The sequence below is a fragment of the Mus caroli genome, unplaced genomic scaffold (assembly GCF_978045245.1).
Source record: "Mus caroli unplaced genomic scaffold, Mus_caroli_1 scaffold_8, whole genome shotgun sequence".
Taxonomy (NCBI): Eukaryota; Metazoa; Chordata; class Mammalia; order Rodentia; family Muridae; genus Mus; species Mus caroli.
In genome coordinates, this window is record NW_028227263.1 from 112,504,018 (window position 1) to 112,563,041 (window position 59,024).

The 59,024-nt window shown below is 43.5% G+C and overlaps 1 protein-coding gene and 1 pseudogene across 1 annotated transcript; one reads left to right on the top strand and one right to left on the bottom strand.

The window, feature by feature from the left end:
- Positions 1 to 5,192: 5,192 nt before the first annotated feature.
- Positions 5,193 to 54,588, top strand: Garre1 (granule associated Rac and RHOG effector 1). Its single transcript, XM_021167466.3, has 13 exons — positions 5,193 to 6,202; positions 26,747 to 26,944; positions 34,176 to 34,316; positions 34,617 to 34,712; positions 34,836 to 34,997; positions 35,969 to 36,127; positions 38,461 to 38,558; positions 43,840 to 43,965; positions 46,229 to 47,241; positions 49,826 to 49,991; positions 51,559 to 51,696; positions 52,371 to 52,449; positions 52,933 to 54,588. Exons 1-13 carry the CDS (start codon positions 5,708 to 5,710, stop codon positions 53,239 to 53,241), a joined length of 3,180 nt encoding a protein of 1,059 aa, XP_021023125.1. The 5' UTR covers positions 5,193 to 5,707; the 3' UTR covers positions 53,242 to 54,588.
- On the bottom strand, positions 41,078 to 41,484 carry LOC147003331 (large ribosomal subunit protein uL23 pseudogene; annotated as a pseudogene).
- Positions 54,589 to 59,024: the final 4,436 nt, after the last annotated feature.

The following is a 59,024-nucleotide window of genomic DNA, read 5'->3' on the forward strand; positions in this document are numbered from 1 at the left end:
CAGTAGTTCACATTTAAATAGACCATGGCTCAAACCTTCCTGTTAGGCTGTGATTCTCTCGTGAAGAGCTTTACCATTAGGCTACCTGGGTTGGAGAGAATGCCAAGTAAGCTCTTGTGGTCCTAGAGTGAATCTCCTTGTGCCTGTTCATTGCTGACAGCAGAACTGCTTGCTGCTCTGTGTTCTCTGTTGCCTGAACGAATGAAATGAACTGATAATTGTTTTCTGGCTGAGGCTAAGGATGTAATGGTTAGATCAAGAGGAGCACTTCCCTACCATGGTGAGGTCCTAGATTTGATCCCTAGCAGCATGCACACATGCACACACAAACATACTATATTTACAAGTCATAGCAATCACATTTTAGTCAAACAGGAACGTCTAATGAGTTCATTCAGGAGTTCATTTCTCTTTGCTTAGTGCATTGAAGTAAACATTAGGGTTCGTGAAGTATGTGTTTCCTCCCTTCCTAGGGAGGTAGGTAGGTTTCTGTTTGGTTTAGGCATTAGGTAACTCAACAAAACCTTTGTTGTTTATCAGTAGTGTTTTTCCAGACAAGCAAAGATAATGAGGCCTGCATTCTCTTGTCTTATGTGACATTATTCTGATTTTTATATGTATGGGCTCCTTTAACTCAGTAACAGTAGTTACTCTTATTATCTCTGCTTATAGATGATGACACCTCTGCAAAGAGGATAAAGAACTTACTCAAGGTCACATTACTGGTCAGTGCAGAACCAGGACCTCATCCAGCCGGTCAGACCTGCACGGCCACTCTCTTAGTGACTTCCCTAGAGGGAAGTGTGCTTCCCACCACTTTCCTAGCACTTTGCATTTTCTTCCTGGGGGCCCAAGGTTGCTCTTACACTGGTTCTCCATCTAGTTTCAAGAATGTTTTCTGTTGTTTGAAATAGAACTTGTTGGGTAGTTTGAAGGAATGGATGCCATTGATCTGTATATAAATCTATTAAGAACTTTTGCAAGTTATGTCATGTTGAAAAGGTGCCATTTAACCTATTGAAGTGTAATTTTTCTGATATGCTTAAGAATTGTAAGTAGCATTAGAATTTATGAAGACATTGCTGGATGACTGCACTAACTTGTACAGCCTTTCACAATGAGTATTTATGTCCATACTGTGCAGCTTCCTATATTTTGAATGTTTTACTGGTGACGTTTTTTTTTTTTTTTTTTAAGATTTATTTATTTATTATATGTAAGTACACTGTAGCTGACTTCAGACACTCCAGAAGAGGGCATCAGATCTCATTACGGATGGTTGTGAGCCACCATGTGGTTGCTGGGATTTGAACTCAGGACCTTTGGAAGAGCAGTCCATGCTCTTAACCACTGAGCTATCTCTCCAGCCCCTGGTGACGGTTTTATAAAGAGGATATGAAAGAGAAATATTTTGTTCTGTTTTTGTTTTTGTTTTTGTGTTTTTCGAGACAGGGTTTCTCTGTATAGCCCTGGCTGTCCTGGGACTCACTTTGTAGACCAGGCTGGCCTCGAACTCAGAAATCCGCCTGCCTCTGCCTCCCGAGTGCTGGGATTAAAGGCGTGCGCCACCACGCCCGGCTGGGTACATTTATTTTTTAAAATGAACATCTTTTACTTTATTTTCTATGTATGGCTGTATCTATGCACCACTGTGTTAGTCATGAAACCTGACTACATTTAGCATAATATTCACACATCTTATCACCCACAGACTCAGAATTCATTATGGTTTTTAAATATGTCTGCTAATTTAGAAACATAGTATTTATAAAGTGAAGTTTATGGAGTTTTTTTTTTTTTTTCAGTTCTGGGGATTAAACCTAAGGCCTTGGACCTGTTAGGCAAGAGTTGAGGTAGGGGCTCTTGCTCAATAGTCCAGGTTGGCATTGTCTTCAGGCTATAAGCAGGAGATCGGAACTGTCCAAAAGCAAGAGTACAAAAGTCATGAACTGAATATTAGTCTTCACACAAAATTTATATGTTGAAACTAATTTCCAATATAATGCCATTTAAAGGCAAACACTGGCAGGTAACTAATTAGTCATAAAGATAAAGTCTTCTTGAGTAGGATTACTGCATATCACGTAAATCAGCTGTATATTAGTAAGAGTTTGAGGGAGTTGTTTTTAGTGCTAGTGATTGACTCCAAGGCCTTGGGTGTGATAAACTCATAGTCTACCACTGAATTATACCCCAGCCCAAGTAAGGTGTCATTAGACTGAATTATAAAACAAGATCACATATTGGTTTTTTTTCCTGAAAGTATTTTGACTTAATGCTCTAAGAAGCCCTACTTCTTAGTGTAGGAACAGGGGCTCAGGGCTCAGTGACTGGTGATATTATCTAATGACCATGAGGAGTGAGAGCCACCTCTGTGCTGACTCGCTTCTTCACAGCTTGGAGTTGCCTTAAGATCCTTTGATCCTAATGTATCCTAATGTGGCTCTCTTAGTCTATCTCTAGGATGTGTTTACCCTCTTGGATATATAGTTTCATTTTCATCATTTGTGGACTTCTTAGTCATAAGTCCTTCAAATATTCCTTGTTATAGTCACACTTGTGTGCTTGATAGTGTCCCATAGAGCTCTCAGAGAACCATATAATAGCTTTCTTGTGTTAAGTGTACCTGTTTTTCAACTCCAGAGTCCTGCCCTGTCTAAGGTTCAAGCTGGATTGACACTCACAATGTACCTATACATAGGCTAACCTCAAACCTCTGCATTCTTTCTGCCCCAGCTTCCCAAGTGCTGGGATTACAGGCATAAACCACTTCATGTGTCTCAGGACCAGAATTTGTATCTATTTATTTTTGATTGTTGAGACAGGACTGTCTTTTAGTCCAAGCTGCTCTGACACTTAACCTGGGCTGGTCTCTGACTCATGGAATTCCTCCTGCCTTGGCCTCCAGAGTGCTGTATTTCTTTTCTTTTTTTCTTTTTTTCTTACTTTTGTTGTTGTTGCTTTAAAAATAAATTAAAATTTTTCCATATTTTTTGTCATCATATCCTTTCCTCTCCACCTGTATTTAGTTTTCTTAAAAGTAGTTTCTGAGCCGGGCGTGGTGGCACACGCCTTTAATCCCAGCACTTGGGAGGCAGAGGCAGGTGGATTTCTGAGTTCGAGGCCAGTCTGGTCTACAAAGTGAGTTCCAGGACAGCCAGGGCTATACAGAGAAACCCTGTCTCGAAAAACCAAAAAAAAAAAAAAAAAAAAAAGTAGTTTCTGACTGGAGAGATGACTCAACAGTTAAGAACACTAGCTGCTCTTCCAGAGGATCTGAGTTTGATTCTTAGCACTTCTGTGGCAGCTCATAGCCATTGGTAATTCCAGTTCCAGGGGATCTGATACCCTCTTCTGGCCTTTGCAGACATCAGGCATACTCATAATACCCAGACATATGTGCAGACAAAACACCCATACACATAAATAAAATATATAAATCTTCTTTTTAGAAGAATAAATTCTGCCTGTTATGGTGTCCTATGTACCGTGGGTAAGAGTGCTTGCCTGATTAGGAATCAACATGATAGAAGGAGAGAACAGACTTCTACAGGCTGTCTTTCAAATTCCATATAAATAAGGAAATGTGGAATTTTAGAATTGTATTTGTACATGATACATAGTTTTTTTTGTTATTACCATTAAACAGTTTAACAGCTGATCACATCGTGCTTACATTGCCCTAGATACTCCAAGTCATGTAGAGGTGATTCTCCATTTTGATCATATAGCTCTGATCTGATCTGATACTTGGCTCTTTAATCTAGACTGGCCTCAAAACTGAAGGCAGTCCTCTGAAACAGCCTCCTAAGACCTGGGATTACAGGTGTGCAGCACTTTGCTTGTGTTTTATAGAGCTCATTTAGTTGTACAGGGAGGGGGTGTACACAGGTGGAGTGCAAAATACTATCCCATTTTATGTATGCATCTTCAGAACCCTCAGATTTGGGGACCTCCAGACCCTGAACCCAGTCTCCTGTGGATGCCAGGGAGCACTGAACTCATCCAATCCTCTTGTAGGTTTGTGAGCCTTTGAAGAGGAAACAAAGGAATGCCAGATGTTGAACAGGCCCTGTTCAAAGTGTTGCCACTTAACTAGTTTTAAGTTAGTTAGTTGGTCTGAAGTCAGAGGGGGGGGGGGCTAGGAGGGGGGGGGGGAGAGAGAGAGAGAGAGAGAGAGAGAGAGAGAGAGAGAGAGAGAGAGGGAGGAGAGAGAGAAAGACAGAGAAGATAGGTAGATCTCCCCTATAGTTCAGATTGGCCTGGAACACAATAGGTTAACAGTATGACCTAAAACTTTTTATTTTCCTGCTTCCACCTCCTAAATGTTGTGATTAGAGGTGTGCAGTTGCTGTTGAACCCAGGGATTTATGCATGTTGAGTCACATCTTTAGCCTCCAACCCAAGAAGTGAGCAAGTTAGCTTGCTTGCCTTTGTTTGTTTGCTTGTCTTTCCCCTCCCCTCCCCTCCCCTCCCCTCCCCTCCCCTCCCCTCCCCTCCCCTCCCCTCCCCTCCCCTCCCCTCCCCTCCCCTCCCCTCCCCTCCCCTCCCCTCCCCTCCCCTCCCCTCCCCTCCCCTCCTTCTTTTGTCTTCCTCCTTCTGCTCCTTTTTCTCCTCGCCCTTCTTTTCCCCTAAGACACAATTTCTCTGTGTAACCCTGGCTGTCCTGGAACTCACTTTGTAGCTCAGGCTGGACTTGAACTGAGAGATCTGTCTGCCTCTGCCTCCCAAGTGCTGGGATTAAAGATGTGTGCCACCACTGCCTGGCCCCAAGGAGTTTTCTAACATTCCTCCTCTCGTAGCTGGGTTTCACGGCGTTCTGCTTTCATGAAGCTTATTATGGAGTCTTGATGTGAAGATCACCAAAGTGGAGGATACAACATTTTAGAAGTGTTCAGAATTGCTCTTTGTCCTACAGCCTCCCTGACTTCATCTTTTCTTTCTTTCTTACAGGAAATGACTTAGAGGCCTTATGAATACATCTGTGCTTTCTTGCTTCAGACTTTACAACTGCAGGCCAACCCAGTCTGGAAGCACTTTTTATTAATGTTACAAGGAACCCGCTACCTCAGCAAACAAACGAAAAGAGAAGACACACAATAACAAATGCCATGTTTAAAGAAAACTTGTTCCCAGAAACCTTTACAGGAGATTTGGAAGTTTTTAGCACTGAGAAGCAGCTTTCCAGGTAAATGGATTTGACAGGCAGGCTCTGTCAGAATTCTGCAGAGGTGTGTTCTTCCTTCAGGACTTCTTGTGAAGTAACCCCTTCCGCCTAAATGCTGTTGACCAGCTGGGGTCCTTTTTGGTATATAGAAGATACATTATATTACATTTTAAAAGTTAAGTTATTTTTCTGCCATTGTAAATGTAAGTATCAAAATATTCTTGCAAAGCAATTATAAGCAAACATTTTCCTCAGCAAACATATCTTCATTGAGGGTAGGATGCTGAACAGTTACAGAGCATTTTGGACACTGTTATTTTTTGGTTAGAGTTCCTGCCTACACTGAAAATATTAATTATATAAATCTGTTATTTTTCTCACCTTTATGTTGGATCACATGGTCACCTGCCTCATGGAAATGCCTTTTTTAAAACTTAGATTTGCAGAACTCCACTATTTTTATACCTAGCTACAGTTTTGGAAAAAAAAGGACTCAGAACCCTGACCTGCCAGTGGTCCCCGGGACAGTTCCCCACCCGTATGTATTGCTGCAGTGCCCAGGACAATAAGATGGACTATAAGCGACGCTTCCTGCTTGGCGGGTCCAAGCAGAAGGTGCAGCAGCACCAGCAGTACCCGATGCCTGAGCTGGGCCGAGCACTGAGCGCTCCCCTGGCATCCACCGCCCCCTCTGCCCCGCTGGGCAGTCTGACCGCTGCAGGCAGCTGCCACCATGCCATGCCCCACTCTACTCCCATTGCTGACATCCAGCAGGGCATCTCTAAGTACCTGGATGCCCTCAATGTCTTTTGCCGTGCTAGTACGTTCCTCACAGATCTCTTCAGCACCGTGTTCAGGAACTCACACTACTCAAAGGCCGCCATGCAGCTCAAAGATGTGCAGGAACATGTAATGGAAGCAGCCAGCAGATTGACCTCAGCCATAAAGCCCGAGATTGCCAAGATGCTCATGGAACTCAGTGCTGGGGCTGCAAACTTCACAGATCAGAAGGAATTCAGTCTCCAGGACATTGAGGTAAAGTACTGTCATCATAGGAAAATGGACTGCAAATGTCACTGAGGATACTCAGTTTCTCCAAATTGTGGCAGTAATAGCCTTTGTCCTCCTTCTGTTGATATACTCTTCTCATAAAAAGTTTGGTGCCTCTCAAGTTCTGATGCTTTCATTTTAAGTAAGTTAAATGATTCCCGAGAAGGATGAGAAAGCTCAGTGCTAGAGTCAGTGTTCAGGGTGTGAGATCTCAGGAACAACCCAGCACACACCGAAGAAAAAGTTAAACTGATTGTGTTTGATGTTTGCCCTTAATTTTCTCAAATTGGAAACTAATATCCAAGTAATAATCTATGAAAAGTAGGTAGTGAAGGACTGGAGACACACTACAGTGCCCTTGCCTACACGTATAGTCCTAGCCACAATCCCTAATACTGCACAAACAGAAGTGCTTAGAATTCTAAGTATAATCGTGAATCGTATTTTTCAGTTTTCAGTCTATAGAATCACTGGTTTACAAGAAAGTCCCATGTGTTTATAGAATAAGCTAGTTTTCCAGTTCTAAATTGAAAACTTTTTTCATCCAAATGCATTTGAAGCTTACTCAGTGTATTTCTTGGGGAGTGTAGTAAGAATGAAACACTCTTCTTTAGGACTCTAGATTAGAATCAAGTTTTATTCAGAGTAAAGATGGCTTTTTTGCCCCCCCCCCCCCCCACTTCCTTCATTGAGGAAATAATATTTTTTAAGATTTATTTATTTCCTTGAAAAACCAAAAAAAAAAAAAAAAAAGATTTATTTATTTCAATTTCATGTGTGTGAGTACACTGCAGCTGTCTTCAGACTCACCAGAAGAGAGCATCAGATCCCATTACAGATGGTTGTGAGCCACCATGTGGCTGCTGGGAATTGAGCTCAGGACCTCTGGAAGAACAGCTCTTAACCGCTGAGCCGCCTCTCCAGCCCCTGAGGAGATCCTTTTTTACTATTCTTTTTTATTCAGTGGTAGGGATGGAACCCAGAACTTTATGCTTTCACCACAATGCCATACCACTGGGCTACCATGAGTTTTGGGTGTGGTTTTTTTTTTTTTTTTAAACTTTGATTCTGTTGTATTAGGTTTTTTTGTACATTTATTTTGTGTGTGTATTTTGCCTGCATGTATATCCAGTCTTTAGGGAATTATAGATGGTTATCACTGCCATGTGCTGGGAATCAAACCTGGGTACTCTGGAAGGGCAGGTACAGTTCTTGTTTGTTTTTAGATATGTAGTCATGGCTGACATAGAACTCCATATGTAAACCAGGCTTGTCTTTGAGTGGGGAGGGGGTGGGATTGAGATAGGGTTTCTCTGTGTAGCCCTGGCTGTCCTAGAACTCACTCTGTAGCCCAGGCTGGCCTCGAACTCGTGATCCTCCTGCCTCTGCCTCCTTCAGCAAATCCTACCGTTGTGTGCCGCCGGGCTTGTCTTTAACACACAGGGTACCTCTGCCTTCTGAGTTTTGGGATTAAAGGCTTGTGCTATCACATCCAGCTCCAATTACTGAAAAATATGAAACCATGGAGTTTGGAGAAGTGGCTCAGAGGTTCAATGTGTATACTGTTCTTCCTGAGGACCTGAGTCCAAGTTTGGTTCTCAGCACTCATCTAAGACAGCTCATAACCACCTGTAATGCCAGAATCTGAGGTTTGATCTGTCCTCTGGGCACCAACACACATGTGCACATACCACATATGTTCACACACACATGTGTACACACCGACAAACATGATTTAAAATAAATCTTCAAAAACCAAACTCATTTCATCCAAGGGACTGTGTGTTCAATTCACTGTATTTGATCCAGGAGCCATAGTTTGCTGCTTTTGCTGTTACAAATGTATAATATTAGGGCATTCTTTTTATTTGAATATGAGACAGTTTAGGCGTTTGTGTATCATGCTTGTGGAGACATTACAATCCTCTCTGTATCATCCAAGTTGTGTGTGTTGTTTTGTTTTCAGTGTTAGGTCTTAAACCCAAGTCTGTTCACATGTCAGGCATATACTTTACCACTGAGTTACATACACCATAGGTTCTTTCTATCTTGACTCTCTTTATTCAGGTATATTTGTAATTCTGATCATTTCTATGATTTCATAAAATGGTTCATCATAGTAAAATTATTTTTTAAATTATACCTAAAGGCTGGGAATGTAGCTCAGGGGTGGAGTGCTTTCCTTGCATGTGTGTGCATTGGACCTGGGTAAATAAATAAATCATTAAAAATATGTGTAAATTTCCAAAGATATTGGACAGTGAAATGTAAAACTTAGCTAGATGTGGTAGCACCACCCTACAATCTTCATGGTAAAGAGTCAGAGAAGGATTGTGGGTGTAAGTGTAATCTGGGCTGTATATTTACCTGTTGCAAAATAAAATATAAAAGGCTGGACATGCAGCTGGGTGATAGAACACTTGGCCAGTGTCCATGAGACCTCATCCATACCTCCACAACAAATAGAAATGTAGAGCTTTGTGCTTTTATTCCCCATCCTGTTCTGTTTCCACCCCCAAGATGCCTATGTACCTGATATATGCCATTCCAGACTATGCATGAATATATAGTGGAGCACACACAAATGCACTGCTTTGTTTTTTATTGTTTTTGTTTGTAAGCTTGCTTGAGACAGGTTCTCACTGTGGCTGGCCTGGACTTACTGTGTAGTTGAGGCTGGCCTGGAGCTCAAAGCAATCTATGAGCCCTCATGCCCACCCTTGTCTTTTTTAAGAACTGTTTTCAGCTACAGCGTGCTTGGTTATTTCTTGACAAAGGTGTGATATTTTGCAAGCACGTTGTTACATCTCCCAATCTCCTCACAGGAAGTGCAGATCAGTATTAAGCATTCACTGTTAGGACTGCGACACTAAGATGATGGAGCACTTGTAAGTTTATGTAGGAGCCCATGTGAGAGCAGTTTGTGTGTGTGAGCCTTATATCTTTTTTTTTTTTTTTTTTTGGTTTTTCGAGACAGGGTTTCTCTGTGTAGTCCTGGCAGTCCTGGAACTCACTTTGTAGACCAGACTGGCCTTGAACTCAGAAATCCGCCTGCCTCTGCCTCCCGAGTGCTGGGATTAAAGGCGTGCGCCACCACGCCCGGCTGAGCCTTATATCTTATGTTACCCGTATTACCGTTCTCTTCAAATCTTACCCTGGGATTTGAGAAGACAGCTAGAGCCATGTGGCTTTGTCTTTAATAATGGAGGATAAGAAGTGCCTTTGCTTCCTAGTCAGGGTAGGTAGTTCTATGATACACAGGAGCTTAGTGAATCACTGGGGCATTGTTTATTTGTTTGTTTTTTTGGTTTTGTGTGTGTGTTGTTTTTTGGTTTTGTTTTGAGACAGAATCTACCTCCTGAGTGCTGGAATTTTAGATATGTATTACCATGTGTTCTATTGTCGATTTGGTGGGTGATCTAACAGGGTATATCACTAACACAGGCTATCCTTTCGTCTTCTTGCCTCATCCTCCCAAGTGTTGAGATTGCTAGCATGCACTACCATACTGGGCTGGGAAATGCTTCTGATTGTTGGCAGTTTACAATTTTGACTTGACTTTCTTCATTGAAATTCTGATTAAGGTAGTTGGACTATTACCATGGGTTTTCTACATAAGAGACTAAACAAGCTTTCTGGTTCCAGTGTTAGTCTGGAAACTGCTTGCTGTTGACGGGTTTTGGAATCCGTGGGCCTGTTCTGTGTGGAACAACTGACATAAATTAGTTTCAAAATGTGTCTCATGCAGACCCACAAAAGTAAAACTATACTGAAATTTTATTGCATCCATTTGTGTGTGTATGTGTACATATGCTGACTCATTATGACTCCCACCTGTGGAGCTGAGAGGAGAATACTCTCCTAGAACTTAGGTTGTAGGTTTGGCAGATGCCTTTACCCACTGAGCATCTCGCCAGCGCAGCATTATCCTTTTCCCCTAGAGCGGTATTTGCTGTTTCTAAAATTCCTAGACTACCAGGGTAGTTAGGTTAGTAGGGGTTTCTCCTCTGTGTTAACCAAACTCAGATGCAAAAGCTAATAAGCATTTGGATTTGTTTTCCTTTGATGTTTTGTTGCTTTCTACCTCTTCCCCCTGTTTTATATTCAAAGCCTGAGAGGTTTTAATGTTCATTCTGGGGAGAGGAATCTAAAGCTGGCATTGCATATCTTGACTTACTGTAGTTTGATGTGCTTGGTCCCCAGCAAAATTTATTTCTCATGTGTGAATAGTGGACATGAATTGTAGCTCTAGAAGAGCTGGGCTGGGTTAGTTAGCTCGAGAGTGGGTTGTTACAGAGAGGATGCTTCTCGTGTTCTTCTCTGCTTGCCCTGCTTTCTGCCAGGAGACACAGCAGTAGATTGTGTTTGATGGTACTGTGCTGTTGGCTTTCTAACCTTTACACTTGCCAGCTAGACTTACCTTTCCTAGTCACATAACTGTCACAGCAGCCAAAAGCAGACTATGATGACTCTATTATGGAAGCAGGATTGTGTTTAAAGAAAGCCCTGTAGAAGTATGTAAATGTTCTCACAAAGTGTGATGTGTTGTGCCCCCATTCACTCACGTATGTTCTTAATAGACAAACAGTGGTACCTGGTTCCAAGTGCTGCAGTTGCTACCTGTGTGTGTGTGTGTGTGCGCGCGTGCATGCACGGCCACTCTTGACATTTCCATAGGGTTATCCTTTGTATAGTTTCCAGTGGCTTATCCCTTATCCTGAATGCTGCTATAAGAGTATGAGTTGTGACTGTGATGGTTCCTAGTTGACTAGCACCTGTGACACTCTCATGCCACCCCAGGTAAGCTGTGAGCATGAGGTCAGAAAATCTGAGTTTAGAAAATGGCTCTGCTTTTCAGTGCCCATACAGCTTGAGCCTCAGTTTGCCTGTCTATACAGTAGAACTACCACCCACCTTCTAGTGTTCTAAAGATCGGAAGCAGTTAATACTTGTAAAAAACTGTACCCAGTGAATGGTCTTATTAGTACTACTGTTTCTGACATGGCTTAGCAGGTGCTGGGAGGTCTCTGAAACGTGGAACACCATTCTGTGTGAGAGATATGCCAGCAAGATGTCCTCTAATTGGAACACTTGGTTCTGGGGCAGAACCAGTTGCTTCCCCAGAACACTGCCCTCTCCAGTGTTTACCTGGCTCCCAAGGCAGCATTTTCCTTTCCCTTTTGTGTCTTGTGCTGCTTTTTCTCTTGTCTAAAAGATGTTTGGTGTGGGACTGCTGGAACTTGAACGTTTAGTTTTTGAGGGCATCAGATCCCATTACAGATGGTTGTGAGCCACCATGTATTTCAGGACCTCTGGAAGAGCAGTCAGTGCTCTTAACCACTAGCCATCTCTCCAGTCAAAGGCATCTTTATGTCACAGGTGATCCTTTGTTTTATCCTCCCCAGTGCTGGGATTGCAGGTGAGTGCTACCAGGTTAGACTCCTGAGCAGGACTTTTAATATAAAAACTCAGGAAAATCTGTGTCAGTAATCACTGTTGTTTGCCAAGCACTTAAAAGAATGAGGCATGGAAAAAGAAGTAGAGGGTCAGCTTGTCCATTGAACACACCTGTAAGTAGCCAGGAAGCATTGGATAAGCCCACTGACAGATTTGGCAGGACACATCCCCATAGAGTCTCAAAGCTGTCAGCAAAATTAAAATGTGTATTTAGGAAAAATACGTTTTTCCATACTGAACTTATTAGTTGTCCAAAGCTTTGACATCCCACCTGGACATTTTTTTTAAGAGTGGACTACACTAGACCTCTTGAGTCTTACGAAGTCCACTAGAGGATTGTTTTATTTTATTTACACACATATATATATGCACACACGCACACACATATATATAGTATTAGTTTCAGTGTTCTTAAAAATGCCTAGCTGGGGCTGGAGAGATGGCTCAGAGGTTAAGAGCACTGGCTGCTGTTCCTGAGGTCCTGAGTTCAATTCCCAGAAACCATATGGTGGCTTACATCCATCTGTAATGGGCTCCGTTGCCCTCTCCTGGTGTCTGAAGATAGCTACAGTGTACTCACATATATAAAATAAATAAATCTTTAAAAAAAAAAAAAGAATGCATGGAGGAGGAGCTTCCTCCTGGGATGTCCATGGAGTAGGAAGGTCAGCTGGGTGGTGCATTCTCTCCATCTCTGAACTAGGAGGCTTTCAGCACAGCATCTGGCTCCTGAGTCTTAATTGGTAAATTGAATGGTTGGGATTTAAAAAAAAAAAAAAAAAAAGCCTAGCTGGATGAATTGAGTTGATGTAATATAATACTATTAAATCACATTTGCTTGTGATTTATACAGCAATTCTGCGTGTATTAATTGCATACTTTGTTGATGTCCAATGCTGTGACAGTTACAAGGGATGTGGTAATGAAGTCAGGAATCTCTCTCTGTACCAGAGGATGGCGTGTCCTTAGGAAGAGGGTTGGAAGGAGAGTCACTGAGGTGACATGCGAGTAAAGAGTAGAAGCTGATGAGGGAACAGACCCAAGAGATTGAGGCAGAGGGAATAGCTAGTGCAGAGCCTCTGAAACAGGAGTCAGCCTAGAGTGTTTAAAGGGCAGGCCCTTCCTGTGCTTGAAAGGGAGTGAATAGAAGGGAGAATTTATGGCTAAAATATATAAATTTTTTATACATGCATTGGTGTTTTGTTTGCATGTATGTTTGTGTGAGAGTGTTGGATCACCTGGAAGAGGAGTTACAGACAGTTGTGAGTTAACATGTGGGTGCTGGGAATTGAACCTGGGTTCTTTGGAAGAGCAGCTAGTGCCCTTAACCAATGAGCCATCTCTCTAGCCCCTATTGTATTTTATGTATGTATGTATGTATGTATGTGTGTGTTTGCACATGTGTAGGCCACTGCACACACATTGGAGCTCAGAAGACAACTTGCAGGAGTTGTTTTTCTTCTTCCGTACGAATCCTAGAAACTCAACCCTTATTGTCAGGCTTGGCAGCAATCACCTTTACTTTCTCAGCCAACCCACAGCCCTAAGGAGAGTTAGATAGAAAATGCTGCTTTAGTTTAGAGAGGTCAGAGAGGGGACAGGGTGAGGAGAGTGTCTAAAGGGATTGTGAGAGAGGGTAGCAGGACGGGCTCACCATCCTCATGTAGTGAACGGACGTTGCTTACCCTCATCACCCAGCTGACAGCTGCAGGGTTCTGGTTTCACTTTGGGTCCTCAATGTCTTGAGCGCCAGATCCCTTGGCAGGTGCCACGTATGAAGACAGTCCAGAAACCCAGCATAGCTGCGGGCTCTCAGAATTCATAGGCTTTGAGGGGGCTGTGCATTTTTTTTTACTGGATTCTCAAGTCCCACAAGCAGACATGGAATCAAATCTTTACCTGCCTGAAGCTTGCCTTGTAGTTTTACACACTGACAGGGTCCTTGGACTCCTACAATTGCCTATGAGTGTATCTGAAGAAACAAACTTCTGTACTGACTCACTCGTCAGAGCCTTAGTTTAGGTATGTAGCCATTTATCAGATATGTGCCAAAAATACTGTACAGCAGTAGTAGTGGAAAATATTAGAAATTATTTAAAAATGTGATTTTCATTAACCTTATGGAATTGAGACTTTTACCCCTCTAAAACTCCATTGTATGTCTTTGTTTTGTCTAGTAGGTCTTTTATTTTTTAATTTTTGGAGGTAAGATTTCTCTAAGCAACCTTGGTTGATGTAGAACTATGTAGACAAGACTAGCCTCAAATTCACAGGTCTGTTTGCCTCTGCCCCCTGAGTGCTGAGATTAAAAGTGTGTGCCACCATGCCTAGTATTAACTAGTAGATCTTTTGTAGCAAATTATACTGAACTATTTCCTAACTATATATGCCGAATGAAAATCCAGATGGTTACTGTTAATGAGAAAAGGAAGTTCTTGCAGTGACGGCACATACCTTTAATCCCAGCACTTGAGAGACAGAAGCAAGTACTTCTGAATTTGAGGCCAGCCTGGTCTATGGAGCAAGTCCCAGGACAGCAAGGCTATACAGAGAAACCTTGTCTCAAACAAAACAAAACAAAACAAAACAAAACAAAAAACTTTTTTGTGTGTGTGTGTGTGTTTTTCGAGACAGGGTTTCTCTGTATAGCCTTGGCTGTCCTGGAACTCACTTTGTAGACCAGGCTGGGCTTGAACTCAGAAATCTGCCTGCCTCTGCCTCCCGAGTGCAGGGATTAAAGGCCTGTGCCACCATGGCGGGCAAAACAAAACATTCTTATATGACTTATATGGGGTTGGATGTGATGGCACATGCTTTTATCCTAGTACTTAGGAGGCAGAGGCAGGTAGATATGGGTTCAGGTCCAGCTTGGTTTACATAGTAAAATCCTGCGGGGGGGTGGGGTGGGGTGGGGGATGGGGGGTTATAATAACACTTTTTTTTTTTTTTTTTTTGGTTTTTTGAGACAGGGTTTCTCTGTGTAGCCCCAACTGTGTGTGTGTGTATTTTATATACACCACTTACATATATTACAGATATGTTTAAATAGTTAATAGTGTGATTCCTTAGGACTTTTTCAGATGTTCTATTATGCTGCTCCTTTTCTGTATTTATCTTCTCCCTCTTCCATTCCCTAACTAAAGCCCCTCCCCCTTTCTCCCTTCAGGTCACTTGTACCCTGCTGTTGCCTCTCTATTGCTCCATTTCCCACTTCCACAATGGGCCCTTTTTATTTTCCTAGTTTCTGCAGTTAATCCGAATCAACTCTGGAGATAACTAAAAAGTTGAAAAGTGGCCAGTCCTGGTGGCTCACACCCTTAATCTCAACACTAAGGAAGCAGAGGCAGGAGGATCTCAGTCAGTTCTAGTCCAGCCTGACCTGCATAGCAAGTCCCAGCCCAAACCAAGGACTGTCTCAAAACAAAACAGGGGCTGGAGTGATGGCTCATCAATTAAGAGTACTGGCTGCTCTTCTAGAGGACCAAGGTTCAATTCCCAGCACCCAGATGGCATCTTATAACTGTTGGTAACTGTAGTTCTATACAATCGGCACCCTCACACAGACAGCAGGCAGAACACCAATGCACAAAAAATAAATCTTCAAAAACCAACAAAACACCAGTAACGATAATAAATAAAAAGAGAAAAGTAAGGAATTAAGCAGATTTTTGCTTTTCTAGTATGTTATATAGTAACCAAGTAGCCTGGTTGGGTAATGAAACTTCTTTATAAAAGCATCTTAGCACTCTTTAGTCTGGAAATGACAACACAGGTTAGAAAAGACATTTTGTTGACCATGAGGAATTCAGTTACTCAAACAGTGGTGGTAATAAAGAATAAAACCATCTGGTGAAAGGTCGCTGAGGAATTACATAAAGGAGGAATTAGGTCTTCTGTACTCAAATCCCAGTGATCAGTCTCAGTGGTCACTGTCACCGAATCAAGGCAGATGATGTCTCCCAGTATGAAAGCTACACAGTATGAAAATTATGTCTCCACTTAATTTCCTTTTCTTTCTTTTTCCTTCCTTCCTCTCTCTCTGCCATTCTTTTTTTCCCTCCTTCCCTCCCTTCTTCCCTTCCTCCATCCCTCCCTTCCTTCCATCCTTTTTTCCTTCCTTTCAGTGTTGGAATGAAACTCAAGAGCAGGTGTTTTTTGCTGCTGAGTTACACTTGTAATCTCCACAACATACAGACTTGTACTTGTCCATACAGTATCTTACTCTTGTTAAAAAAAACATAGGGCTGGAGAGATGACTTACTGGTTAAGAGCGCTGACTGTTCTTCCAGATGTCCCGAGTTTAATTCCCCACAATCACATGGTGGCTCACAACCATCTGTAATGGGATCTGATGTCCTCTTCTGGTGTGTCTGGAAACAGCTACAGTGTACTCATACATGAAATAAATAGATAAAAAATGAAAAACAAAAAACAAAGACCAGGAAAAAACCCTGAAATAATCTGATGAAGCTTCTGAAATGAACTTTGAGTCTATAGAAATATGGGGTATAATGTACTGAGTTACACAGTACCACAAGAAACTAATCTGACAGGAGATGGAATGTTCGGTAGTTAGTTGACCTGATTTGTTCAAGACAGTTGCATGAAAATAGGTAAAGGTACTATTCTAGATTAAAAAAGAATTAAGAGAGATAAGAACTAAGCAAAATGACCTTTTGGGAAGCAGAATTCAGACAGTGATTAATTTGAGTCGGTCAGGTGGTGGTGGCGAATGCCTTTAATCCCAGCACTCAGGAGGCAGAGGCAAGCAGATCTCGCTGATAGTGAAGCTAGTCTGATCTACAGAGAGAGTTCCTTCTTAGTTAGGGACACAAAGAGAGACCCTGTCTCAAAAACAAACAAACAAGTTAATTTGAATTAAGTTTGAATGTGTATTAGCTCTTGGTTGATCGAATTTTAATTCAAGACAAAAGAAGGATAGAGGCAGGGATAGATGAAAAGTTGTGTCACCATGCAAGATGGAAGCCTTTTGATGGGTGCGTAGTGATATTCTCTGTTTTGCTTTTATGTATGTGTGGACATTTTCCAATTGTGAAAACTAGAGAACATTACAAATGCATGATAGGAGTACAGAGGAACTAGTGAATGATTGTATTTCTTGGAGGGGCTAGTGCTTGTGAATTGGTCTTCTAATAGTCCAGGCTGTTATTAGGTAGTTTAGGAAATCCAGGGAAATCAAGCATGGTACATTCCCAGTAGGATACTAAGAGATGAGGGTGGTGAGTTGCAGGCCAGCCCAGGTTACACAGGGCGACTCTGTTGAAAGAAAGAGGGAGGGAGAAAGAGAAATGCAAGGGAAAATTAGGTTTCATGGGAAAATAGTAAGTAATCAGAAGTAAAAAGAGTTCAGAGAATATAATTTAGGAAGGGCTAATGTTTATGGCTGCTGGTCAGTTTAGGTTTCATATGATTGATTAATGACATTCTTGCAGCCTTTATTTTCTTTAAAATCTGATCATCTGTAAAATAGTTGCCTAAAATCCTCTGGGCAGGGGTTGGGGGTCCTAGGTTCTATATTCAGCACCACAAAAAGCAACCAGATTTAACATACAGGAGTTAAGTATCCTATGCATCTGGTCCCTCCCCAGTTTCTCAGGCTATAGCTGTATATACACAGAGTACATCCCTTTATGGGAACTAGGCTTCTTGCCACCCAGGCTAATGGTAAAATGTTCAGAACTAGGAAAGTGCAATTATCTGGATGTGGAGGAACCCCTGTGAATACTTACTTCCTGACTGTACAAGTCCTGACTGTAGAAGCCCAGCCTGCTGCCCTGCTTTGCTTTTTGTTCTTTGTACCACCACCCTCCTGATAAATAACTGGGGAAGTAGCTAGCTACCAGCTTGCACTGATGGGTAAGGACAGGAAGTGCTCCAGGCAGATGAAAAGTCTGTGGCACAAGGTGTGGAAAAGTGTGCTGTAATGCAAATGGAAAGTGGCCTCAAGCCTGGTTGTTTCAGTTCTGCTCTCAGACTCCTGTATCCCATTCCCCACCCAGACACACACACACACACACACACACACACACACACACACACACACACACACACACATATATTCTCTCATTCCCTCATTCTCTCACCCTCCCTCCTCCCTCCCTCTACCCCCCCCCACCCCCCACCCCAGGAGCTCCTATTTGCTCTCTGGTGTCCAATCTTTTTTCTTCCTAAGAAACTCTTTGTTTTTCAGCTGTGTTGTTTTGGGGATTACCCTTCTTAGTCTCCTGACAGCTGACAGTGATAATTGATAAGGTCTAGCCCATGGACCTGTGACAGGAAGTACTAGATGAGAACAACTAGGTCTCCTTACTGGAAAAGAAGAGTGCTCCTTCATCTCCTCCACGTTGTACAAGTTGTTAAGGATGCAGGTGGAACAGCTGAAGGTCAAGCCCCATATAATTCAGGGAGTTGTTATTAGACGTAAACCTGGTGTTAATGAGTGAAGAAAGCTATAGGCCATAACAGTAATCCAGGTAAGAGATTGGACTGGAACGGTTGTATAGGAGACAGGTAGGTTTTGTTGTTACTAGATTTTGTTCATTTGTTTGGTTTTATTGAGGGATATGGGGGAAATTGGGAAGGAGTTGGCTGTTTTTTGAGACAGGGTCTTGTGTAGCCCAGTCTGGCCTTGAACTCACAGAATAGCTGAGAATCACTTTGAACCTCTCCTGCTTCCACCTCCCAGGGTAACGGATTACAGGAGTGTACCACCATGTCCAGTTTAGGACTAGATTTGTTGGTTTGTTTGTTTGTTTGTTGTTTTAGGACTAGATTTTTATAAGGTAAAATATATATAATGTAGAGCTTGCTGTTTTAACTGTTTACAAGTGTTCAGTAACAAAAAACCAACCAAACAAAAAAACCATTCACATGGTGTATAGGCACCACCACCATCTATCTCTTGAACTTTACTGACCTTGTGAAGCTCTGAAAACTGGAGTCGAGTGGTTTGCATGTAATTATTTGGTTTTTGTGTGAGTGTGACTGCAGGCATGCACATGCCATTGTGCACATGTCAGAGAAGGATCTGGGAGTTGGTTCTCACCTTCCTCCTTATTGAGGTAGGGTCACTTTTGCTTTTGCTACTGCCCCATATACTCGAGGCTAGCTGACTTGGAACTTCTGTCTCTCCCTCTCATCTCACCATAGTAGTGCTGGGTTACCAATAGATATTACCACAACTGGTTTTTTGCATGGGTTCTGTGGATTAGGATTTTATACTTGGGCAGCATTTGTGTGGGTTTTTGTTTGTTTGATTTACTTTGGTTTGGTTTGTTTTTTTGCAAGGCAAGGTTTCTCTGTGTAGTCCTGGCTGATCTAGAACTCCATCTGTAGACCAGGCTCTCCCCAGACTCAGAGATCTGCCTGCCTCTTCCTCCTGGGATTAAAGGTGCCCAACACCATTATTCAGGGTTTTTTTCTGTCTGTTTTGAGATAGGATCTCTCAATGTAGCTCCTGGGTGAGTAGATCAGGCTGGCCTTGGACTTAAAAAGATTTGTCTGCTTCTGCCTCTCAAGTGCTGGAATTATATGTAATGCTAGTGTGTGTGTGTGTGTGTGTGTGTGTGTGTGTGTGTGTGGTGTGTGTGAGAGAGAGAGACAGACAGAGAGACAGAGAGAGAGACAGAGACAGTCAGAGAGAGACTGACAGAGGCAGAGATGGGGGTGGGGAGGAAGGGAGAAGAGAATCAAAGATGCCCTCCAGGGTTTCTTTCTGTACCTGGGTCTCTTCCTAATACTGCTGTTGACTGAGAAAACTGAAGGAAGAGACGCCTAGAATAATAGGTCTGGGATACCTGTTAAAGGTGTGGTTTTCAGTAGGTAGGTGAACACACTTTGAGAGAGGAGAGCTGAGGTCCACAGCTACAGAATATGGGAACTGTCGGTTAATGATGGTATTTAAAACTAGAAAACAGGGATGCAGCAAGTGAGTGGTGCAGCAGCAAGCCTTAGAGTACTCCAGCATGTAGAGGTCAGAAGATGACTGGGAAGCAGCCAGGGAGTCTGAAACTGGATCAGCTGAAAAGCCAGGAGAGATTTAAGCCAGTACAGTATCTTGGATGTTGGATGTCAGACAAAGGAAATCAGTCAAGGCAGAGGAGGAGGCTCACCCTCTCCGCATTGCTGAGATAGGCTAGGCTTCTCTGACCTATCCAAGACTCACCAGAGAATCATCAGTTAGAAACTGCGGGGATGAGGGTCAGGGGTGGGGTCGTTAGTGTTTCTGATAGATGGGGGTGGGAGCTCCTGAAGCACTGATTCAGGTTACGGTTTTTTGTTTTTTTATGTTGTTGAACCCAGCCTGGCTTCAAACTCATGTATTTGAATGATTCTCTTTCCTCAGCCTCCTGAAAAGCTGAGACTACAGGTGTTTACCATGCCTAGTTTTGAAGCATTCTTAAGGGCAATGACAACTTTTTAACAAAAATATACTTAGTTCAACAACAACAACAACAACAAAAATTCCTAAATTTTAATGGGCTTGTAGGCCACACGATGTGTGGTGACTTAGATATATTTTTAATTTCTGCCCCATATGGTTATGGAGAAAATTTGCATCTGAAGTGGGGAAAGAGTTTAAGAACAGATGTTGTCTTTGATTTACCATAATTAATGTGAATTTAGATACTTACCTTTTGTAGCCTTTCCCTGGATAATCTTTTTTTTTTTTAAGTTGTATTAAGATTTATTGCAATGAAGCTGAAACATGAGTTCTTGTGAGGTTGGCGAGATGGCTCTGAGGTTAAGAGCAAGTATTGTTCTTGAGGAGGATCTGAGTTTGGCTTCCCTGCATCCATGTTGGGTGCCTTACAACCACCTGTATGTAACTCTAGCTATAAGGGATCGTTTGGACTCTATGGGTACCTATACTTCTATGGACACACAACATATGCATATAGTTTTTTTTTAAATCTTGAAAAAATGGCTAGGTGTACTAGAACAAACCTTTAATCCCAGTGTTTGAGAAAGCAGAGGCAAACTGATCTCTTTATGTCTGAATATGAGGCCAGCCAGGGCTACATTGTGAGACCCTGTCTCAAAAATAAGAACAAGATAGATTTCTTACATATTTAGCACATATAACATGGCAGTAAGTTAGATTCAGGACCCTATGCATGCAAAGACAGGTGCTGTACTATTGACCCATAATCCCAGCCTGGCAATATATTTTTAGTATAATTTATTTTGGGAAAAGAACATCAAAACAACATATAATAACATCTAGATTTTACTAAAATACCCAAAGTATTTTATTTATTTATTCAGGAATAGTACTGTTTACTTTTTAGCAGAACCCCTACCCCTCCAAGCCCTGCCCAGTTAAAAGTGAAGATGTATCACCGTCAAAGGCTTTGCATGTCATGGTGCTTAGCCCATGTGACAGACAGGAGCTCAGAAACCCCCTCTGTTGTTTTTACTGGCAATATAGCAGCTTGTCCAGGTCAGAATGTTCTTTTGTCTGAACATGTGGTGTTGTAGGCATATGCTGACTTTATTACATTTTCTGGTTGTTCCACCTTATGTATAGCTTGGCTTTTCTCTATGATTGAAAATTCTGGCTGCAAAAAGATTTGTAGGTTTTTTTTTGTTAATCAAGGAACCACACCCTTGGGATGGAAATCTGAGTCTTGAGTGATCAACAAGCATTCTCCCACAGTACAGCACCAGCTTGTCAGTGTTTGCTATTTTCAGTAAGCTTGGTTTTTTTTCCCATTTTTAACCTGTAGTGCAGTTTTCATAAGTACTTTCCATAGTCTTCAAGTAGTCTGAGTTCTCTGTTTCTCCCGAGACACATTTAGATGGCAGTATCAAGGTCTGGTCTGTGGGTTGGGTCATTGTGTAATGACTCTGGAATTACCATATAGACAATAAGCTGTATTCAAAACAAGGTTGTGGACACTGAAAATCAAATGGAATGCGTAAGGTATATGAGTACTGGAGAGAGGGAAATGATGGAATGGCTTTGGAATTTCAATTGGAAGCAGCCAATCTGGCAACTTGCTTTCACTCTAGAGACTTTTTGTCTGATCATACATCAGGTACAGAATGGCTTAGTTCTTGCTGGGGATCTGAGAAAGATGAATTGTTGAATGGAATTAAGCAGAGCAGTGAACTTTTGGGTTCTAACATCTGTGTTAATATGGAAAAAAAGTAAGCTGTTTTGGGAGATGAGGTTGACCTAGGCATCCACAGTTCCATTCACAAGCAGGTAGAAAGTGCTGTAGGAAGGAATAGCTGTAACAAAATTTCAGAACATATAGGTGGACCCTCAACAACTATGATGGTATAGAAAGGATGTCTTAGTTCTCAAACAGGATGGACTTAAATTAGAACCCTTTGTAATCTGCTTAAGATATAAAACTTACTGAGAAGAAAGAGGATGTGGTGGCCCAGGCCTATAATCTCAGTACAAGGTCACCCTTGTACTAGTGAGGCTACACTAGTGAGGCCAGTCCAGATAAGTTGTTGCCTCAAGAAACATACAAGTGGTGTAGAGAGATGGCTGGTTTTGGAGAAGACTTGAGTTCAGTTCCCAGCACCTACATGGCAGTTCATACTTTTTTGTAATTCCAGTTCCAGGAGATCCAAACCCTCTTCTGGCCTTTTCAGGCACTAGGCATATACATGGGGTATAGATATATGTGTAGACAAACACACAGATAAAAATAAAATATTAAGCCGGGCATGGTAGTGCACACCTTTAATCCCAGCACTCGGGAGGCAGAGGCAGGCGGATTTCTGAGTTCGAGGCCAACCTGGTCTACAAAGTGAGTTCCAGGTCAGCCAGGGCTACACAGAGAAACCCTGTCTTGAAAAACCAAATAAATAAATAAATAATAATAAAATAAAATATTAACAGCAACATTAAACAACCAAACAGGTACACCAAGAAGAGAGGGACTCTGGTTATACCCATGTCTACACTGTGGTAGATACTGTGCATACAGTATAAGAATAGGAAGGTTCATGTGCTCAACGGTTCTGCTTTGAGACCTGGTCTCACTCTGTAATCCATGTAGATTTTGAGTTTGTGAATGTCATGTCTCAGCCTCCTGAGTGCTAGGAGTACAGGCATATACCATGGCACCAGGCTTATGATATACCTGTCTTGGCCATCAGGAATTTCCAGTAAGCAGGGTTCTGTTTCAGTAGCTCCCTAACGATTATCTGCTTCCAGAATGTCTTCTCTTTAGTACCTACCCACTATTGTTTTTATATCCTGGATCTTGTCACAGGCAGACAGGGCAACCTGGTGGTCAGAAATGTCTTTTAGAGTGAGACAGACATTCCTCACTTAAACCTACTTGACATTAAGCAAATTTATCTTTTTAAGCCTGTTTTGTCATCTGTAAAATTGGTTACTTTACCATGTGTGCGACTCCTGGCATGAGTTAAGGTGGTGGCTGTTGGTAGAGCTTCAATGCTATTTTATACTTAAGTACCTGGCCTTGACTGTTCCACTCACCCATTCTCCAGCTTATCCAATCTGTTCTGCAGCCTTACATGCCCTGAGTCTGTGAGCTGAGAGAGCTGTCTGTGACCCTGGGACACATTCTTCCAAACCTGTGTGAGGACAGTCCCCAAGAACTGGCCCATCCCTGAGTCAAGGAGGGTGAGGTCTATTAAGGGCGTTGAGAGCTGAGCCAGGAAAGGAGATGAGATAAAGGGTGAGCAGAGACAGGAGCTTTGTCCTCTCAGAAGGTGATGTTTATGTGTCTGTTACTTGAGGTGACATTTTATAATAAGTAGTCACTGAAACCAGTTTCCAAGAGTCGGGCTAACTACTGGTTGAGTTGGCCTTTAATTATTTACAGCGTGTATTTTGTCACAATCTTAATTGGGTTTATGCTTTACCCATCGTGGGAAAGAAGAGGGCAGTTCTTACAGAGAAGAACTGCAGCTTAAATGACTCATCTAAGGTCAGGTACATAATAAAGAGCAAAGACAGCAGACTGACAGCAGGATTCCACTCCACCACTCTAGCAGTGCATTAGGAGGACCCACCCCAGCCCCATGCTTCTGTGATCCAGATACCAGGCTTCACTGCCATTTCTCAGTGTGTTCCTTTCAGAGTAGGAAGTGAAGCTTCCTTGGTTTATCCTCAGAGAGCCTTTTCCTCACCACCTGCCAGGCAGCTTGTTCTCCAGCTGCATCTGACCTTGTGTCTATTTATGGCTTTGTTGTCTCTTAGCCCCATTAGGATGTAACCCTCCTGAGCACAGGGACTTTCTCATCCTCTTTCCTGTGTACCCTCAGGGTTTTTGAGCTTTGTACATATTAGGCATTCATGTATTATATATTTATTATTAGAAGGAGCAAGTAATTTTCATTGGTCAGAAGCTGTGAGAATGTGACCCCAGAGCAGCATGGCAACTTCACTTCCCCTCCATTTCTTTCTCCCATAGCTTGCTAAGAGGCCAAGAAAGAGGGGAGAGAGTGTGACCTGGAGGAGCCACCCGGCTCCTCTGTGCTGGCGCTATAGGGAGCTTCCTGGTCCCCTTAGCCGGTGCCAGTCAAGACTGAATTTCTGTTGTGTGCCTGGTCCAGTGCTGCCACCCTCTGTCTGTTTGGGTATTGAAAGTGTTGAAGACAACAGGACATACTTGCTAAAATCATAGAAGCTGAACACTGAATGAAGAGACTGCTCTGCTTGTTTGTTTTGTAACATAACCTTTGTGCCTGGTTTCATAACTTGTTTAGCTTTAGTCTTTTTCTCTGAAACATAGAGATGACTTCATAGGGGTGTTCTGGGATTTGTGACACAACCCATATGAACTCTGTAGTGTAGACCAAGCGCATGCTGAATGCTTAGTTAAAACCGACTGGTAGTGTGTATGGTACTAGACAGATGGCGTTTATTCATGTCAGGAGTCTCTAGCTGGATTCGTAGGTCTGTGTCCCTCACCCTACCCTTCATAGCCATAGCCTTAGTGGGGAGGAGCTCTGAGGAAAGGGGCAGTGGAAACCCAGGAGGTAGAATTCAGCTTTGATTTAGCTGTTCACTTAGAGGGTGGACACTTTAATATGAGCTTATTGTTTGATTTTTTTTTTTTTTTTTTGCTCTAGTTTTGGATGAAACTTTAAATTAACATGTTTGCTCTGGTGCTTTCTCCAGGGGAGAAATCATTTAGGGAGGATAGGTATTACTTTGGGAGCTGGCCTGTCCCAGTTTCTGTAGCAAAGCAGCTCTGTTGTGTGATGCTGGATTGGGTTTATGGTTAAGGGCAGCATCTGACTTAGATGTGGCTGAGCCTTTAGGCTGCTCCAAGGTACAAGATGGGATGAGAGCATAGGGACTCTAATGGATGTTAAATCTTTGTGAGAAGCAATGCAGACAGTTGGAGCAGATGGGGTCTCACCAGATTGCCCAGGCAGACTTTGAACTTCAATTCTCCAAGCTCAGAATCTTTTTCAGCTAGCAGTTTCTCCTGCTTTTTAGAGAAAAACATAGGAAATCAACAAACATCACAGCTGTGCCCAAGTTAGATAACCAGACTGGGAGTTGTACACTCCTGAAATCTAAGAAATTCAGGAGACTGAGGCAGGGGGATTGCAAGTCCAAAGCCAGCCTGAGCTACTTAGTGAGACCCTCCTGTACAAAGATAAAAAGGAAGGAGGACGTTAGCTCTTCCTCATTCTGCTCCAGGCCCTGGGGATAACTTCAGTACCACCAAAAACATAAAGAGAAAGTAAGAGCGGGGAGGTGGCAGTGGTGCACACCTTTAGTACTAGCACTGAGAGGGGACAGAGACAGGTGGATCTCTGAGTTTGAGGCTAACCTGGTTTACAGATTGAATTCCAGGACCCTGTCTCCTGAAAAAGGGGGTGAGGGGGAGGAAGTAAAGTCACTAGGAAGCAAGAAAAGGAACAGCTTCCCTGGTCTCCAAGCAAATAATCTTTCATGGCTTAAAATGTTCATCTAACATTTTAACAATTTAGAACATTTGTCTACTAGCAGTGGGATTTGGGCTAATTATTGTTTTGAAGCAGGGGAAGGATAGCTTCTAACTCTCTTTGTAGACCAGGCTGGTCTTGAACTCATGATGCACCTACTTAAGTCTTCCAAGTGCTAGAATTACCTGAATGTATCACCATATCTGTCAGATTTATTGTTTGAAAAAAAAAAATCTGGCTGGACATGGAGGCATGTGCATTTAATCCCAGTGCTTGGTAGCCAGAAGCAGGCAGATTGCTGTGAGTTTGAGACCAGCCTGTCCTACAGAGTGAGTTCCAGGACAGACAGTTCCAGTGAGATCCTATTTGAATTATTAACTAGCCAACCAACCACTGATATGTGTCAGATTAGTGGGTTTCTGCCTTGTTGATAGAATTATCTCCTATGTTTTGTTGACTCTTGGAAGACTGGTCTGTCAGCTTTGTTTCGTAATGAGTAGGAACACAACAGACAACTGTATTCATAACAATATTAGCACAGCACTGAAACAACCAGTATCTTTAAGTTTCATTCCCAATGGAATGTTTTCTTCTAGGTCAAACCAACCTTTCAGATTTTTACTCACATACCATGACTTTTCCTTTGCGTTCTGAATACTCTGTGGCCACAATTGAGATTATGAATGGCTCTGGCCCACAGGAACTCAAAGACAGAGTCTAGACTCGGGAAGTGAGGTCAGGTGGTGGGAAGTTGGGAGACCCACTTGTACCTGAGGCTTACTGCTTGCTTTGAAATTTTGTTTTTGTTTTTGTTTTTGTTTTTGTTTTGTTTTTTTGAGACAGGGTTTCTCTGTATAGCCCTGGCTGTCCTGGAACTCACTTTGCAGATCAGACTGGCCTGAAACTCAGAAATCCGCCTGCCTCTGCCTCCCAAGTGCTGAGACTAAAGGCGTGCGCCACCACACCCAGCGCTTTGAAATGTTTGACTTCTAAATTTCTAGTATCAAGGCCCAAGAGGCAGGCACTTGTAAAGCAGGGGGACTTTCTAGCATTGCATGCTTTTATGATTGCCAGTCTGTTGACAGTTGAGGAGTTACTGCACTAATCCATGAGCATCCCACAGCCTAAAATCCCCTGGCTCTTTTGTTTTCACAGGTGTTGGGGCGATGTTTCTTGACAGTGGTGCAAGTCCATTTCCAGTTTTTGACCCACGCCTTGCAGAAAGTCCAGCCGGTGGCTCACTCTTGCTTTGCCGAGGTAGTTGTGCCAGAAAAAAAGAACAGCAGTTTGTCTGGTGTGGGCCACACACCTGAACTGGAGGAAGCTGTACGATCCTGGCGAGGGGCAGCTGAGGTAATTGACCTGGGAGAGGCTCCCGGGAGAGACACTTGCTTTAGACATTAAGTTGTAAACTTACCACTAGCTTGCTTCTTCTTCTTTTTCTTTTTCTTTCTTTCTTTTTTTTTTTTTTTTTTTTTTTTTTGAGACAAGGTTTCTCTGTATAGCCCTGGCTGTCCTGGAACTCACTCTGTAGACCAGGCTGGCCTTGAACTCAGAAATCTGCCTGCCTCTGCCTTCCAAGTGCTGGGATTAAAGGCATGCGCCACCACGGCTAGCTTGCTTCTTCTTGTGACAGCAAATGTCTTTAACAGCACTTACTTTATGTCAGGCCTATGCCAGACATTAAAATGATACCTATAGAGAAAGGCTTACAAAAACAGGATACAGAGGGTGCAGGAGTTGTCTAGACCCAAAAGAAGGAGCTTGCTTCTAAATGGGAGTGGTATGGGAAAGTCTAAAGAGGTGAGTCAGGGAGAAGGCTGCCACCTAAGTCAGGAATGAGGGGCAGTGTAAGAGACCAGATCTTTAGAGTTCAGACTCTATCTTAGAGAACCTAACCTAAGGTTAAACTCAAGTTAACTGACAGGCTAGTACCTAGCACCAGTTTCCAGGCTACTCTGCCTGCAACAAGATCTCTGTCTAGCACAGCTTCCAGGTCATCCCCCAGCAAATCTGCACCTCCAGATTACAAGCCTGCCCCTGACACTTCACTTCCTAACAACCACCATCAGGAAAAATGCAGAAGTTGAGTTTATGGCCCAGCACCAGCCAATTATGTTAAAGGCCATAATTGCCCCCCCCCCCAATCAGATGTGTATCAGATGTGCACTAGGCAAGATAACCCCTTTCTTGCCTTTATAAATGCTTACCTAAAACTAGGCTCCACCTTCCTGCTGTGTCAGAGTTCGCAGGGAGCCCAAGCATGAGCTTAAATAAAGAGACCCTAATGCAATTGCATCGGATTCGGATCCTTGGTGGTCTTTTTGAGGTTCACAAATATTTCCTGGCACAAGTGGAGCTGGCCAGGAGGGTGAGTACTCAGCAGGTAGCCAGGTAGGCTAGGTAACAGGAGTGTTTGGCAAGATGAACCTCACAAATTACCTGGGTTTTAGGAATGTGCCACCACTTGGTGCTGGGATTGGAACCTGGGACTTCATGAATGCTATGTAAACACCCCACCTACTGAGCTACATTCTCAGCCCTGTTTGGGGGTGGGGTGGGGAGGTGTTTTTTTTTAATCAGTTAATTTTGTTTTTCAAGGCAGAGTCTCTCTCTGTGTAGCCCTGGATGTCTTGGAGCTTACTTTATTTCAGACTGCCCTTGAGCTCAGAGATCTGCCGTCATCTGTCTCTCAAGTACTAGGATTAAAGGTGTTTGCCACCACCTTCCAGCTATTGTTTTTATTTTAAAGATTTATTTTAAGTTGTGTACTGGGGGAGTGCAGGTGTCCAGAGGGAAGCACCACATCCCTTTAAGCTGGAGTTACAGATGTTCGTGAGCTGCTTCTGTGGATGCTAGAAACTAAATTCAGGTCTTCTGCAAGGGCAGTACACACTTTCATCTCCGAGCTCTCTCTCCATCCCATTGTTTGTTTGTTTGTTTGTTTATTTGTGATACATTCTCACTCCCAGGCTGGCAGTTCTGTTTTGGTCCTCCAACTGCTGGGTTACAAGCTTGAGCTGCTTCTGTCGCCATCTTCTCTTAGATATGTTTGGGATCTTTGTAATTCTTGGTCTGCAACTATGAGGACTAGAGTTTGGATCCCAGCTTGATCACTGGAGTTCATCAGCATAGCCAACAACAACTTCACCAAAATCCTTAAAAACCAAAATGATGTTAAGGTTCAGAGAGACTGCTACAGAGCACTATGACAGTGAGTGAGTGGGAGTGGGTGACACCTGGGGCGGCCTCTGCCTGCTGTGTATGCATGGGCACCCTTTCAAACACACACATAAATTAAAAATTTGTAAAGCAAGAGTCTTAAGTAAGCCAGACCCAGAAAGATGAACACAGACTATTTTCTCTGGTACACAGAGCCTAGATTTAAATTTCTGTAGGTTGTGTATATAGTCTCTGTGCGTGTTTGTGATGAAAGGGGGCCATGATAAGGAAGGAAGAGATCTTGGGCAGGAGGAAGGAAGAAAGTCAAATGATACTTATGACAGGAATACAAGGGCATGCAGGCAGAGATGGGGAACAGGAGAGAACAAACTGTAGTGGCAGGTGCAAGAAAGTGCGATGATGAAACCCATTACTATATATGCCAACTCCAAAACTTCAGAAAAATGAATAGAAAAGGATGCTTAGCTGACCTAATCTTAGGTCCTCATTTATCACTTTTTTTGCATGTGATATTAGCCATTTTCCTATTAATTTATTTGACACATGAAGCCTTTTATTTTTTTTTTTTTTAAGATCAGAAGCTACCCAGCACAGCTTCACTAGTGGATAGAGAAGCTTGAGTGGGGTAGAATGGCATAGTGATCAGATTTGGGGAGGGACATGCCAGTGTCCATTGAGCATTGAGCATTCTCCTCTGGCTAAGGACCTGCTTTAGAAGTGGACTGCCGGCCATCTTCAAACCTTTTCATGGAGCATCCTGCCTAGTATACAGTTCTTCCTCTGGCCACTCTAGCATAGTATTCTCTAGTCCAGTGGCTCTCAGCCAGGGTCTCAGTCCTTATCGGGGGTTGAATGACCCTTTTACAAGATACCTAAGACTATCCAAAACCACAGATATTTACATAATTTATCGCAGTAGCGAAATTACAATTATGAAGTAGCAACAAAATAATTTTATGGCTGGGGGGGTCATCACAACATGAGGGACTATATTAAAGGGCCGTAGCATTGGGAAGGTTGAGACTTCTCTACACCCAGAACTTAAACTTGGATATTAGCAAATCAGAAATAGTTTTTCAACTGGCAAGGTGGTTCAATTGGTGAAGGTGTTTGTGATAGAACCTGATTGTGCTGACTTTCATGAGTTATACACACAGGCATGCAGGCACGCACATAGAAAAAGTTAAAAAAAGAAATTGCTCTTTATAAAGTCAGTCTGTCTCTTCCCTTCCTCTTCCTCCCCCTTTTATTTTTCGAGACAGTATTTTGCTGAATAGCCCAGGCAGGCTTCAAACTTGTAATGCTTCTGTCTCAGCCTCCCAAGTGCTGGAGTTATTTATAGGTGTCTATCACTATACTCCACTTATTTATTTTTAAATAATAAATACGCCTTCATATATGTTAGTGCACTACATGTGTACAGTCTTTGAGAAACCCAACCAGAAGAGGACATCAATTCCCCTGGAACTCAAGTTATAGGTAGGTGGTTGTGAGCCACCAAATATTTGCTGAGAATTGAACTTGGGTCCTCTGGAAATGCTCTTAACCACTGAGCGCTGTTTTCAGCCCTGGTTTGCTTTTTAATCAGGTTCTGTCTTCATAATGGCAGCATGTGTTTTGTAAGCATTTTAACACATACATGCAAATGTGTATGGTCTTTTGATAGGAAAGTATTATGTTGAAAAACCTGGAGGGTACTGTTGCCTTAGGAGAAGAGGCTGAGAAGACTCAACTACATAGTCTCATCAGTGTTCCGCCTGAGATAGGAGGCAGGAGGCAAAGGCAGTTTCCAGAGCCGCTGCAGTTGCCAGTAGCATTGCATTCTTCATCAGCCAGATCTCACACTTCATAGAGACCTGCAGGCCTGCAGACACTTTGAAATGAGACCCATAGCTCACAGTGATGGCTAACACAGCAAGAGTTAAATCTGTATTGTTAGTGGCCCTGCTGCACTTAAACTATCTGACAGCCTGGCAGTGGTGGTGGCGGTGGTGGCAGTGGTGGTGCCTTTAATCCCAGCACTTGGGAGGCAGAGGCAGGCAAATTTCTGAGTTCGAGGCCAGCCTGGTCTACAACATGAGTTCCAAGACAGCCAGGGCTATACAGAGAAACCCTGTCTTGAGGGGAAAAAAAAAACAAAAACAAAAACAAAAAAACTATCTGACATTACATACAGGGTTGAGGCCATTTGGTAGTTTTGGTTTTTGTTGTTGTTTTTAATGAGTAATTCTGTATCTGCTTCTCAAAGTTTTTATTAAAGCGATATATGCCTTCTCTCTAAATATCTTAAACCATGGCCACAATGCTTGATAATCTAATCGGAAGAGATAGGAAGATAGCAGTTGAAGTCATAAGGCAGAAATTTCTCACAGGCTCATAGCAGCCCACAAAGCCCACACTGAATAACATGCATTACAGTGATTACTATAGGGAGCAGCACAGTGGGAGTGGTCCCCTGGGTTATGGTCTGACCCAAGGTAAGCTTAAGCTGGACTGTGGCACTCAGTACTACCACTCAAGCCTGAAGTCCAGCAGAGGAGCCTAGACAACACTCTAAAGCTATACACTCCTTTTCTGCTGCATTTCAGTGGTTCTCTTGCAGACATGCTAACACCTCTTTGCTAGTGAGAAAAAGAAAAAGTAAAACCTTCCAAGATGGCCTCACAAAGACTTGCTATTTTACTTTATATAGAGAGTACATAATCTTCATGTATGGTTAAGGAGTGTATGTATGTTATTTCTTAGATGATTTGAATTACCCCACAGTTAATTTGCAGTGTATTGCCTTTTGTTATGGACCTAAAGCCAGGCATGGTGGCAAATACCTGTGTCACAGCACTTGGGAGGTGAAGCAGGAGGATCAGGAGCTCAATCAAGGCCATCCTTATTTAGTGCATTCAAGGCCATCTTAGGATATATGAGACCTTAGGATATTTATGTTTCAAAACAAAAATAAGTGAAATTTTGATCTTCCATCTCTTCTTCTTTCCCAGAGAGTTGTTCAGGTTTTCACAATATTCCATTTCTGATGTTATAATACTCTGTTGTGCTGCTGTCTGTCCTTTTTCCTGTTATTGTTTGTTTGGCTTTCTCTTTCATGTAAAAGAATTTCCTCGGAAAGACCCTCAGTGGCACTTAGAGGTTGAGTTGGAAGTGGGACTTATTACTGTCCTTTTCCCCTGCTGGCATGAGTTCAGGCCTTTGTCTGTAATCTGGCTTCACAGCCCTCTGTCATTATTGCTTCCAGCTCCAGCCTACAGAATATTCCCTTTACACTCTGAAACTTGAGTGCCACCTCACTGATCTTTTCCCCTGCCCACTTCCATGTATCCAGTGCCCTTCTGCCCACTGCTTCCTGTGGGTGTCCATTCTGTACACTACCTGTGAAAACGGAGTCTCCTGGTGCAGTCTTTCTTCCTGCATGGCCAGAACAGTACCACTTCTCCAGCTCACCTCCATCCCATCTGTCCCTTCCCTTTTATGACAACAGAGGAGGTACCCTTTTCACAGGTCCGGGGCTTACCTTGGCATTATCTTAATTCCATTTTTGAGGAACTGGCTTCTGCCATTGTACCCAGTATTTTCTCTCTCAATACTTATGTGCTTCTAACCTAAAAGTCTACCAGTTTCTCTGCTCTTTGGACAGTTAACTTTTTGAAGTTGTCTTTTCCTCACCTTTTTTATTCATTCTGAAAACCGTATATTTTCTGATTTCTTCTCAGCCAAATCTTTCACCTTTTATTAAAAATCATGAAGTACTATGGGCATATAAAATGTGCTATGTATTAGCAGGATTTTGCAGTAGGTAAAGGGGTTGACACAGAAACCTGATGGTTTTTTTCCATGTAATAGTGTCTAAGGAAAGAACAGATTCCCCAAAAGCTGCCTTGCAATCTTTACATGCAGAATGTGGTACGTGTGTGCCCTGTCTCAGACTACACTAAATAAATACATATAAGCATTTAGAATTGAAGTTAAGAAAACAGTTGCCTTCTTTGTCTCGAGCTGTCCTTTCTTCTTCTGCTTTGCTAGACTCTCCTCAGAGCAGCTTCTTATGGTTCAGTGTTGGGTTTCCTTCTCCTGAGGGGATCTTGACCCAGTGTGGGACTTAGACTCCTATATGGAGGGATGCTTCAGATGTATATGCCAGCCCACTTCCCATGGGCTCCAGAGCCCTGAATTAAGCTGCTCCTCTCTTAGGTTCCCCAGGTGGCTCATTTTTGGCTTTTCACGTACATGTTTCTCTCTGTGCCATACCTATGGGAGTCAGTGGTGCCATCTGACACTAGGCCATACATTCAAGACCCAAGACTGACCTTTCAGTCTTCCCATCATGTCTGTCCCCCATTCCACCAGCTCACCCACCCCACCTATCTCCATCGACTGTCACTCCCTAGTTTTGGAGTTTGGTCATACTTCTTTCTGGACTCCATTCTCCTATTTCTGCCTCACCACTCTGATTTTAAAGTTAGACATCATTGCTTCTCATTTTGTTCAGGTCAAATATGGATGCCTCAGTATGACATACCAAGTGCTGCCATGTCAGACTCCTGCCTTGCCTTGTGGCCATTTCTTGCTTAATCTTTAAGACTTTATGGAGTTCATTAATGTTCTGCTCCTTCACCTTGGATCACTATGGATGTTGGGTTTGTCGGTGTCTTCATATACCATCATCTACTCTGAGCACGTTCCAATTTTCAACCTAAATTGTCATTTTCTGAGATGGGTTCTTATTTTGTAGCCCAATTTGTCCTGGAACTCATAATCCTTTACTTTAGAGTATGGTGAGTACAGGAGTGGCCACTGGAGATGGTCCCTAGATTCCACGTTCAGTTCTGCTCCCTACTGCAGTTTTAGTTATTAAGTTCACCTTTGGCTGATAAGGCATCAGCTTCCAGAAGGCAGGTACCAGACTATATGCTCTAGGGTTGGGATAGTAGCTGGCACAACTCCTGTGAACTAAATGTTTCACACATGGCTTGTGAAACTGAAAACCTTGAGCTTGACAGCATTAAAGCTGTTAGTTTTCTTTCCTGCAATTCTGTGCATTTTGTAAATATTAACATTTCTATCCTGACCTGGAAGAATAGAGGCTTAACTCCTAGAAATGTTACTTGGCTGGGGTGGCAGTATAGGCTTGTAATCCTAGTGCGTAGGAGGCTGAGGCATGCCAGTTGTAAGTTTGAGACCAGCCTGGGTTACATGGTAAGATCATCTCCAAAAGTTAAGTCTGTAAAGTTTCAGTCTCTGACTTTGTAGTGTGACTGGTCCAAAACCCTGGTGTATATCCAGCTCACGCAGTTCATTTTAGGTATGGGATTTGTTGCTGCTGGTCCTGTTTGAATTTTACTAGTAACTATAATTGCCTTTCTTTACCTACTGGTTACTATTTATGTCATAGGCAACATCTAGATTAAGAGAGAGAGGCTGTGATGGACGCCTGGCAGGAATCGAAGTCCAACAACTCTTTTGTTCTCAAAGTGCAGCAATTCCTGAGCACCAGCTAAAAGAGCTAAACATAAAAATCGACAGTGCTTTGCAGGTAAGTGTGTTGTCAATACTGTTAGATGAAAGTCACCAAAGGGGAAGATTAGAGTCATGAAGTTGGACCACTCAAAAAGGTAACAGTAATAACATGTCCCCAAGTCTCAATAACTGTAGGAAAAATTTAACATAATGTATTTATTTTTCAAGAATTTCATGTATATATACAGTGTATTCACTCCACTCTCCTTACCTAACTCCTTCCAGATCCACTCCCCACAACTATAGAAATTTTAAGTTCCTATTTTTGTCGGACTTTGTCGTATTCTAATCTGTTGCATGATCTTGATTCTTACAGGCATATAAAATAGCTTTGGAAAGCTTAGGCCACTGTGAATATGCAATGAAAGCTGGCTTCCACCTAAACCCAAAGGCCATTGAAGCAAGTTTGCAGGTACACTTTTCTCTCCAGTGGCTCTAGGAGTTTATGGGAGTTGTTCACTCAGTCGTGTGGGTACCAAATGCTCATCACATGAGCTGTGGGTCACCTGCACTCCCCTATTCAAACTTCTTCCAGGGCTGCTGCAGTGAAGCGGAAGCTCAGCAGACAGGGCGAAGGCAGACACCCCCACAGCCCATGCAGTGTGAGCTCCCCACGGTTCCTGTGCAGATAGGATCGCACTTCCTGAAGGGGGTCTCCTTTAATGAGTCGGCTGCCGACAATCTGAAGCTTAAGACGGTATCTTTCTGTGGATTCCCTGGGTTCCAGTACCTGAGCATGAACTTGGAATAGAATTGTTCCAGGAGACTCAAGGGCTTTTGAAGAATATACATTTAAAAACTAAAGTGGAGGGCTGGTGAGATGGCTCAGTGGGTAAAGGCATCCGACTGCTCTTCCGAAGGTCCAGAGTTCAAATCCCAGCAACCACATGGTGGCTCACAACCATCCGTAATGAGATCAGACGCCCTCTTCTGGTGCATCTGAAGACAGCTACAGTGTACTTACATATAATAATAAATAAATAAATTAATTAATTAAAAAAAAACTAAAGTGGAAATGATGGAAGGAGGCTCTAACTTTTCTGAGTATAGTGATGGCCAAATGTAGGCCTGTGATGCCTCTTCTTTTTTTTGTGTATGATGCTAGGGGGTTAACTCTGCTTTTCATATGCAAAGCAAACACTGAGTCACACCTTACCCTGGGATACATAAGACATTTACTAAGCAAGTTTTATTAATAATTTTGTTCAGATCTTTAAGAGTTTGAGAGTACACCATGAGCTGTTGATACTTAATAGTTGCTGGTGGAGTTTTGAGAATTAAGTAATAGAAATCTTAGTGCAATAATAGTCAGTTGTGAAGCATCATGGGAAATACAACAAAGTGCTTCTCATACATTGTTTTATTTAATTGTCTCATTCAGGCATTAGTATTCCCCCATTCCAATTTGACAAAGGAACTGAACCCCAAAGTAATATGCCTGGACCTAAAATTTGGCCTCTCTCAGAACAAAGAGAGTTCTAGGCCAGCCAAGGACACATAGTGAGATCCTGCCTCCAAAAACTTTTTTTTTTTTCAATGGCATGATCTGGGTGCTCTCAGAGTGCCTCTCTTGAGGGTGGTTGCATAAATAAGCCCTATAAGTTTTGGAGCCTTGCCAGTGTTAAGAGTCTTGAGATGTGAACTGTCCTCTCTCTTGTCAATCTGTAGCATACCATGTTACAGCTCATCAAGGAAGCAGGCTGCTACAATGGAATCACACCTAGGGATGATCTTCCTGTGACTGAAGTCCTGAATCAGGTGTGCCCGTCCACGTGGCGGGGCGCCTGTAAGACTGCTGTGCAGCTGCTGTTCGGCCAGGCAGGGCTGGTGAGTATACGTGAGAGCATGAGAGCACAATGCAAAAAACACTGCACAGACTGAGGCAAAAGGAAGAGTTGAAGGCTAGCCTGAGATACATAGGAAGACCCTGCTCTCTCTTCAGAACTGAAAGTTTTGTTGTTTGTTTGTTTTAATACCTTTGTAACCTGTATTTGCTGGGAATCTACTTGCAAAATGGTGATGTTGCACGCTTTCCTCATCTTAAGGTAACAAACACATTAGTACTGCCTGTGTGGGCCTTGACTGGCCTGACTGATCTGCAGCAACACTGGAGTTTCCTGTTGCTCAAGTGAGCTGGGCTGGTGGCCTCCTATCTCAGTCCTCTGTACTCTGCCTGTTCTCTGACCTCTCTAAATGTGGCTTGTTCTTCTCACCTTTACAGGTCAGCCCCTGTTTCACCTACTCTAAGAGTCCACTTATGAGGCAGGGCCCCAACCCAATCATTTCCTATCCTAGCTCTCTACCCATTACCTTTTGTACAAGAAAGTGGCAGTATCTGCTTCAGGTAAAAGTCTTACCTTTTATCTGTCAGAGAAAAGGGAAGGAAAATAAAAACTAAAGAAACTTCAGGTGGAGTCAGACCAGGTCCAGAGCTCAGCATCTGTGATCACTGTTAGCTTTTATTGTCTGCCATGTTGACCCAAGTAGCTTGTATCTACTAGATTCTGCCTCATAGTCATGCTTTGAGAGTGAGACCCTGTCTAAAAAAAAGTAAATAACTTTTTTATAGTTACTCTTTGTAGTCTGATTTCTGCTTTATTCATGAAAAAACAGATTAGAATTGTGTTTGTCCCTGTTTCATGCAGATTACTTCAGGGACAGTGTACAGACCTGGGCTCCATTTCCTTGAAGATTCATACAGAAAGAAAAGCAAGAAACAAGGGTCACTCTGGTAACCTATATTAGAGAGACTGGGCCAGTTTCCTGGAGACCAGGACTGTGTCAGCTGAAGCTGGCACTATGGCAATGTGTGCTCCAGAACACAGAGTACATCAGGAGAAGGCAGTTTTGAGAAATCAGTTTAAGCTAAGGGGTGGGGAGAGTGTAATTATACCCAGAATCCAGGAACTTTTTACTTCCCTACCATTGATGGTAGGGCCTTTGTTGTAGCTGACAAAGACATTTAGGACCATAGCCATAGTAGGAGGAAAGAGGAAACACCTGTCAGGTCCAACAAAGGCTGTTCCTTGGACAGGAAATGTTTCTCAAAGGTCCAGCCATAAGAACCCTGTTTATTTATAACAGTGGAAATGAACACACTGGAAGCTGTGTTTGGAATCATGAAAAGTACCTATGTGTAGCTTAACCCCTTCCAAAATGGAGATGTGTTTTTCTACTAGTGAGCCATATCCCCAGCCCTTGAATTTGTAGTCTTTCTGCCTCACCCTTGTAAGGAGCTTAGATAACAGGTCTGCATCACCAGGCCCAGCTTGGTTCAGTTTCTGACATTTTTTTTCTTTCACGTATATAACATTTAAAAAAAACAAAAACAAAAACACGAAAATAGCTGCGTAATGGTGCATACCTTTAATCTCAGCATTCAGGAGGCAGAGGAAGAGGCAGGTGGATCTCCGAATTTGAGGCCAGCCTAGTCTATTGAGCAAGGTCTAGGACAGCCAGAGCTATACAGAGAAACACTGTCTTGAAAAGACCAAAACAACAACAAACTCCTAAAATAAAAGATGCATAATCTCTCTTCCCTTTCTCTTTCTCTCATCCTTCACTTTCTTTTTCTCTTTTCTCCAGTCCTTTCCCATTTAAAATTTTATCTTAGGACTTTATTTTTAAATTAAATTTTGTGTGTGTGTATCTTTGGAGGCCAAATGAGAGCATTGGATCTCCTGGAACTAGAGTTGCAGGTGGCAGTGAGCATCCTGATATGTGTGCTGGGACTCAAGTCCTCTGAAAGAGCAGGAAGTACTCTTAACATATTCGCCAGCTCTCCAGACTTATTTATTTCTTCATTTTGAGACAGGGTCACATATTGCACAGGCTGACTGCAAACTCATCCATCTGCCATGGCCTCACAGGTGTTGGGATGACAGAAATATACAACCACATTCATCTTGAATAATTTGTAATTAGAACAACTACAGTGTAGAAAATGCCTACAAAATCGAGTAGATCCCACAAGTAGAATTTGGTTTCTGTGTGTTTGCGTATCATTGCTTGCTGTTACCTCCGGGGGTCTCACTGGTCTTACTGCAGGACAGATGTGCTGCAGACAGTTCTGCCGTTACTGAGTGACTAATACACTTATGTATTTGAATGTTTGATACTGAAGTCTCTCTGAACTGCGGTTGTCTTTGTTTCTTTTCTAGGTGGTTGTTGACACAGCACAGATAGAAAATAAAGAAGCCTATGCACCCCAGATCAGTCTTGAAGGTTCCAGAATTGTGGTTCAAGTCCCATCCACATGGTAACATGACTCTTTTTACCAGAAGCCTAAACTCTGAAGGCTGTGTATCTTTCACATCTTTGCAACCTGACATAGTAGTGCTTCCTACCTGTGCACCTCCCAGGTAGCAGGGCGGTGTTGGAGTCTGTTTGGCTTGGCTATGATGGTGAATCTAAGACCTCTGAGAAAGAGCTCCTTTGACCACAGGCAACTGGCATATAAGTATTAGACACATAATGAGCAGTGTTATCTTCTTACTGAAGCCACAGGGGTTAGTGTCTTTTGCTCTCACTAACTCACCCTTTATTTTTCTAAAGCTGAGGAGAGACTAGAATTTTCTCTCAAGTCTATCTTTTCCAGTTACAACCCTGATACGCTTGAGCTTATATCATATATTCATTCTCATTGTAAATCTGGGGCCAAACAAAACTGTTTTTAGTTATATTTGTAACACTTCAAAAGATAAAGGGTTATTCATAGTTGTTTTCTAAGACAAAAGCTCCTATAAACAGGGAAGCAGGCCAGGGATATGACCCCATACATCAGGAAAGAAGACACTGCACAAGGGGACGAGGAAAGGTGCAACTCACAGTGATCACAGCAAGGAAAGGGAAAGACCAAAGACTCATTTTGCCCTAAAATAATTAGTTTCACTTCGATAGCAGTAAGAGATACTGGCAAGTACTGGTTTGAGCTAGATTACAGAAAAACAGGCCAAGAGACTTTTGGATGGAGAAGCAACCACACAAGGTTTTTGGAGAAAAGTGTATACAGTAAATGAAGCTGAAGCTGAATTTTTTTTTTTTTTAACATATTTATGTGGAGGACAGTGGACACCTTGCAGGAAGAGTCCATTCTCTCCCTCTGTCTTTGTAGATTCTGGGGACTGAACTCAGGTCATTAGATTTGCTGGCAAGTGCCTTTACTGGCTGAGTCATCTCTTTAACCCTCTAATACTCTCAGTGTCTGTCTGTCTGTCTGTGTCTGTCTATCTTGAGATGGTGTCTCATGTATTCCAGGCTTGTTTAAACTTGCTTTGTAGTGAAGGGCAACCTTGTAGCTAAGGATAGCCTTGAACTTCTGATCCTCCTGCTTCCACCTCCTAAGTGTTGGGATTATAGGTATGTATTGCCAAGCTCAGTTTTACAGGATGCTGGGGACCAAACCCAGACATTCTGGGCCAGCACTCTGCAATTTGAATTCCTAATTAAAATTCTCATTCAAAAGTTTTTATTGTTGTTGTTGAGACAGAGTCTTACATAAACACAGGGTGTGTCTAAAAATGATCTTGAACTCCTGATTCTTTTGCCTCCACCTCTTGAACTGGGATTACCTATGTATGTGATCATACCTAGCTCATTGGAAAACATGGACCTTTATATGGATTCTCATTTTGAGAAAAAGACATAACTTCTATAGAATTGGGTGATCATAAACAGCTTCTACAAAGCTAATTTGTTTTCTACCTTGGGTCAGAGGTGATGGGCAGCTCCAATTCTTTAAAGCCTGGTTTCTCAAACTTTGAAAGTAGCAGATTTCTGACACTCAGGGGATGCTGGCAATCTGTATGCTTAATAAGCACCTCAGGTAATCCTGGTGCAGGTGGCCAGAGGCCACACTTGGGAAAACACAGTCTGAAGGTAGTGGGAAAGGCATGAGGCCGGCAGGCTGAGAACAAAACTGACAGAACACTCACTGCCTGTGTGGTTCATTTCCTTTGTAATTTACTGTACCTTCTGAAATGGCATCTGTTACTGCTTGCAAAGGCTCCCTCTGCTGTCTGCTTTTTGTAATGATAAAAATTGGTTTTTGCTTTGAGGTTTTCTTTTGTTTTGTTTTTTCTCTTGGAAGCCAAGATCAAGTGTCTGACATGAAATGCTAGAGACCAGAAGTGTTTCAGATTCCAGCTGTTTTGGTTTTGTTGTGAAAGTATTTGCACATGGATATGATGAGGTATTGTGAGAATGAAGTGTACATACATAATCACTTGTGTTTCAGACTGCTGTGCACTAGGCCAGTGCTGGTTTTGCATAGTATTACATAGTATTTGTGGTGCTCTGAATTTTCACTGTGACCTTGCACTTGAGATCATTTGTGGAATTCTCCTCTTGTGTTGTCACTGTAGCATCAGAAAGTTTGCATTTTGAACATTTCCTGTTTTGGGGTTAGAGATGTTGGGCCTGTACAAGTATGTGCTCATTGGGAATGCTGAAGTGGGAGCGTGTTACTTCATTTTTAGGAAAATAATTGTCAGCAAACTAATCAAGAGTTTATTCAGCCAACCATGGGTGTACATGTCTGTCTTGCTGTCCCTTAGGAGGCTGACGGAGGATCCTTAAGCTTACACCATTATGGGTTACAGAAACAAGACACCCTTCCCCCTGTGTCTGTCTCTCACACACATGCACATATTTTTTAAAAGATTTATTTATTTATGGTGGGAAAAAAGTGTATATTTAGAATTAGCCATCTGGACCCAGTTTAGATGACCCCAATCTTGTTGGCAACATCTAGAGCATCATAATCAGGAGCTAAGTGAATTATGCCGCCTTCTGTCTGTCAGGCCTTGTCAGGGCATGGACTTTGGCCACATCATTGACATAGAGTTTTTTCACGGCCTCTTTGATCTGGTGCTTGTTGGCCTTGACATCCACAATGAACACAAGCACGTTGTTATCCTTTATTTTCTTCATGGCTGACTCGGTAGTCAGTGGGAATTTGATGATAGCATAGTGGTCAAGCTTGTTTCTCCTGGGTGCACTATTTCGAGGATATTTTGGTTGCCTCTGGAGCCACAGGGTCTTGGGCCGCTAGAAGGTGGGTAATGTTCTGATCTTTTTTTGTGGCTATGGACGCCTTTTAGCACCACCTTCTTAGCTCTCAAGGCCTTCGCTTTGGCTTTGGCTTTGGGAGGGGCAAGAGCTTCCTTCTTTGCTTTCAGTGCCATCTTGGTGAAAAGGGTGGCTTTTTTATGTGTACACTATGCTGTACAGATGGCTGTGAGCCATCACATGGTTGTTGGGAATTGAACTCAGGACCTCCGCTCTCTCTGGCCCAAAGATTTTATTTTTTATTATTATACGTAAGTACACTGTAGCTGTCTTTAGACACACCAGAAGAGGGCGTTGTATCTCACTACGGATGGTTGTGAGCCACCCTGTGGTTGCTGGGATTTAAACTCAGGACCTTCGGAAGAGCAGTCATTGCTCTTACCTGCTGAGCCATCTCACCAGACCAACACATACATGTTTTATTACATTCTCCACACATGACAATATATGACATAACAGCAGGAGGATGACTTTTGGATGATGAGTGGGGAATTACAGAAGCAAATACAGTGAGCAAAGGACAGTGGCAGGGGTGTATGGTATGTCATAGCGCAGCATGGGCCAGCAAACAAGATCAGTGTGTAAAGCACCTAATGAGTGAGGGTGAAGGTCTACTTTATCGCCTGTACCCATGTGAGAGTGGCCAAGGACCAACTCCACATAAGTGTGTAGCACAGAGAACACACTTTTTTTTTTTAATGGAACATGGCTGTAGGGGTGGAAAGGTGACTCAGTGGTTAAGAGCACTAACTGCTCTTCCAGAGGACCTAGGTTCAATTCCCAGCACCCACATGGCAGCTCATGGCTGTCTTTAACTCCAGGATACCATACCCTCACACAGACATATGTGCAGGCAAAACACCAATGCACATAAAATAAAAAAAGAAAGAAAGAAGAAGGAACCATGGCTGGCAAGATGCCTCAACTATTAAGAACACTTACTGTAGAGAACCTGAGTTTAATTCCCACACTGAGTAGTTCATAGCCATCCGTAATTCTATTCCAGGGGATCTAATGCTTCTGGTCTCCTTAGACACTGATAGTCACCTGTACAGATTCACACACATTCATAATTAGAATAATAAAGCCAGGCGTAGTGGTGCAGCCTTTAATCTTAGTACTCAGAAGAAGAAGAGATAAGAGACCTTGTGAGTTTGAGGTCAGCCAAGACTATATAATTCGATCTTAGCTCAAATAATAAGAATAAATAATAAATCTTAAGAATTATTTTGTATGAAAGTTGGTTTTAAAAAGTTAATCCCAGTACTCAGGAATTAAGGGCAGGAGGACCAGTTGTGTAGCAAGTTTAAGGCCAGCCTGGACTACATGAGCTTCTAACAGAACAAACAAAACCCTGTGAGATGACTAAACAGACCCTTGACCCCATGCCTGATAAGTTGAGTGTAATTCTTGGGACCCATATGGTGGAAGGAGGAAACCAGCTTCTACACATTCTCCTCACATGGCCCTTTGCACTCGTGTACATCTCCACGCACACATGCACACACACAGTGAATGTTCAAACAAACAAACAATCTTATATAAAGGCCTCTAAGCCTGACAGCCTCAGCTCAATTCCTGGAACCCATTGGTAGAAGGAAAGAGCTGGCTCCTGAAAGTAGCCGCCTAACCTCTGTTTGGGCCCATCCATTTATACTCACATACACACAATAAGTGACGTAAATGTATAAAGCCAGGGATGGTGGAGCACAGCTTTAATCCCAGCACTTGGGAGGCACAAGCAGGAAAATCTCTTGAGTTTGGAGTCACCCTTGTGTAGAGTTAGTTCCAGGACAACCATGGCTACACAGAGAAACCCTGTCTTGTAGGGTCTCACTGAAGCTGCAGGATATCCATTCAGCTAGAGTGACCTACTATCTAATGAGCTTCAGGGACCGTGGTGCCTTCATCCCCAGCCACCCTAACAGAAGCTGCAGTTATATCCCTGCTGTGCTTTTTTCAGGGCTTCTGGGCATTCCAACTCAGGACCTTTTTACTCACTCACGTGCACACACATTGGTGTATGCACAAGTGTTTTCCTCTTACAATGGAAAGTTTAGCTTACTTTAGATGTGTTCTTATACAGCCATGCTGCCCTGTATGCATCATATGTTGCCTAAGTATTCTCTTTATTAGAGCTTGGTCCTACTGAGAAACGTGGTACCTCTGTCTCCTCTCCTTTTGCACAGGACTTGGTGTACTCACTAGGTTGCTTGGTTGTTGGACTCCCTAGTTTTTTTTTTTCTTTGTTGCTTTGGCTGTCCTATAATACCTATGTATACCAGAATAGCCTTCAACTCACAGAGATCTTCCTGCTGGGACTAAAAGACACAATGCACCACCACACCTAGCACTCCTGAGCTCTTTTTGGGTGCTAGAAGTACTTAAGTTGTAGTGTCTTTCATAATGCTTTTTGAACACCTTTTCAGAGAAGTATTGGTCAGGACTAACATGACTTGGTTTGTGTCTAGGTGCTTGAAGGAAGACCCTGCTACCATGTCCCTGTTGCAGAGGAGCCTGGATCCCGAGAAGACCCTAGGTCTGGTGGATGTGCTTTACACAGCCGTGCTAGACCTAAACCGCTGGAGAACAGGGAGGTTGGTGTCTCCTGCACTTACATGGAGGAGCTATACATATGGTTTGCATTTTAGATCCATAGCCAGGAAGCAGTGTAGCCACATACAATCCAATTCATGTAAGCTCCTGCCTCTGAGAGCATGGGTAAATACAGCAAGGTAGAGAACTTTTTGGTAACTTTATTTCAAGATGGGTCAAACATGCAGATGAGATGCAAGAAGTTCTCCATTATCTACATTTCTTAACCTGTTAATACTTGGCCTTCCTTGTTTTAATCATGGAGTATGGTCATGGAGAGAACTCTTAACCCAGTTCTCATTCCCGGACGCAAAAGCAGAGAAGTGTTTACAACATTTTCTTGTATTCTTCATGAAATTTATTTGCACGTAAAAATAGCTGAGTTACAAATGTTCTCTGTGAGTTGCTCGTTTTACACTGGCAGAAACCTTAAACATTTACCCCTGCTCTCATCTCTTTTCCTTTCCTCTCCTGACAGACTGTCTTATTTGTACCTCAGGGTGGCCTCAAACTTACTATGTAGTCCAAATTGTCTTGAACTTTTGTAAGCATTTTGTCTCAGCTCCTAGCAATAAGAAGTCATCACACAAAGCCGGGTGTGGTGGTGCATGCCTTTAATCCCAGCACTCGGGAGGCAGAGGCAGGCGGATTTCTGAGTTCGAGGCCAGCCTGGTCTACAAAGTGAGTTCCAGGACAGCCTGGGCTATACAGAGAAACCCTGTCTTGGGGGAAAAAAAAAAGAAGTCATCACACCCAGCTTTCTCCTCCTAAGGCGAGTTCAGTGCAGTATCTTGTCAAGAGTTACAGCAGCCAGCTGCCTTGTCTCCTGCTTCATGGCATTTTTTATCTGTATATTTCCCTGTTGTAGAAAGAGTATTCAGGGCCCAGTGTGGTGACAGATACCTTTAATTCCAGCACTCAGAGGCAGATTGATCTCTACATTCAAGGTCAGCAAGCCTGGTCTATGTGGTTTGTTTCAGAAAACCAAAAGAAAGAAAAGAGGGTGGGGAAGAGTACTCAGAAATTAATGGAAGGAACAGCTGTGCATGCCACAGCAGCAATGCAGAGTGGCCATAAGCCTCCTCCCCACCACCCCTACCATTTACATGTATCCATTGTTTCTCTGGTGAATCTCTTTTTGTACCACCACACTAGCCAGGCTTTGCTCTCTTATCCTGCAGTTAGCTTTTCATTCAGCTCCCGATGCTACTGTTGCACAGCCTCGAGTGAGACACTGAGTAGTCATTTATGTATAGAGCACATGAACCCAGGACCTGCCTGACCAAGCTTACATTCTGTTGCTCTGATAGATATAGCACTATCAGAAGCAACTGGGGGGGGGGGGGGCACCAAAGAGATGGCTCAGAAGTTAAGAGCACTGACTGTTTTTCTTCTTTAAATTTTATTTTTCAATGATTTATAACTAATATGTCAAAATTTGTACGTTGACATGGTATCATCTGAACTTGTTCAATTCACCCATTAAATCTACTCTTGTTTTTGCAAAAAAAAAAAAAAAAAAAAAAGCACTGACTGCTCTACCAGAGGTCCTGAGTTCAATTTTCCGCAACCACATGGTGGCTCACAACCATCTGTAATGGGATCCGATGCCCTCTTCTGCTGTATCTGTAAACATCTACAGTGTATATACAATGTATACATATATGTGTGTGTGTGTGTATGTTTATATATGTATGTGTGTATATATATACATACATACTCATATATGTATGTGTGTATATTTTATATATATATATATATATATCTTGAAAAAACAAAAAAACCCAAATAGGGGAAAGGGGTTGTTTGGCTTACAGATCCTAGAATCCATCACCTAGCCAAGGCAAGAACCTGGAGGCAGGAGCGTTCTTATACAACCCAGAATCACTGGCCCAGGGGTGGCACTGCTCACAGTGGCATGGGCCCTCATCAATCAAAGATTATAGGATTGCCTCTCAATGGAGGTTCCAATTCCAAGATAATTAGCATGTATCAAGTTGACAAAAACAAACAAAAACACTATCCAAGACACCACCAGAGAGGTCTTTTTTTCAAACTCAGGCAAGTTCTTGCCGGTCTCCACTCTTTCCTCCCTGTGTCCCTGTAGCTTACTTGCTCACTGCAGTGCTGGGACTTAAAACACCATGATGCCAGTAATCAATGTCTAGTAATCAATAGTATCCATCCTCAGGCTAGCAATCAATACAAAAAAGTCCTGTTCTCCAACTTTTTCTCTTGTTGTTTTTTTTTCCCTTGTTCAAATAGGGAACAAGCTTTACCCTGTATACAGATCCAGCTACAAAGGGATATCTGTGATTTTGGGAATCAAGCTGACCTGCCTTCTGGAAATGGAAGCAAATCCTCGGGACTGCAGAAGACTTTCTCCAAACTGACATCCCGGTTCACAAAGAAAGTGTCGTGCACCAACTCTGGCAGCACACACTATTCCAAAAACATCTTCACAGCCGGGTGTTCAGAGGAGAAGGCCAAAATGCTGGGCAATAATATTGATACACGGTTACAGAGCATTTTGAACATTGGTAACTTCCCTAGGACTACAGACCCTTCACAGTCGTCTCAGAATTCCAGTAATCCAATGGTCAATGGCTTTCTCCTGGAGAGACGTGAGAATTTCCTGCATGGGGATGATGGCAAGGATGAGAAGGGCATGAACTTACCCACTGATCAGGAGATGCAGGAAGTGATAGATTTTCTCTCAGGCTTTAACATGGGCCAGTCCCATCAGGGCTCCCCACTGGTGACAAGGCGTAACTCTACTGCCACTGCCATGGTGACTGAACAGAAGGTAGGAACCATGCAACCACAGCAGCCATCACTGCCATTGGCTCCTCCACTGCGGCCACCCCAGGCAGGAGCACACACGCCTCTGGCAGCCCAGCAAGGTCTGGCTCCTCAGCAGCAGTCTCCAAAGCAGCAGCAGCCCCAAGTCCAGTACTACCAGCACCTGCTGCAACCCATTGGATCACAGCAGACTCCACCTCAGCCACGGGCGCCTGGGAAATGGGTACACGGCTCATCTCAGCACCCATCACAGCCCATGGCAGCGGGTCTGTCTCCTCTTGGTCAGTGGCCTGGCATATCTGATCTCAGCTCTGACTTGTACAGCTTGGGTCTAGTGAGCAGCTATATGGACAATATGATGTCAGAAGTTTTGGGACAGAAGCCCCAGGGACCTAGGAATAACACCTGGCCAAACCGTGACCAAAGTGATGGAGTCTTTGGAATGCTGGGAGAGATTTTGCCTTTTGATCCTGCAGGTAGGTGAGGCCTTCCCACTATTCACCCCATTAATCGTTCAATACAGTCACTGAGGAATTCTTAGAGGCCTATTTATCATAGCCTTATAAGGTATAGTAGTACATGGATATACTAGTGTGCTCTACTAGTACGTACCTATACCCAACCCCTAAGCGTGTGCTAGCACTCTCATTGTCTTCTGCAAGAGGTGTAACAAGAATGGGAAGCAGATTAGGAAAGTGTCTGAGAAGGGAGCACCTTAATCCAATTTGTTTACTTTTTGTGGTACTGAGTATTGAATCCAGGGCATCCTCACATGTGTTAAGCAAGCATTCCACCAATGAGCCTGCCTTATTCTCTCCCTCCCTTTCTTTTTAGTTAGAAAGTCTCACTAATTTGTCAGATTGATCTCAAACTTCTTTTCTAGCCACAGTTGGGCTTTGAATTTGGGATTGTGGGTTGGAAATATGGCTTACTTGTTCAAGGTTGACTTGAGTGGCAGTGATATGTAACCTCTATCTGGCTTTGGTAAATTCCATGATGTAGTTGGTTAAAAGTCATGTGATTCTCTAAAGTTATTAAATACTTCAAATTCATAGTAGCAAGACATTAGAAAACAGTTTAGTTTGTAGAGATGGGTGGGCTGTTATGAGCATCTCTGTGTTCAGTTCCCAAAACACACACCTGTCAGTTCACATACCCCTGTAACTTCAGCTCTTGAGGATCCAATACTATTTATTGGCTAGCTTCCAAACACCCACGAGGACATGCACATATACACACATTTCATTTTTAAAATTTTTTTATGTATAGGAATGTTTTGTCTGTATATATGTGTGTGCTTCATGTACATGCCTGGTACCTTCAAAGGTCAGAATAGAGCTTCAGATTCCCTGGAACTGGAGTTATGAATGACTGTGAGCCACCACCTGGGTGCTTGGAAGCAAACCTGGATCCTCTACAAAATCAACAAATATTCTTAACCACAAATCCTCTCTCCGGGGGCTGGTGAGATGGCTCAGTGGGTAAGAGCACTGACTGCTCTTCCAAAGGTCCTGAGTTCAAATCACAGCAACCACATGGTGGCTCACAACCATCTGAAATGAGATCTGACGCCCTCTTCTGGTGAGTCTAAAGACAGCTACAGTATACTTATAGTGTCTGCGGTTGGTGGCTGATTATGGGATGGATCCCTGGGTAGGCAGTGTCTGGATGGTCCTTCCTTCTGTCTCAGCTCCAAACTTTGTCTCTGTAACTCCTTCAATGGGTATTTTGTTCCCTATTCTAAGGAGGAATGAAGTATCCACACTTTAGTCTTCCTTCTTCTTGATTTTCATGTGTTTTGCATGAAATTGTATCTTGTGTATTCTAAGTTTCTGGGCTAATATCCACTTATCAGTGAGTCCATATCATGTGTGTTCTTTTGTGATTGGGTTAATCTCACACAGGATAATATCCTCCAGATCCATCCATTTGCCTAAGAATTTAATAAATTCATTGTTTTTAATAGCTGAGTAGTACTCCATTGTGTAAATGTGCCACATTTTTTGTATCCATTCCTCTGTTGAGGGACCTTTGGGTTCTTTCCAGCTTCTTTTATGTTTATTTTTCATGTTTTGCTTTAAAGAGGCTGTCACTATATAGCCTTGGCTAGTTTAGAACTTACTGTGGACCAGTCTGGCCTTGAACTCACAAATCTACCTGCCTCAGCCTTCTAATTGCTGGGATTTAAAGGTGTACACTACCCTGTGTGGCCTAGATTTTTATGTATATGAATGTGTACCACATGAGTGCGTAGGAGTTAGGGATGGTTGTGAGCCATCATTTGGGTGCTGAAAATTGAACCCAGGCCTAATGCAAGAGCAAGTAGTCTTCACTGCTAAGCCTTGTTTGTGTTTAAAATTTAGGGTTTTTTTTCTAGACAGGGTTTCTCTGTGTAGCCCTGGCTGTCCTGGAACTCACTTTGTAAACCAGACTGGCCTGGAACTCAGAAATCCACCTGCCTCTGCCTCCCAAGTGCTGGGATTAAAGGTGTGCACTACCACCACCATACCAAAAATTTAGCTTTGGGGGACTAGATAGATGGTTCAGTGGTTAGGAGCCCTGACTGCTCTTCCAGAGGACCTGGGTTCAATTCCCAGTACCCACATGGTAGCTCACACTGTCTATAAGTCCAGTATCTGATACCCTCACACAGACATACATGCAGGTAAAACACCAATGCACATAAGAACAAGTTAGCTTTGGGAGGCTTAGTTGGGTTCTCTGAGAGTTGCAGGGTAGTCTGTGCTATATAGTTGGTTTATGGGCACACAGCAAGACTTTTTCTCAAAAAGCGAAAGTAGCGGTGGATAGTTCAGACTTTTGTTCTTTGTCTTCTTTTGACATCCAGACCCTGCCTATGCCAGCCCCAACCTTAGACCTGTGTGCTATAAACCCAATCTCAGTTCAGGGAGTGGCCATAGCCTGCAGCCAACCAATGGGACAGTTACTTGCTAGGTTCTCACCACTTTACTGTATGTATGACCAGTTCATCCTCAGAGGAGAGGAAAGGAAGAGGTCGATTTGGCCTTAAATCCTGCCTTTTCCTTTGTCTCAACACAGTGGGCTCAGACCCAGAATTCGCACGCTATGTGGCAGGAGTGAGCCAGGCAATGCAGCAGAAGCGGCAAGCCCAACATGGCCGCCGGCCAGGCAACCCCCGTGGCAACTGGCCGCCCATGGAAGACGCTCATCGGACCTGGCCTTTGCCAGAGTTCTTCACAGAAGGGTGAGTTCTGCCTAGAGCAAGGAAGCCAAATTTGGGATCTGGATGCCTCTTATGGCCTTGCTTTGAGGAAGGCTCACTGGCCTTCATTCACGTTTCCTGAGCATTGAAAGTGTAATGTGCTAAATCTTGGTGCGTTCAGATTCTAATATAGGATGTTAAGGGGTAGAATGTATCCACATAAACATACCCCTGCAATGAATGAGTGACTTAAGACAGCCTATTATAAAAGCAATACACATACTACAAGATTTTAAACATATTTCTCATATTAAAATATTTTATCTCTAAAATTATAAATATGGGGGCTAAAATAATATAAGATTATATACATATATGTGTACTAACTTATATAAAAAAGTATAAATACTAACTTATGAATAAAGAGAGAGAGAGAGAAAACAAAAGAGCCTTTCCCGCTTGGAGCAGGGATTTTTTTTTTTTTTTTTTGGTGGTTTTTTTGAGACAGGGTTTCTCTGTGTAGCCCTGGCTGTCCTGGAACTCACTTTGTAGACCAGGCTGGCCTCGAACTCAGAAATCCTCCTGCCTCTGCCTCCCGAGTGCTGGGATTAAAGGTGTGCGCCACCATGCCCGGCTTGGAGCAGGGATCTTATTTGACAGAGGTTCATGTGGCCTTTCTGGTAAAAGGAGCCTTGGTATAAAACCCAGTAGGTATCGGAATGCTGCTGTTATCCCACAGAAAGCAAAGCTGGCTTGGTGTGTGTAGCTTAGCAGTAGCATGTGTACTTAGCGTGTACAAGACCCTGAGCTCAAACCCCAGTGCAGCAAAGGCCAAGGCACAAGCTTCAGCTCTAGTGTATCAAAAAACTATGGGCAGGGCATGGCAGTACACACCTGTCCTCAGCCCCGTGGGAGGCAGGCACACAACAATGTCCTGTGTTTAGGTTAGTAAGGGCTACAGTTGGAGGCTAGCCTGAACTACCTAGAGAAACCTAATTTCAGGAAAACAAGCAGACAAACCAAAAACCCCAGGCTGGAGAGGTGGCTGAATGATTTAAGAGCCCTTACTATACCTTTGCAGAGGACCCAAGTGATTCCCAGCACCCACATGGTGGCTCATAGACGGTTTTAGCTCCAGTTCAGGCCAGGCAGTGATGGTGCTTCCTTTTCGTGTCAGCATTTGGGAGGTGGAGGCAGGCATATCTCGGAGTTTGAAGCCAGCCTGGCCTACAGAGCCAGTTCCAGGACATCCAGGGCTACACAAAGTAACCTTGTCTCAAAACAAAACAAACCGTCCAATGCATCAGGGAGTTGACCCCCCACTTCTAGCCTCTGAGGGCACCTGCACATAGGGACACACATATACATAAAAACTTAAGTCTTTGAGAGAATTATGAATCTGTCTCAGATTACCTCCTGGTCAGTAAGTGTGGAGAGTGAAAGAGCATCCCCAATTTGTTTCTCTCTATAATCAGCCACATACCAGTCATGGGCTTCTTGGGGATAAAAAGTAGTGACTCTTTTGAGGAGAAAGGAAGAAAATGTCACTAGTGGCAGAGAGAGGCAGCAGAGGCTGTGGGAGGTCTGACCGATTTCTCTGCATTCTCAGGGACAGCCTGCACAGTGGCTGGTCAGGAGCTCAGGGAGACTCGGCCAGTTCCAGTGATGAGACCTCTTCAGCCAATGGGGACAGTCTGTTCTCCATGTTTTCAGGGCCTGACCTTGTTGCTGCTGTTAAACAGAGAAGGTAAGGAAATTGCTAAACCAAGGATTGGAGAGCCACCATTCTGCCTCTGGGGAAGCCAGAAGCCCTGTTGTTTGCCCTGTGACTGACCGAACAAAGGCTGTTCTGGAGTCATCTTCAAAAGGTGTCTTCCAAGAAGAAAATCTGTGCTGGGCTAGTGGGACACTGGTCTTAGGCTGTGTGAGAAAAGGAAGTCACCTCTGTCAGGTCTGTGTCCATACACAACAATTCTGGCTCAGATCTGCTGTATCTTGTCCCTTTTACTCATCAGTGTAAAGCAAGCATGCTTTTTTTCTTTTTTTAGAATATTTTATTTTTTGAAAGTTTCATACATGTATACAATGTATATTGATCATATCCATCACAAAGTATTTTTTTTTAAATCCCAAACATACCCAGTGCATGTTAAACACTTTGAGTAACTATTGATTAAATTAATAAAAAGCTAAAGGGGGTTAACTCAGCTGTGCAAACAGCCAGTGCCATCTCCATGCTGGCTGCAGCTCCCACCCACTTCCTATACAGGCTTTACAGACAGGGATGCTGCCTCCCAGGTCATACTGACCCTGGTGTACCCAAGGGCTCAACACCTAGACTGGGGACCTAGAGACCAGAGCCAATCTCTGTCCCATCAATGATGCCAAGTGGTCAATGCTCTGAGCTCTTGATTCTTTCAGGAAACACAGCAGTGGAGAGCAGGAGACCAGCACACTGCCCTCACCACCTCTCCTGACCACAGTGGAGGACGTGAACCAGGTATTGTGAGCTAGCTCATGGTAAAGACCTTGGATCTCAAAGTCATAAGGGTTTTCTCTGTGGTGAATTATTTTCTCATGATTTTTGTCTAAATGGGGAGATATGGTCACCTTAGCTGACCCAGCCATGTGGTAGAGGAAGCTCTGAGACTGTGCTCATATGAGTCACACAGTACACTCACTGTTCAGATCAGTTAAAGTAAGGGCTGTGGCTGTAAATATTGAACTATGAAAGTTGTACACACATGTAAGTGTATATGTACAGAAACACAAGTTCAACTTCACAGTTGGGCTGCAAGAATGCTGTGTGGATTGTGCAGGCATTGAGCACTGATATCAGTGTACCAAGCTGTGGGCAGCTGTTCTCACTGTGTCCACTAGGTAGAAAGAGTTGGAGTTCTGGGAGTTAGGTGGGCTGGGACACAATGAAAACTCAACCAAAACCTCTAAAACCTCTAAACCTAAAATCTCTTCTGTTTCCCAGGATAACAAAACCAAAACGTGGCCACCCAAAGCACCATGGCAGCACCCTTCCCCGCTGCCCGGCACGCTGCCCAGCCCAGCTGCACCACTCTATGCAGTCGCCAGTCCTGGCAGCCAGTGGAACGACACCATGCAGATGCTGCAGTCCCCTGTGTGGGCTGCAGCCAGTGACTGCAATACCACCTCCTTCACCTATGTTCAGACACCACCACAGCCCCCACCTCCACCAGCACATAAGGCAGCACCCAAGGGCTTCAAGGCCTTCCCTGGGAAGGCTGAACGTAGGCCAGCCTATTTGCCCCAGTACTGACTACAGCTAGCCTGCTGCCCATCAAAGCTGTTGGGGCAACTGTCCCCAAGGCTAACTAGCTGATACTAGCCCCCAGAAGGACCAGTACACCCTGTCCCAGGGACAGAAATGTTCCTTGGGTCTGAGGTGATTGGCAGCTCCAAGTCTTTAAAGCCTGGTTTCTCAAATTTTGAAGGTAGCAGACCCCTGAGAGCCAGCTGAAGATGGAGATTTCTGACACTCAGGGGATGCTGGCAATCTGCATGCTTAATAAGCACCTCAGGTAATCCTGGTGCAGGTGGCCAGAGGCCACACTTGGGAAAACACAGTCTGAAGGTAGTCAGTCCTGCATGTGGGAAAGGCATGAGGCCTGCAGGCTGAGAACAAAACTGACCATTCTTTGAAACTCTCTTCTCTTTAACACACTGAGTGAGACCCACACCCATCACTAATTTTATAGATATTTTTCATGTAGGCTTTCGGTTAAAACGTCTCCTGCCTAAAATGCAGTGGCTATCTTAAGATCCAGGTACACTGGCTGAAGGTTAGTTAGCTCAGCACTGTCTTCATTTAAGCTTATATAAGATGCTAGTGATCAGAAGCAACCACCTGGCTTCCCATGGGTCGGTAGCTCCTCTGAAGCACCCAGGGGTGCAGGCTCATGTAATGTACAAGAGCAGGATTGGGAAACTGCTGTCAGACATATTCTGGCCTCCCAGGGGGTGCAGCTGGTGCCCTCATTTCCTTCCACCATGACCAGGGCAGCACCAGCACCATGCTCCTCTACAGAAGGAACTGTGGAGGGGAGGGGTTGCACCAAGACCCCCCACACTCAGAACCACAGTGACATTGCGAGCTGACTCAAAGACAAAGAAATTATGATGTAGACAGGAATTCAAAATCTTTGTTTAGTCACCAACAACACCTCACTTTTAGTTAATGTGTGCCATTAAACAGATGACACTCCATGGATTTGGGGATATTTTCCAGCTAGAATGGATCCAGAATTGAATGGTGCTTAAATTGAGAAATAATAAATATATATAGAGTAGACATTTCCCACTATATATTAATTGAGGTTGCAGAAGGCTCTTTATATAAAACTTATTTAAAATTTTCATATTTCATCTTTGAAAATGTCTAATTGAGAAAAATCCATGATATTTTCTGGTATGAAAGTTTGACAGTATTAATTTTTTTATATTTTCTTAAATCATTAAACCATTTTAATATATGTTAACTACTAATAAATGGTTTATTCTTTCTAACTCCATGTAAGCTTTTCCAATGAAGATTGTAATAACACATTTTTGTTCTCATTTTTCTACAGATAAATTTATATTTAAAAATACCAAAAAAAAAAATCCCTATGTATACACACCACACACCACACACATACACATACACATTCACTTATAAGAAAATTATAGAGGACCTGTAGGGTGAGCCCAGCCACCTGCGTTTTTAGTACTGTGTCTCCAGGCTGCCTGAGGCCTCAGCTGTTGTCATTCGTGCTGTGTGGGGGTGACATTTCTGCCTGTAATGAAGATCCTTCTCAGTGGGTTTGGAATATTCACCTCACCATGTTTACAGAGAACTATTTTGTACATAGAGTTTTCCAGGCACGTACTTTGCACCAGCCCTGTGTGGCTGTTGTCTGTGTTAGCTGTCACAGTGTGCACACTAATCTGTTCAAAGTTCCTTGTGGCTGTTTGACTTGTAAAAACTTTGTATTTCCTTCAGTAATGTGTCCACAGTGCTGTGTTTCCAGTTCTAGTCTTCTGCAGTACTTTCATTTTCATAGTGCCTCCCTGAAGACCTCACCCTGGGCCAAGGTCACTCCTCGGTGCCACAGCACAGGTGACACTGCTAATTGTCATCTCTGGTCTGTCTTTCTCTATTAAGGAAGATATTTGTCTCCACGGCTGTGTGACCGTGTGAATCAGCTTGTGTAGTCTCCAAATGGGTGCTGTTCGAAGCACCACCTTGCTCTAAACACTGGTGATTCCAGGTGCTGCGCTTGGCAGAGGTGTCTCGCCAAGGCGCATGTATGCGTGTGAGTGTGTCCTCAGCACGGCCAAGCATGGCTGCCTTGCTCGGCATTAGCAGGACATCATGTGAATAGTTGTGACCTTCCAAACTGGAACTCTACATTTTGTATCTTACTTTTAAAGCTCCTATAAGTAAAATAACTTGGCTTTATTAAAATATACATTTAATAATACTCTGCATCTTTTTTAAATTAATTGCAGCAGATATGTGGCTCTCAGCAGAACTGTGCAGGAGCTGGTTTTTAGGTTATCTTCTCCTGAGTCTCAGATCTCTCAGTAGGGAGGACCACTCAAGGGATGGGATTGATCAGACAGGCATGGGGCAGAGCTGCAGGCATAGCCCCTAAGCTTACTGGCCTCTCTAAGGTCCTGAGGCCTCTGCATGGGCAGGTGAAGACTGTCCCCCAGAAGAATGTGGACTCTTTCTGGAATTGATCCTGCTAGCACCCTCATCCTATTAATGAGGATGTTACCTGCCCCAACAGCCTTTCTAAGGAACAAATGTAGGAATGGGGATTTTCTGACCATTTTCCCTCAGCAAACATCTGTAATCCCAGCACTCAGGAGGCTGAGGCAGAAAGCCAGGCATAATGGTACATGCCTGTAATCCTGGCAGTTTGGAGATAGATACTAGAAGATTAGTTCAAGGTTCTTGTGGCTACATAATTCAAGGCTAGCCTGGACTACATAAAGACCCTATCTCAAAACAAAACTACGGTGATTGGGTTGTAGTTGAGTGGTAGAACACTTGGTCTGCAAGCCCAAGGCCCAGAGTTGAATCCCCAGTGCCAATAAGTAAAGAACTAGCAGGAAGACAGACACTGAGTGTGTTCCTGTTTGGTGTAAGTACCCAGTGCTTCTGTTTACATCAGTGGTGATGAACAGAGCATGGTAGCCCTACTGTGTCTGTCGTGGACGAGTTGGGATGGTGGCAGAGATGTTATTTCCTGAGCTGGAGAGCTTAGAGGGAGTCCTCAGCCAGCCTGGAAAATGGAAGAGAACATCACCGGTTGAGGTCCTTAGGAGGCCATGGAGTTGGCCAGCTTTCGAACAAAGTATAACTTGGTGGTTCAGTTCCTGCACTGTCAAGAGGCCACATGGGTGGGCTGCATGCCTGAGGAGTCCAGGGAACAAGCCTCTCTGATGTGGTCCTGGATTCAACCATGCAACTGGCCTTACAATTCAGCCACAGCTCCAAGAGCTGGCATGGTATTCTTCTATTGGTTAATGAATGAATTGGGAATGCCAGCTTAGGTGACAAGGACGGTCTCATGCCTGTTTCCCCAGGGTTCAGGCTCTTGCCATAAAGCCAAATTACACGCAAAGACTTGTGCAGCTCTTGTTCTTGTCCTACAGGGGAGACCCATTTTCCCCATCCTTAAAGAGTACAGACAACTGCCCGGCAGTGGTAGTGCACATTTTTAATCCCAGCACTTGGGAGGCAGAGGCAGGTGGATTTCTGAGTTGAAGGCCAGCCTGGTCTACAGAGTGAGTTCCAGGACAGCTAGAGCTACACAGAGAAACCCTGTCGTGGGGGTGGGGTGGGGAAGTGTCCTCAAACACACCATGTCACTTTATGTCCCTGCCATTAGGCTTTCCTACCCACCCAAACCTCATGTGTCAACTTACCAACACTGCCTTACCCTGCTCCCTCCAACTCCTTGCCCTGTTCCTCTGAAGCAGTTGTTCTCAAACTGGGTCGTGAATCAAACTCGGGGTGGAAGTACTCTTTCACAAGGGTGGTTTAAGACCATTGGAAAACATATTTAAGTTACATTTCATAACAGTAGCAAAATTAAGTAACAATGAAAATTGTTGGGTCACCACAACGTGAGGGAACTGTGGTTTAAAAAAGGGTCGCAGCATCGTGAAACTCGAGAACCACTGCTCTAAAAGGTGCTTTAAGTCTCAACAATTTCTCTTTCTGCCTTTGCTTGCCATTACAACAGTCAGCACTGCCCAGGAATCCTGTGTTTGCATTTGTTCCTCTGAAAGGAAGGCTCCGAGAGAGCGAAGACTGAATCATGTTAGCGCCACGGTTCCTATATCGTTGTCAGGTATTTTGTGGGTATCTGGGACTAGGATTTGATAATTCTAATATAGAGTGAAAAATCAGACCTGATGAGGCTCTCACACAGAACTAAAGCGTTGTTCACAATAATTCTATCGGGACTACTAAGGAGTCACCATTGGGAGCTTCACATCAGAGTTATGTACTGTTTTATATTTGTTTTGTTTGTTTTATTTTGTTTTTTTAAGATTTATTTATTTATTTATTTATTATTATATGTAAGTACACTGTAGCTGTCTTCAGACACACCAGAAGAGGGCGTCAGGTCTCATTACAGAGGGTTGTGAGCCACCATGTGGTTGCTGGGATTTGAACTCTGGACCTTCGGAAGAGCAGTCGGGTGCTCTTACCCACTGAGCCATCTCACCAGCCCCCTTTATATTTGTTTTTAATAAGAGGGTTCACATTGTAGCCCAGGCTGGACTAAGTACTCACTGTAGTGCCCAGGTTGGCATCTAACACGCCTGCGTCGGCCTCCTAGTCCTGGGACCACAGGTGTATAACGCCGTCCTCCTGCCACACGCTTCATTCCTGGAGCGCGCGTGTGCACCCCCCCCCCACTCGGGACATGCGCACTGCAGAGTATTTCAACCATCCTAGACGTGCAAATGCGAGCGTTTTCTAATTCACCCAGCCTGGACCCTGCGTCCGCACATGCGCACATGCGCTCGCCCTGCCCCCTCCCTGAACGTGCCAGTCTACACGCAGCTAGCCCAGGTGCTGCGCGTGCTCGCCGCTTCCATGCGCGTGGTCTCGCCCCGCCCCCGCAGAATGTACGTGCGCGTGCCTGGACCTCCACCCTGGCAGGAAGGCGCGCTCCCCCTCGCTCCGGGCCCAGTGACTCAGCACGTCACGCAGCCTAGCACTTCTCTGCAGGCTGTAGGCGTGCGCTCCGGCTTTTCCGCCTACCGCTGGTACATTCCACTCAGCCCCCCATGGCAGCCCACGATCCACGGTCACCCTTGTCCGGCAGGCTCTAATCAAGGCCTAATCCGGCCATATACCCTTGCCTCAGCGTCCTCATCTTTAGGACGATTAAGTGCTCTCTTTTGCTACATAGCCACCGAAGTCTGGGAAGTGCCAGCATCACAAAACTCAAGGGCTGTGCCGAGGCGTCGTTTTAGGGAATTTCGACATTTCCTGGACTTTCTAAACTTGTCTCCACTATCAAGTCTTCCTACGATCCGGTGCACGGGCTAGGTCATCTTGCTGAAGGCCTTTGAGACTGCTTTGAGCAGGCTCTCGTGTGCTTTCTGGGCCAGGTTCAATTAATACAGATTGTGCTTAATCTATGGCTATGATCCCAAGAATGTTCTGCTCAGGGACCTGTTGCTCCTTACTCTGGTTTGCATTGCTTAGCATAAAATCTTCTAGCTGTTGAATTATTTGAAACAGGTCCTCACTATGTAGCCCTGGCTGTCCTGGAATTTGTAATGTAGACCAGGATGCTCTTGAACTCACAGTGCTGGGTTTAAAGGCTGCACCACTGTGTGCAGTTCCTAGCAGGGCTAGATAGATGAAACACCCCAAAGATCTTTGGGGATACTTACGGGTGTACCCACATGTGGTAGTGCAAACCTACAACTTCAGCACTCTGGAAGCCCTGGCTACATTCTTTTGTTTTTGTTTTTTAAGGTGGGATTTCTCTGTGTAGCCCTGGCTGTCTTCGAACTCAGAGATAT

Coding starts and splice junctions, on each gene's coding strand:
- Garre1 (XM_021167466.3), top strand. CDS start 5,708: ATGTATTGCTGCAGTGCCCAGGACAATAAGATGGACTATAAGCGACGC. Junction 38,559..43,839: donor GTTCAAGTCCCATCCACATG/GTAACATGACTC, acceptor GTTTGTGTCTAG/GTGCTTGAAGGAAGACCCTG. Junction 47,242..49,825: donor TTTGCCTTTTGATCCTGCAG/GTAGGTGAGGCC, acceptor GTCTCAACACAG/TGGGCTCAGACCCAGAATTC.